Source organism: Spea bombifrons, chromosome 12 (assembly GCF_027358695.1).
Source record: "Spea bombifrons isolate aSpeBom1 chromosome 12, aSpeBom1.2.pri, whole genome shotgun sequence".
Lineage (NCBI taxonomy): Eukaryota > Metazoa > Chordata > Amphibia > Anura > Pelobatidae > Spea > Spea bombifrons.
Genome location: NC_071098.1, coordinates 24,412,397 through 24,484,485, shown reverse-complemented (window position 1 = coordinate 24,484,485; position 72,089 = coordinate 24,412,397). Strand labels below are relative to the sequence as shown.

General features: G+C 41.4%; 2 protein-coding genes and 1 long non-coding RNA gene across 6 annotated transcripts; 1 reads left to right on the top strand and 2 right to left on the bottom strand.

Annotated features, from left to right (window-relative positions):
* Positions 1–22,981: 22,981 nt before the first annotated feature.
* On the top strand, positions 22,982–24,001 carry LOC128470182 (endonuclease/exonuclease/phosphatase family domain-containing protein 1-like). The gene is made up of 2 exons (XM_053452023.1): positions 22,982–23,072; positions 23,213–24,001. Exon 2 carries the CDS (start codon positions 23,272–23,274, stop codon positions 23,656–23,658), a length of 387 nt encoding a protein of 128 aa, XP_053307998.1. The 5' UTR covers positions 22,982–23,072; positions 23,213–23,271; the 3' UTR covers positions 23,659–24,001.
* Positions 24,002–28,112: 4,111 nt separating this feature from the next.
* On the bottom strand, positions 28,113–28,859 carry LOC128470148 (uncharacterized). Its single transcript, XR_008346016.1, has 2 exons — positions 28,706–28,859; positions 28,113–28,601 (listed from the first exon to the last, which is right to left on the bottom strand). It is a non-coding gene; the product is annotated as an uncharacterized LOC128470148 (long non-coding RNA).
* A 672-nt stretch (positions 28,860–29,531) lies between these two features.
* PTPRH (protein tyrosine phosphatase receptor type H) lies at positions 29,532–71,310 on the bottom strand. 4 transcript variants are annotated; one of them, XM_053452184.1, is made up of 22 exons: positions 70,943–71,310; positions 46,639–46,684; positions 46,050–46,307; positions 45,436–45,699; positions 44,573–44,839; positions 42,938–43,213; positions 42,122–42,385; positions 40,307–40,579; positions 38,690–38,950; positions 38,043–38,312; positions 36,892–37,230; positions 35,860–36,129; positions 35,662–35,746; positions 34,503–34,550; positions 34,076–34,163; positions 33,601–33,691; positions 32,915–32,991; positions 32,100–32,234; positions 31,145–31,267; positions 30,839–30,999; positions 30,015–30,150; positions 29,532–29,691 (listed from the first exon to the last, which is right to left on the bottom strand). In XM_053452184.1, the coding sequence occupies exons 1-22, from the start codon at positions 70,997–70,999 to the stop codon at positions 29,551–29,553; spliced, it is 3,930 nt and encodes a 1,309-aa protein (XP_053308159.1). In that variant the 5' UTR covers positions 71,000–71,310; the 3' UTR covers positions 29,532–29,550. The 4 variants fall into 4 exon arrangements, with proteins under 4 accessions (XP_053308159.1, XP_053308160.1, XP_053308161.1 ...); XM_053452185.1 differs by lacking the exon at positions 42,122–42,385; XM_053452186.1 differs by lacking the exon at positions 44,573–44,839.
* Between the last annotated feature and the right edge of the window lie 779 nt (positions 71,311–72,089).

Below are 72,089 nucleotides of genomic sequence, written 5' to 3'. Positions count from 1 at the left end.
ATCTTGCCCTACCTTTCCTCTGTCACTGTCACTTTTCCTCTTAATTCTTCCTCTTCATTTTTCCTCTTCATTCTTCCTCTTATGTGCCCCGTCCTTCCGGTGCACTGAGCGCGGAAGACGGTGGGCGTGGCTTCAGTGTTGTGCGCCGGAATTTGACATCAAGTCCCGACGCACAGCCACAGTTGCCGCGCGCATCTTTTCTGAATGCATCTTTTCTGAATGCGGACCGCCCCCCCCCCCGCCAGGTACGCACCCCTGCCCCCCGGCCGCGTCTATTAGAAAAAAACCAAAAATGGCGTTTCAACTGGGGGGCACACGGGGGGGCACAGCATGATGCCCTCTGGCCCCCCCTGCCGACTCCACTGCTAGCTCTTTAGCTTTCATAGAACCTTAAAAGTCTCATCATTAGCCGAATGAAAGGCAGTAGGGAGCCCTATTGTATACAGCACTGGGGGGGGGTTATTACTGTATACAGCGCTAGGGGTTATTAATGTATACAGCACTGGGGGTTATTACTGTATACAGCGATGGGGGTTATTACTGTATACAGCACTGGGGGGTTATTACTGTATACAGTGCTAGGGGTTATTACTGTATACAGCGCTAGGGGTTATTACTGTATACAGCACTGGCGGGGTTATTACTGTATACAGCACTGGGGGGGTTATTACTGTATACAGCGCTAGGGGTTATTACTGCATACAGCACTGGCAGGGTTATTACTGTATACAGCACTGGCGGGGTTATTAATGTATACAGCACTGGGGGGTTATTACTGTATACAGCGCTGGGGGTTATTACTGTATACAGCACTGGGGGGTTATTACTGTATACAGCGCTAGGGGTTATTACTGCATACAGCACTGGCGGGGTTATTACTGTATACAGCACTGGGGAGGTTATTACTGTATACAGCGCTGGGGGTTTATCTTAAGGGTCTTTTAATTATCCAGGATGTGTGCTATTCATCAATTGTTACAAAGTATATATATATATATATGTAAATAAATAAGATAAAGAACAATTGACCTGCTTTTGTCAGATATTAATTCACCGGATTTCCCATGTTCTGTATGGTTTTTTGGAAAAGACTTCAGCTAAGAATATCCTAAGATTCCCAACCATCTAATCAATGAACCATCTTCATCACTAACAGAGCTTTCAATTATTATTATTATTATTATTGTTATTATCATTATTATATAATATCATTTATGACTGGTATCAGATTAAAACAATGTTTTACCCAGTTGTGGTTTTTGCCCCATTATGTATAATATTCGCAGACAGCTGCATATTAGCCATTTCCACTAAACAACCATAGCTGGGGGGCACTGCAGGAACAATATATAGGGGGGCACATTAGATACCACAGTCAAAACTGGGGGGGGGGGATTAATAATTCCCACTATTAAATCATACCACTGAAAAAAACATAAATATACATACATATACAGTATATATATATATTCCGGTCCCTCTGATGTAACAAAATGAGTGTCCACTTATCTATCGGATCACTCAGATTACCAGCCATGGCTAAAGGTTTGAATCTCACCTTCGCGGCAAACCAATCCTTTTCACTGGCATACCTCTCTACCCCTTCGGCTGTTCCATGTATCTACTACCATCCATAGGTTCACCGTATGGGTAAATACACAAATGTTTGTAAATATATATGGGGGGTAAATGTTCCAACCCACACCAGCCAAAGCATATAATAAAGAAAGCAATTACTTTTACTATCTCCTATATAAAACATCTTTATAAATTGTTCTGTTTAATACAGGCAATGAATGCAAATCGTTACTTTGTTATTAGTTATTTATTTCATATACAACCAAAAAAATGTTTGCTCTTCCAAGTCCAATTAGTCTGATTCTATTATTAAAACATTCAGAAAATATCCTGCTGGTATCTAGTAACTAAGCCCTGCTCACAACACCAAGCTCCTACTATTATGTCATAGAATCTTTGTGATGTCATTGTTGATACCCATGTAAGCTCAAGTCAGACAAAGCTTTCCATCAGTAGAGCAGCAGGTGGTCAGGAGTGTTCTACAGATCTAGCTTTGGTACCATTGCTCTTAGCGAGTTCTTCAGGAGATTAACCATGGATGAGAGATACGATGAGGTATGAATGGTTTGGGCCAGATTTCATTTCTACACAAAGATTATTTCTATGACGATATCAAAATGTGAAGAAAAATATGTTTTATGTTCTTCCTATTTGCAGGAAAACTATTTCAGAACACCTCCACAATTTGGTGTTAATGAGGAAGGCATTTCTGTCCTTACCATCACTGAAGGTGGCATTTTCATCACCACCTATATGGACAATGGCCTTTCAGTCATGAACATTTCATGCTACGGTGTTTCCATCCTTACCGTTAATGTCTTTGGCATTTCCATCACAACCATTACCAGAGATGGCCTTTCCATCATTACCATCGCCGGTGATGAAGAGGAGGAGGATAATACTGGATATGACACCGCGCAGGCCAATAACCTCTCAACTCCTAACCCATTTGGCTTAAATGAGGAGGACTGTTACATCTTTATGCCAGATGACACAGAGGAGGATGACGAGGAGGAGGACGAGGGGGAGGAAGAGTCGGAGGAGGACAATAACCTCCCGACTCCTAAACCATTTGGCTTTGAGGAGGAGGACTGCTACATCATAATGCCAGATGATACAGAGGAGGAGGACGAGGAGGACAAGGAGGAGGAAGAGTCGGTGGAGGACAATTACCTCCCGACTCCTAACCCATTTGGCTTTGAGGAGGAGGACTGCTACATCATAATGCCAGATGATACAGAGGAGGAGGACGAGGAGGAGGAAGAGTCGGTGGAGGACAATTACCTCCCGACTCCTAACCCATTTGGCTTTGAGGAGGAGGACTGTTACATCATAATGCCAGATGACACAGAGGAGGAAGACGAGGAGGAGGATGAGGATGAGGAGGTAGAATCCGTGGAGAACAATAACCTCCCGACTCCTAACCCATTTGGCTTTAATGAGGAGGACTGTTACATCATAATGCCAGATGACACAGAGGAGGAAGAAGAGGAGGAGGACGAGGAGGAGGAAGAGTCGGTGGCGGACAATAACCTCCCAACTCCTAACCCATTTGGCTTTAATGAGGAGGACTGTTACATCCTAATCCCAGATGATACAGAGGAGGAGGATGAGGAGGAGGACGAGTCGGTGGAGGACAATAACTTCCCGACTCCTAGCCCATTTGGCTTTAATGAGGAGGACTCTTACATCCTAATGGCAGATGACACAGAGGAGGAGGACGACGAGGAGGAAGAGTCTGAGGAGGACAATAACCTCCCTACTCCTCACCCATTTGGCTTAAATGAGGACGTTTTCATCTTAATGCCAGATGACAAAGAGAGGGAGGAGGAGGAAGAGTCGGAGGAGGACAACAACCTCCCTACTTCTCACCCAGAATACGGGTTATATAATATAAGCATCATTTCTGATGATGATGCAGACAAGGAGGATGATGAGAAAAAGGAGGATGAGGAGGAAGAGGAGGAAGAGGGAGAGGAGGAGGCGGAGAAGGAGAGGGAGGATGAGGAGGAGGAAAAGGAGAAGAAGGAGAATGAGGAGGAGAAGGAGGATGAGGAAGAAGAGGAGGCTGGCAAACATGGGTGCTTTCCCTGCAAATGGAGACCCAAGATCAGATCAAGCCAAAAAACACCTGGACTCCTGGGCAGACTCCTGTCATTATGGAAGAGGAGGATTATGAAGAAGGGCATGCGTGTGGATGATTAAGTCATCGCATTTGTTGTTGTTTGTAGAATAAGTTAGAATAAGTTAGAATAAGTTAGAATAAGTTAGTATGTTAAAAATAAAACTGTTGCGTTGCATTAAACAAAAGATTCTGTCTTATATTATCTGTAAGACTCAACAATAAACTCTCACCAGATCCTTCCATCACCAGGACCAACCCTACAGAACTCTCTACCTGCTCCGTCCGACCGTTTACTAAAAAACCCTACTTTACAGCAAACATAAAAAACATGGAACCTGCCAGCAGATCACTCACTGTATTATCCTCTACAATGTCCGCTGTTAGGCTGTTCCACTCATCTACTACCCTGTCACTAAAATAAAATCTCTTTACTTTACATCTAAGCCTCTGGCCCTTTAGAATTACATTTTCTGATGACCTTAATGCTCAGGGCTAACAGTTCTGGCAATTAATGGCCAAAGACAGGCTCTAACTAGATAGCCCAATGCTTAGTAGGCAAAGAGACTCTTGTTTTCGAAGAAAGGGGGTCTTCCAATAACGAGTGCAGACGGGGGGCATTGGGGTAATTACTGGATTGATGCAGCAACAAGGTGTTCTACTCCAGCCGTAACCAATTGCTAGCTCTTTAGCTTTTATAGAACCTTAAAAGTCTCATCATTAGCCGAATGAAAGGCAGTAGGGAGGCCTGTTGTATACAGCACTGGGGGGGGGGGTTATTACTGTATACAGCGCTAGGGGTTATTACTGTATACAGCACTGGGGGTTATTACTATATACAGCGCTGGGGGTTATTACTGTATACAGCACTGGGGGGTTATTATTGTATACATCGCTAGGGGTTATTACTGCATACAGCACTGGCGGGGTTATTACTGCATACAGCACTGGCGGGGTTATTACTGCATACAGCACTGGCGGGGTTATTACTGCATACAGCACTGGCGGGGTTATTACTGTATACAGAACTGGCGGGGTTATTTCTGTATACAGCACTGGGGAGGTTATTACTGTATACAGCGCTGGGGGTTTATCTTAAGGGTCTTTTAATTATCCAGGATGTGTGCTATTCATCAATTATTACAAAGTATATATATATGTAAATAAATAAGATAAAGAACAATTGACCTGCTTTTGTCATATATTAATTCACCGTATTTCCCATGTTCTGTATGTTTTTTTGGAAAAGACTTCAGCTAAGAATATCCTAAGATTCCCAACCATCTAATCAATGAACCATCTTCATCACTAACAGAGCTTTCAATTATTATTATTATTATTATTATTATTAACAACATTATTATTATTAATATTATTATATAATATCATTTATGACTGGTATCAGATTAAAACAATGTTTTACCCAGTTGTGGTTTTTGCCCCATTATATATAATGTTCGCAGACAGCTGCATATTAGCCATTTCCACTAAACAACCATAGCTGGGGGGCACTGTAGGAACAATATATAGGGGGGCACATTAGATACCACAGTCAAAACTGGGGGGGGGGATTAATAATTCCCACTATTAAATCATACCACTGAAAAAAACATAAATATACATACATATACAGTATATATATATATTCCGGTCCCTCTGATGTAACAAAATGAGTGTCCACTTATCTATCGGATCACTCAGATTACCAGCCATGGCTAAAGGTTTGAATCTCACCTTCGCGGCAAACCAATCCTTTTCACTGGCATACCTCTCTACCCCTTCGGCTGTTCCATGTATCTACTACCATCCATAGGTTCACCGTATGGGTAAATACACAAATGTTTGTAAATATATATGGGGGGTAAATGTTCCAACCCACACCAGCCAAAGCATATAATAAAGAAAGCAATTACTTTTACTGTCTCCTATATAAAACATCTTTATAAATTGTTCTGTTTAATACAGGCAATGAATGCAAATCGTTACTTTGTTATTAGTTATTTATTTCATATACAACCAAAAAATGTTTGCTCTTCCAAGTCCAATTAGTCTGATTCTATTATTAAAACATTCAGAAAATATCCTGCTGGTATCTAGTAACTAAGCCCTGCTCACAACACCAAGCTCCTACTATTATGTCATAGAATCTTTGTGATGTCATTGTTGATACCCATGTAAGCTCAAATCAGACAAAGCTTTCCATCAGTAGAGCAGCAGGTGGTCAGGAGTGTTCTACAGATCTAGCTTTGGTACCATTGCTCTTAGCGAGTTCTTCAGGAGATTAACCATGGATGAGAGATACGATGAGGTATGAATGGTTTGGGCCAGATTTCATTTCTACACAAAGCTTATTTCTATGACGATATCAAAATGTGAAGAAAAATATGTTTTATGTTCTTCCTATTTGCAGGAAAACTATTTCACAACACCTCAACAATTTGGTGTTAATGAGGAAGGCCTTTCTGTCCTTACCATCACTGAAGGTGGCATTTTCATCACCACCTATATGGACGATGGCCTTTCAGTCATGAACATTTCATACTACGGTGTTTCCATCCTTACCGTTAATGTCTTTGGCATTTCCATCACAACCATTACCAGAGATGGCCTTTCCATCATTACCATCGCCGGTGATGAAGAGGAGGAGCAGGATAATAATGGATATGACCCCGCGCAGGCCAATAACCTCCCAACTCCTAACCCATTTGGCTTAAATGAGGAGGACTGTTACATCTTTATGCCAGATGACACAGAGGAGGAAGACGAGGAGGAGGATGAGGAGGAAGAGTCGGTGGAGGACAATTACCTCCCGACTCCTAACCCATTTGGCTTTGAGGAGGAGGACTGCTACAGCATAATGCCAGATGATACAGAGGAGGAGGACGAGGAGGACGAGGAGGAGGAAGAGTCGGTGGAGGACAATTACCTCCCGACTCCTAACCCATTTGGCTTTGAGGAGGAGGACTGTTACATCATAATGCCAGATGACACAGAGGAGGAAGACGAGGAGGAGGATGAGGATGAGGAGGTAGAATCCGTGGAGAACAATAACCTCCCGACTCCTAACCCATTTGGCTTTGAGGAGGAGGACTGTTACATCATAATGCCAGATGACACAGAGGAGGAAGACGAGGAGGAGGACGAGGAGGAGGATGAGGAAGAATCGGTGGAGGACCATAACCTCCCGACTCCTAACCCATTTGGCTTTGAGGAGGAGGACTGTTACATCATAATGCCAGATGACACAGAGGAGGAAGAAGAGGAGGAGGACGAGGAGGAGGAAGACTCGGTGGCGGACAATAACCTCCCAACTCCTAACCCATTTGGCTTTAATGAGGAGGACTGTTACATCCTAATGCCAGATGATACAGAGAAGGAGGACGAGGAGGAGGACGAGTCGGTGGAGGACAATAACTTCCCGACTCCTAGCCCATTTGGCTTTAATGAGGAGGACTCTTACATCCTAATGGCAGATGACACCGAGGAGGAGGATGAGAAGGGGGAAGAGTCGGTGGCGGACAATAACCTCCCAACTCCTAACCCATTTGGCTTTAATGAGGAGGACTGTTATATCCTAATGCCAGATGATACAGAGGAGGAGGACGAGGAGGAGGACGAGTCGGTGGAGGACAATAACTTCCCGACTCCTAGCCCATTTGGCTTTAATGAGGAGGACTCTTACATCCCAATGGCAGATGACACCGAGGAGGAGGACGAGGAGGAGGAAGAGTCTGAGGAGGATAATAACCTCCCTACTCCTCACCCATTTGGCTTAAATGAGGACGTTTTCATCTTAATGCCAGATGACAAAGAGAGGGAGGAGGAGGAAGAGTCGGAGGAGGACAACAACCTCCCTACTTCTCACCCAGAATACGGGTTATATAATATAAGCATCATTTCTGATGATGATGCAGACAAGGAGGATGATGAGAAAAAGGAGGATGAGGAGGAAGAGGGAGAGGAGGAGGCGGAGAAGGAGAGGGAGGATGAGGAGGAGGAAAAGGAGAAGAAGGAGAATGAGGAGGAGAAGGAGGATGAGGAAGAAGAGGAGGCTGGCAAACATGGGTGCTTTCCCTGCAAATGGAGACCCAAGATCAGATCAAGCCAAAAAACACCTGGACTCCTGGGCAGACTCCTGTCATTATGGAAGAGGAGGATTATGAAGAAGGGCATGCGTGTGGATGATTAAGTCATCGCATTTGTTGTTGTTTGTAGAATAAGTTAGAATAAGTTAGAATAAGTTAGAATAAGTTAGTATGTTAAAAATAAAACTGTTGCGTTGCATTAAACAAAAGATTCTGTCTTATATTATCTGTAAGACTCAACAATAAACTCTCACCAGATCCTTCCATCACCAGGACCAACCCTACAGAACTCTCTACCTGCTCCGTCCGACCGTTTACTAAAAAACCCTACTTTACAGCAAACATAAAAAACATGGAACCTGCCAGCAGATCACTCACTGTATTATCCTCTACAATGTCCGCTGTTAGGCTGTTCCACTCATCTACTACCCTGTCACTAAACTAAAATCTCTTTACTTTACATCTAAGCCTCTGGCCCTTTAGAATTACATTTTCTGATGACCTTAATGCTCAGGGCTAACAGTTCTGGCAATTAATGGCCAAAGACAGGTTCTAACTAGATAGCCGAATGCTTAGTAGGCAAAGAGACTCTTGTTTTCGAAGAAAGGGGGTCTTCCAATAACGAGTGCAGACGGGGGGCATTGGGGTAATTACTGGATTGATGCAGCAACAAGGTGTTCTACTCCAGCCGTAACCGATTGCTAGCTCTTTAGCTTTTATAGAACCTTAAAAGTCTCATCATTAGCCGAATGAAAGGCAGTAGGGAGGCCTGTTGTATACAGCACTGGGGGGGGGGGTTATTACTGTATACAGCGCTAGGGGTTATTACTGTATACAGCACTGGGGGTTATTACTATATACAGCGCTGGGGGTTATTACTGTATACAGCACTGGGGGGTTATTATTGTATACATCGCTAGGGGTTATTACTGCATACAGCACTGGCGGGGTTATTACTGCATACAGCACTGGCGGGGTTATTACTGTATACAGCACTGGCGGGGTTATTACTGTATACAGAACTGGCGGGGTTATTTCTGTATACAGCACTGGGGAGGTTATTACTGTATACAGCGCTGGGGGTTTATCTTAAGGGTCTTTTAATTATCCAGGATGTGTGCTATTCATCAATTATTACAAAGTATATATATATGTAAATAAATAAGATAAAGAACAATTGACCTGCTTTTGTCATATATTAATTCACCGTATTTCCCATGTTCTGTATGTTTTTTTGGAAAAGACTTCAGCTAAGAATATCCTAAGATTCCCAACCATCTAATCAATGAACCATCTTCATCACTAACAGAGCTTTCAATTATTATTATTATTAACAACATTATTATTATTAATATTATTATATAATATCATTTATGACTGGTATCAGATTAAAACAATGTTTTACCCAGTTGTGGTTTTTGCCCCATTATATATAATGTTCGCAGACAGCTGCATATTAGCCATTTCCACTAAACAACCATAGCTGGGGGGCACTGTAGGAACAATATATAGGGGGGCACATTAGATACCACAGTCAAAACTGGGGGGGGGGATTAATAATTCCCACTATTAAATCATACCACTGAAAAAAACATAAATATACATACATATACAGTATATATATATATTCCAGTCCCTCTGATGTAACAAAATGAGTGTCCACTTATCTATCGGATCACTCAGATTACCAGCCATGGCTAAAGGTTTGAATCTCACCTTCGCGGCAAACCAATCCTTTTCACTGGCATACCTCTACCCCTTCGGCTGTTCCATGTATCTACTACCATCCATAGGTTCACCGTATGGGTAAATACACAAATGTTTGTAAATATATATGGGGGGTAAATGTTCCAACCCACACCAGCCAAAGCATATAATAAAGAAAGCAATTACTTTTACTGTCTCCTATATAAAACATCTTTATAAATTGTTCTGTTTAATACAGGCAATGAATGCAAATCGTTACTTTGTTATTAGTTATTTATTTCATATACAACCAAAAAATGTTTGCTCTTCCAAGTCCAATTAGTCTGATTCTATTATTAAAACATTCAGAAAATATCCTGCTGGTATCTAGTAACTAAGCCCTGCTCACAACACCAAGCTCCTACTATTATGTCATAGAATCTTTGTGATGTCATTGTTGATACCCATGTAAGCTCAAATCAGACAAAGCTTTCCATCAGTAGAGCAGCAGGTGGTCAGGAGTGTTCTACAGATCTAGCTTTGGTACCATTGCTCTTAGCGAGTTCTTCAGGAGATTAACCATGGATGAGAGATACGATGAGGTATGAATGGTTTGGGCCAGATTTCATTTCTACACAAAGATTATTTCTATGACGATATCAAAATGTGAAGAAAAATATGTTTTATGTTCTTCCTATTTGCAGGAAAACTATTTCACAACACCTCCACAATTTGGTGTTAATGAGGAAGGCCTTTCTGTCCTTACCATCACTGAAGGTGGCATTTTCATCACCACCTATATGGACGATGGCCTTTCAGTCATGAACATTTCATACTACGGTGTTTCCATCCTTACCGTTAATGTCTTTGGCATTTCCATCACAACCATTACCAGAGATGGCCTTTCCATCATTACCATCGCCGGTGATGAAGAGGAGGAGCAGGATAATAATGGATATGACCCCGCGCAGGCCAATAACCTCCCAACTCCTAACCCATTTGGCTTAAATGAGGAGGACTGTTACATCTTTATGCCAGATGACACAGAGGAGGAAGACGAGGAGGAGGATGAGGAGGAAGAGTCGGTGGAGGACAATTACCTCCCGACTCCTAACCCATTTGGCTTTGAGGAGGAGGACTGCTACATCATAATGCCAGATGATACAGAGGAGGAGGACGAGGAGGACGAGGAGGAGGAAGAGTCGGTGGAGGACAATTACCTCCCGACTCCTAACCCATTTGGCTTTGAGGAGGAGGACTGTTACATCATAATGCCAGATGACACAGAGGAGGAAGACGAGGAGGAGGATGAGGATGAGGAGGTAGAATCCGTGGAGAACAATAACCTCCCGACTCCTAACCCATTTGGCTTTGAGGAGGAGGACTGTTACATCATAATGCCAGATGACACAGAGGAGGAAGACGAGGAGGAGGACGAGGAGGAGGATGAGGAAGAATCGGTGGAGGACCATAACCTCCCGACTCCTAACCCATTTGGCTTTAATGAGGAGGACTGTTACATCATAATGCCAGATGACACAGAGGAGGAAGAAGAGGAGGAGGACGAGGAGGAGGAAGACTCGGTGGCGGACAATAACCTCCCAACTCCTAACCCATTTGGCTTTAATGAGGAGGACTGTTACATCCTAATGCCAGATGATACAGAGGAGGAGGACGAGGAGGAGGACGAGGAGGAGGACGAGTCGGTGGAGGACAATAACTTCCCGACTCCTAGCCCATTTGGCTTTAATGAGGAGGACTCTTACATCCTAATGGCAGATGACACCGAGGAGGAGGACGAGAAGGGGGAAGAGTCGGTGGCGGACAATAACCTCCCAACTCCTAACCCATTTGGCTTTAATGAGGAGGACTGTTACATCCTAATGCCAGATGATACAGAGGAGGAGGACGAGGAGGAGGACGAGTCGGTGGAGGACAATAACTTCCCGACTCCTAGCCCATTTGGCTTTAATGAGGAGGACTCTTACATCCCAATGGCAGATGACACCGAGGAGGAGGACGAGGAGGAGGAAGAGTCTGAGGAGGACAATAACCTCCCTACTCCTCACCCATTTGGCTTAAATGAGGACGTTTTCATCTTAATGCCAGATGACAAAGAGAGGGAGGAGGAGGAAGAGTCGGAGGAGGACAACAACCTCCCTACTTCTCACCCAGAATACGGGTTATATAATATAAGCATCATTTCTGATGATGATGCAGACAAGGAGGATGATGAGAAAAAGGAGGATGAGGAGGAAGAGGGAGAGGAGGAGGCGGAGAAGGAGAGGGAGGATGAGGAGGAGGAAAAGGAGAAGAAGGAGAATGAGGAGGAGAAGGAGGATGAGGAAGAAGAGGAGGCTGGCAAGCATGGGTGCTTTCCCTGCAAATGGAGACCCAAGATCAGATCAAGCCAAAAAACACCTGGACTCCTGGGCAGACTCCTGTCATTATGGAAGAGGAGGATTATGAAGAAGGGCATGTGTGTGGATGATTAAGTCATCGCATTTGTTGTTGTTTGTAGAATAAGTTAGAATAAGTTAGAATAAGTTAGAATAAGTTAGTATGTTAAAAATAAAACTGTTGCGTTGCATTAAACAAAAGATTCTGTCTTATATTATCTGTAAGACTCAACAATAAACTCTCACCAGATCCTTCCATCACCAGGACCAACCCTACAGAACTCTCTACCTGCTCCGTCCGACCGTTTACTAAAAAACCCTACTTTACAGCAAACATAAAAAACATGGAAACTGCCAGCAGATCACTCACTGTATTATCCTCTACAATGTCCGCTGTTAGGCTGTTCCACTCATCTGCTACCCTGTCACTAAAATAAAATCTCTTTACTTTACATCTAAGCCTCTGGCCCTTTAGAATTACATTTTCTGATGACCTTAATGCTCAGGGCTAACAGTTCTGGCAATTAATGGCCAAAGACTGGTTCTAACTAGATAGCCGAATGCTTAGTAGGCAAAGAGACTCTTGTTTTCGAAGAAAGGGGGTCTTCCAATAACGAGTGCAGACGGGGGGCATTAGGGTAATTACTGGATTGATGCAGCAACAAGGTGTTCTACTCCAGCCGTAACCGATTGCTAGCTCTTTAGCTTTTATAGAACCTTAAAAGTCTCATCATTAGCCGAATGAAAGGCAGTAGGGAGGCCTGTTGTATACAGCACTGGGGGGGGGGGTTATTACTGTATACAGCGCTAGGGGTTATTACTGTATACAGCACTGGGGGTTATTACTATATACAGCGCTGGGGGTTATTACTGTATACAGCACTGGGGGGTTATTATTGTATACATCGCTAGGGGTTATTACTGCATACAGCACTGGCGGGGTTATTACTGCATACAGCACTGGCGGGGTTATTACTGCATACAGCACTGGCGGGGTTATTACTGCATACAGCACTGGCGGGGTTATTACTGTATACAGAACTGGCGGGGTTATTTCTGTATACAGCACTGGGGAGGTTATTACTGTATACAGCGCTGGGGGTTTATCTTAAGGGTCTTTTAATTATCCAGGATGTGTGCTATTCATCAATTATTACAAAGTATATATATATGTAAATAAATAAGATAAAGAACAATTGACCTGCTTTTGTCATATATTAATTCACCGTATTTCCCATGTTCTGTATGTTTTTTTGGAAAAGACTTCAGCTAAGAATATCCTAAGATTCCCAACCATCTAATCAATAAACCATCTTCATCACTAACAGAGCTTTCAATTATTATTATTATTATTATTATTATTATTATTATTAACAACATTATTATTATTAATATTATTATATAATATCATTTATGACTGGTATCAGATTAAAACAATGTTTTACCCAGTTGTGGTTTTTGCCCCATTATATATAATGTTCGCAGACAGCTGCATATTAGCCATTTCCACTAAACAACCATAGCTGGGGGGCACTGTAGGAACAATATATAGGGGGGCACATTAGATACCACAGTCAAAACTGGGGGGGGGGGGGATTAATAATTCCCACTATTAAATCATACCACTGAAAAAAACATAAATATACATACATATACAGTATATATATATATATTCCGGTCCCTCTGATGTAACAAAATGAGTGTCCACTTATCTATCGGATCACTCAGATTACCAGCCATGGCTAAAGGTTTGAATCTCACCTTCGCGGCAAACCAATCCTTTTCACTGGCATACCTCTACCCCTTCGGCTGTTCCATGTATCTACTACCATCCATAGGTTCACCGTATGGGTAAATACACAAATGTTTGTAAATATATATGGGGGGTAAATGTTCCAACCCACACCAGCCAAAGCATATAATAAAGAAAGCAATTACTTTTACTGTCTCCTATATAAAACATCTTTATAAATTGTTCTGTTTAATACAGGCAATGAATGCAAATCGTTACTTTGTTATTAGTTATTTATTTCATATACAACCAAAAAATGTTTGCTCTTCCAAGTCCAATTAGTCTGATTCTATTATTAAAACATTCAGAAAATATCCTGCTGGTATCTAGTAACTAAGCCCTGCTCACAACACCAAGCTCCTACTATTATGTCATAGAATCTTTGTGATGTCATTGTTGATACCCATGTAAGCTCAAATCAGACAAAGCTTTCCATCAGTAGAGCAGCAGGTGGTCAGGAGTGTTCTACAGATCTAGCTTTGGTACCATTGCTCTTAGCGAGTTCTTCAGGAGATTAACCATGGATGAGAGATACGATGAGGTATGAATGGTTTGGGCCAGATTTCATTTCTACACAAAGCTTATTTCTATGACGATATCAAAATGTGAAGAAAAATATGTTTTATGTTCTTCCTATTTGCAGGAAAACTATTTCACAACACCTCCACAATTTGGTGTTAATGAGGAAGGCCTTTCTGTCCTTACCATCACTGAAGGTGGCATTTTCATCACCACCTATATGGACGATGGCCTTTCAGTCATGAACATTTCATACTACGGTGTTTCCATCCTTACCGTTAATGTCTTTGGCATTTCCATCACAACCATTACCAGAGATGGCCTTTCCATCATTACCATCGCCGGTGATGAAGAGGAGGAGCAGGATAATAATGGATATGACCCCGCGCAGGCCAATAACCTCCCAACTCCTAACCCATTTGGCTTAAATGAGGAGGACTGTTACATCTTTATGCCAGATGACACAGAGGAGGAAGACGAGGAGGAGGATGAGGAGGAAGAGTCGGTGGAGGACAATTACCTCCCGACTCCTAACCCATTTGGCTTTGAGGAGGAGGACTGCTACATCATAATGCCAGATGATACAGAGGAGGAGGACGAGGAGGACGAGGAGGAGGAAGAGTCGGTGGAGGACAATTACCTCCCGACTCCTAACCCATTTGGCTTTGAGGAGGAGGACTGTTACATCATAATGCCAGATGACACAGAGGAGGAAGACGAGGAGGAGGATGAGGATGAGGAGGTAGAATCCGTGGAGAACAATAACCTCCCGACTCCTAACCCATTTGGCTTTGAGGAGGAGGACTGTTACATCATAATGCCAGATGACACAGAGGAGGAAGACGAGGAGGAGGACGAGGAGGAGGATGAGGAAGAATCGGTGGAGGACCATAACCTCCCGACTCCTAACCCATTTGGCTTTAATGAGGAGGACTGTTACATCATAATGCCAGATGACACAGAGGAGGAAGAAGAGGAGGAGGACGAGGAGGAGGAAGACTCGGTGGCAGACAATAACCTCCCAACTCCTAACCCATTTGGCTTTAATGAGGAGGACTGTTACATCCTAATGCCAGATGATACAGAGGAGGAGGACGAGGAGGAGGACGAGGAGGAGGACGAGTCGGTGGAGGACAATAACTTCCCGACTCCTAGCCCATTTGGCTTTAATGAGGAGGACTCTTACATCCCAATGGCAGATGACACCGAGGAGGAGGACGAGGAGGAGGAAGAGTCTGAGGAGGACAATAACCTCCCTACTCCTCACCCATTTGGCTTAAATGAGGACGTTTTCATCTTAATGCCAGATGACAAAGAGAGGGAGGAGGAGGAAGAGTCGGAGGAGGACAACAACCTCCCTACTTCTCACCCAGAATACGGGTTATATAATATAAGCATCATTTCTGATGATGATGCAGACAAGGAGGATGATGAGAAAAAGGAGGATGAGGAGGAAGAGGGAGAGGAGGAGGCGGAGAAGGAGAGGGAGGATGAGGAGGAGGAAAAGGAGAAGAAGGAGAATGAGGAGGAGAAGGAGGATGAGGAAGAAGAGGAGGCTGGCAAACATGGGTGCTTTCCCTGCAAATGGAGACCCAAGATCAGATCAAGCCAAAAAACACCTGGACTCCTGGGCAGACTCCTGTCATTATGGAAGAGGAGGATTATGAAGAAGGGCATGCGTGTGGATGATTAAGTCATCGCATTTGTTGTTGTTTGTAGAATAAGTTAGAATAAGTTAGAATAAGTTAGAATAAGTTAGTATGTTAAAAATAAAACTGTTGCGTTGCATTAAACAAAAGATTCTGTCTTATATTATCTGTAAGACTCAACAATAAACTCTCACCAGATCCTTCCATCACCAGGACCAACCCTACAGAACTCTCTACCTGCTCCGTCCGACCGTTTACTAAAAAACCCTACTTTACAGCAAACATAAAAAACATGGAACCTGCCAGCAGATCACTCACTGTATTATCCTCTACAATGTCCGCTGTTAGGCTGTTCCACTCATCTACTACCCTGTCACTAAACTAAAATCTCTTTACTTTACATCTAAGCCTCTGGCCCTTTAGAATTACATTTTCTGATGACCTTAATGCTCAGGGCTAACAGTTCTGGCAATTAATGGCCAAAGACAGGTTCTAACTAGATAGCCGAATGCTTAGTAGGCAAAGAGACTCTTGTTTTCGAAGAAAGGGGGTCTTCCAATAACGAGTGCAGACGGGGGGCATTGGGGTAATTACTGGATTGATGCAGCAACAAGGTGTTCTACTCCAGCCGTAACCGATTGCTAGCTCTTTAGCTTTTATAGAACCTTAAAAGTCTCATCATTAGCCGAATGAAAGGCAGTAGGGAGGCCTGTTGTATACAGCACTGGGGGGGGGGGTTATTACTGTATACAGCGCTAGGGGTTATTACTGTATACAGCACTGGGGGTTATTACTATATACAGCGCTGGGGGTTATTACTGTATACAGCACTGGGGGGTTATTATTGTATACATCGCTAGGGGTTATTACTGCATACAGCACTGGCGGGGTTATTACTGCATACAGCACTGGCGGGGTTATTACTGCATACAGCACTGGCGGGGTTATTACTGTATACAGAACTGGCGGGGTTATTTCTGTATACAGCACTGGGGAGGTTATTACTGTATACAGCGCTGGGGGTTTATCTTAAGGGTCTTTTAATTATCCAGGATGTGTGCTATTCATCAATTATTACAAAGTATATATATATATATATGTAAATAAATAAGATAAAGAACAATTGACCTGCTTTTGTCATATATTAATTCACCGGATTTCCCATGTTCTGTATGTTTTTTTGGAAAAGACTTCAGCTAAGAATATCCTAAGATTCCCAACCATCTAATCAATGAACTATCTTCATCACTAACAGAGCTTTCAATTATTATTATTATTATTATTATTATTATTAACAACATTATTATTATTAATATTATTATATAATATCATTTATGACTGGTATCAGATTAAAACAATGTTTTACCCAGTTGTGGTTTTTGCCCCATTATATATAATGTTCGCAGACAGCTGCATATTAGCCATTTCCACTAAACAACCATAGCTGGGGGGCACTGTAGGAACAATATATAGGGGGGCACATTAGATACCACAGTCAAAACTGGTGGGGGGGGATTAATAATTCCCACTATTAAATCATACCACTGAAAAAAACATAAATATACATACATATACAGTATATATATATATTCCGGTCCCTCTGATGTAACAAAATGAGTGTCCACTTATCTATCGGATCACTCAGATTACCAGCCATGGCTAAAGGTTTGAATCTCACCTTCGCGGCAAACCAATCCTTTTCACTGGCATACCTCTCTACCCCTTCGGCTGTTCCATGTATCTACTACCATCCATAGGTTCACCGTATGGGTAAATACACAAATGTTTGTAAATATATATGGGGGTAAATGTTCCAACCCACACCAGCCAAAGCATATAATAAAGAAAGCAATTACTTTTACTATCTCCTATATAAAACATCTTTATAAATTGTTCTGTTTAATACAGGCAATGAATGCAAATCGTTACTTTGTTATTAGTTATTTATTTCATATACAACCAAAAAATGTTTGCTCTTCCAAGTCCAATTAGTCTGATTCTATTATTAAAACATTCAGAAAATATCCTGCTGGTATCTAGTAACTAAGCCCTGCTCACAACACCAAGCTCCTACTATTATGTCATAGAATCTTTGTGATGTCATTGTTGATACCCATGTAAGCTCAAATCAGACAAAGCTTTCCATCAGTAGAGCAGCAGGTGGTCAGGAGTGTTCTACAGATCTAGCTTTGGTACCATTGCTCTTAGCGAGTTCTTCAGGAGATTAACCATGGATGAGAGATACGATGAGGTATGAATGGTTTGGGCCAGATTTCATTTCTACACAAAGATTATTTCTATGACGATTTCAAAATGTGAAGAAAAATATGTTTTATGTTCTTCCTATTTGCAGGAAAACTATTTCACAACACCTCCACAGTTTGGTGTTAATGAGGAAGGCCTTTCTGTCCTTACCATCACTGAAGGTGGCATTTTCATCACCACCTATACGGACGATGGCCTTTCAGTCATGAACATTTCATACTACGGTGTTTCCATCCTTACCGTTAATGTCTTTGGCATTTCCATCACAACCATAACCAGAGATGGTCTTTCCATCATTACCATCGCCGGTGATGAAGAGGAGGAGGAGGATAATACTGGATATGACCCCGCACCTCCTGCCATGGAAGAGGAAACAGAGACTCCCTGGGCCCATATGGTCAGTTCTTAGGTTCTTTTTAAATAATTTAATAATGATTTAATTTTATAAATTTAATTTCATATTTAGAATTCATGATCATTTTAAGAAAAATATGATTTACTTTCTTTCTATTCGCAGGCCAATAACGTCCCAACACCTAACCCATTTGGCTTAAATGAGGAGGACTGTTACATCTTTATGCCAGATGACACAGAGGAGGAGGAGGACGAGGGGGAGGAAGAGTCGGTGGAGGACAATAACCTCCCGACTCCTAACCCATTTGGCTTTGAGGAGGAGGACTGCTACATCATAATGCCAGATGATACAGAGGAGGAAGACGAGGAAGAGGATGAGGAGGTAGAATCCGTGGAGAACAATAACCTCCCGACTCCTAACCCATTTGGCTTTGAGGAGGAGGACTGTTACATCATAATGCCAGACGACACAGAGGAGGAGGACGAGGAGGAGGACGAAGAGGAGGACGAGGAAGAATCGGTGGAGGACCATAACCTCCCGACTCCTAACCCATTTGGCTTTAATGAGGAGGACTGTTACATCATAATGCCAGATGACACAGAGGAGGAAGAAGAGGAGGAGGAAGAGGAGGAAGAAGAGGAGGAGGACGAGGAGGAGGAAGAGTCGGTGGCGGACAATAACCTCCCAACTCCTAACCCATTTGGCTTTAATGAGGAGGACTGTTACATCCTAATGCCAGATGATACAGAGGAGGAGCACGAGGAGGAGGAAGAGTCGGTGGAGGACAATAACTTCCCGACTCCTAGCCCATTTGGCTTTAATGAGGAGGACTCTTACATCCCAATGGCAGATGACACCGAGGAGGAGGGCGAGGAGGAGGAAGAGTCTGAGGAGGACAATAACCTCCCTACTCCTCACCCATTTGGCTTAAATGAGGACGTTTTCATCTTAATGCCAGATGACAAAGAGGAGGAGGAGGAGGAAGAGTCGGAGGAGGACAACAACCTCCCTACTCCTCACCCAGAATATGGGTTATATAATATAAGCATCATTTCTGATGATGATGCAGACAAGGAGGATGATGAGAAAAAGGAGGATGAGGAGGAAGAGGGAGAGGAGGAGGCGGAGAAGGAGAGGGAGGATGAGGAGGAGGAAAAGGAGAAGAAGGAGAATGAGGAGGAGAAGGAGGATGAGGAAGAAGAGGAGGCTGGCAAACATGGGTGCTTTCCCTGCAAATGGAGACCCAAGATCAGATCAAGCCAAAAAACACCTGGACTCCTGGGCAGACTCCTGTCATTCTGGAAGAGGAGGATTATGAAGAAGGGCATGCGTGTGGATGATTAAGTCATCGTATTTGTTGTTTTTTGTAGAATAAGTTAGAATAAGTTAGAATAAGTTAGAATAAGTTAGAATAAGTTAGAATAAGTTAGTATGTTAAAAATAAAACTGTTGCGTTGCATTAAACAAAAGATTCTGTCTTATATTATCTGTAAGACTCAACAATAAACTCTCACCAGATCCTTCCATCACCAGGACCAACCCTACAGAACTCTCTACCTGCTCCGTCCGACCGTTTACTAAAAAACCCTACTTTACAGCAAACATAAAAAACATGGAACCTGCCAGCAGATCACTCACTGTATTATCCTCTACAATGTCCGCTGTTAGGCTGTTCCACTCATCTACTACCCTGTCACTAAACTAAAATCTCTTTACTTTACATCTAAGCCTCTGGCCCTTTAGAATTACATTTTCTGATGACCTTAATGCTCAGGGCTAACAGTTCTGGCAATTAATGGCCAAAGACAGGTTCTAACTAGATAGCCGAATGCTTAGTAGGCAAAGAGACTCTTGTTTTCGAAGAAAGGGGGTCTTCCAATAACGAGTGCAGACGGGGGGCATTGGGGTAATTACTGGATTGATGCAGCAACAAGGTGTTCTACTCCAGACGTAACCGATTGCTAGCTCTTTAGCTTTTATAGAACCTTAAAAGTCTCATCATTAGCCGAATGAAAGGCAGTGGGGAGGCCTGTTGTATACAGCACTGGGGGGGGGGGTTATTACTGTATACAGCGCTAGGGGTTATTACTGTATACAGCACTGGGGGTTATTACTGTATACAGCGCTGGGGGTTATTACTGTATACAGCGCTGGGGGGTTATTACTGTATACAGCGCTAGGGGTTATTACTGCATACAGCACTGGCGGGGTTATTACTGTATACAGCACTGGCGGGGTTATTACTGTATACAGCACTGGGGAGGTTATTACCAGGGCCGGACTGGGACTGAAAAGCAGCCCTGGAAAAATTTGGAGACCAGCCCCATATAGTTTATCTCACGGTGTAGCTCTTATACCCACACGCACCCCTTATACACACCCGAGTCACACTATGTGCCATTCTTTTTATCTCATTATTTGTATTAAAATGCCAGAAAGCAAAAGTGTTAAAAGGCCCTAATAAATGAAATACATTACACATAATGGGATCAAAACATTTACTACTGCGAACATTTTTAGATGAAAGAGTTCCATTTTATTCAGTGGAACAAAACACTGATCACATTATTCTTCACGATATTCTGGTAAGAAACTTTTATTTCTTTATTAATTCATGTAGACTATTTTTATAGTCTATATTTAATAAAAGCTATGATTGAGACATGTTTGGTTTTTATTTCCTTTCATTTGACAACCTACCCCCGAGTTATGCACCTCTGCCCCCAGGCTTGCCACTCTGCCCCCTGATATGCCTTCTAACCCCCTATATGCCACTCTGCCTCCAGAAATGCCTTATACCCCCTATATGCCACTCTGTCCCATGATATGCCTTCTAACCCCCTATATGCCACTCTGCCATATAGGGGGTTAAAAGGCATATCATGGGACAGAGTGGCATATAGTGGGTATAAGGCATTCCTGGAGGCAGAGTGGCATGAAGGGGGTTAAAAGGCATATCATGGGGCACTCTGCCTCCAGAAAAGCCTTATGCCCCCCTATATGCCACTCTGCCTCCCTGATATGCTTCATACCCTCCTATATGCCACTCTGCCCCATAATATGCCTTTTAATCCCCTATATGCCACTCTGCCTCCAGAAATGCCTTATACCCCCCATATGCCATTCTGCCTCCCTGATATGCCTCAACCCTCCTATATGTCCCTCTGCCCCGTGATATGCCTTTTAACCCCCTTTTTGCCACTCCACCTCCAGATATGCCTTTTGACCCCCTATACGTCACTCTGCATCCAGAAATGCCTTATACCCCTATATGCCACTCTGTCCCATGATATGCCTTCTAACCCCCTATATGCCACTCTGCCATATAGGGGGTTAAAAGGCATATCATGGGACAGAGTGGCATATAGGGGGGTATAAGGCATTTCTGGAGGCAGAGTGGCATAAAGGGGGTTAAATGGCATATCATGGGGCACTCTGCCTCCAGAAAAGCCTTATGCCCCCTATATGCCACTCTGCCTCCCAGATATGCTTTATACCCTCCTATATGCTCCTCTGCCCCATGATATACCTTTTCATGTAGGCTTCCGTGGATGCTGCAAAGCCGCCGATCGCGGCGAAAACGCCGCGATCGCGGCGATGCAGCTATTTAACGGCAGCCCGTACATGTACGGGCATTGTCGTTAACCCGTTGCACGGCAACCCCATACATGTACGGGGATTGTCGTTAAGGGGTTAAAGCTGATATGTAATTACATAGCATGTCCACACGACGGCGCCAAAGTATAAAAAATTCTAACAATACTGTTAAAGGAACTGTCATGTGCACCAGTGACCAGCAGGAGGCAACATTTTCATGACATACAGTTAAATACAATATATTTGGGCCTTGCTGCCCTCTGGTGGGGGTAGATGATCATTTCACCGAGAGAAGCTCCCGGTCATTTTAAACTTCGCCCCAGGCGGCATTATGTCTTGGGCCGGCCCTGCATACAGATTATAGAAACAATGACGTCACGGGGTAGCAGGCGGTTTAAATCAGACTACATTAAATATACATGTATTCATAGCTTGTCTTATATCATGTTATATAAATGGAACGGTCATGGCAACCAGTGACTAGCAGGGGTCCGCATTTTGTTTGTTCTTGTTAATAGTTTACGCAGACTAAGGGTTGTTATTCTCCGCAGTTCTGAGCATTCCTTCCTCCCCGTGAATGTGCCGATGATTTGAATGACATTGTTGTGAAGATAAGTAGAATGTTTTTTATCATATCTGGACCAGATGACTGGCCACTTTCTTGCTGTGCGTTCTGGGAGGACATGCCGGAGCAATGACTGGCCAGGCTGTTCGTGGCACGGAGCCAAATGTGATTGTAGTTGCCACTAATAAGCCACCTGCACTGTTATCTAGCAGTGAAAAGGTCACATTGTTAGACATTGAATCTTAGGAAACCTTTACTCTCCTGAGATGTTTCTCAAAACGCAGGTGAGAGGAGTGTCCCCGTGACTCACACACAGTTCTGCGCGGCCCCACAGCTCTAGGGGCCACAGTCCGTGTGAAAATCATACAGGGAGTCTATTCACTGAATGTAAAGGGCAAACCGCGGCGACATCCCCAGCTAGAAGGGTTGAGCTCTCCCTGCATGATGTATAGTTCAACAGGTGAGTAGACTATAATTATAAATTATACGGGGCCAGCTAAGCTCTCCCTGGAGCAGTTTAGGTGGGGGGTCAGCAGGCATCCTACAAACGCTACTGTCAACCTTTCCTCTCGTCACGTAAAGCAGCCTTTCTCTCCCCAGTTCCTTAGTCTGCGCTGATTGGTGTGAAGATCGGGACGAGGGTTCAAATCCTACCCACGATGGGGGCCGCTGCCAGCTGCAGGAAGGGAAACCGGGGGCAGAAGATGAAGCCAAAGAGCTCCGGTGCTGCCATTTCCCCCCATAGCTGCCTGAACATTAACGAGGCCACCGAGGAAGAGCTAATGACCCTTCCTGGCATTAACCGGACCTTGGCACAAAGCATCACGGCACACCGGCAGAAGATCGGTGGATTTCGCAGAGTGGAGGACCTGGCTCTGGTAACCGGGGTGGGAGCAGAAGGAATGCTGGATCTGCAGCCAGAAATATGTGTGGAAAAGGCGATAGAGAGCAACCCTTCAGGAACAGTATCTGATGCAGCGAGCGCCACGGATGGAGAATGCAACCCCGTCCAGGGATCATTTACAAATGGACGCGTAATCTCATAAAATGTAAACGTCTGCTGCTGGCCCCGGGAGGGAGAGAGAAAGACAATGGGAGTGAGTGTGAGCGAGAGAGAGAGCGTTCCACCAGAAATGCTTCCATATAATAATCATTTTTTTATGCCAGACACAAAAATGTGAATTTTTTTTATGTAGAAATAAATTAGAAAAGGTTTCGCTTCATTGTGTAAAGAATGATTGTCACTTACGTAGAACACGAGACATCAGGTGGTCTTTGGAAAAGATTTTACCCTTTAGAACTTTTAGATGAGGATATGGGGACGGCTATCAAACACAGAAGAAACAATGCCATGTATCAAAGTATTTCTGTATTTTTTATGAAGAGAAAGGACTTTAGAAGTTGTGGAAAACCATAAGTTAGAAACCCTTGTGCACAGCTGGGAACTTTCTGAGCCCCCTTGCAGGATTCGAGTTGACGTCAGTGAGCGGTCTCGTTGACGTCAGTAGGTGGTCCTGCCGGTGTCGCGGGACAAGCACAATTTTTAATGTCTCAGCAGAACAAATGCATATTGATTGCCTTTGTTTGAACACAGTTCCATGGAAGTAAATAATTGCCATCTCCCAGATGATTCTCCTCCTTCTCAATCACTACAGCCCCCTAGGTAGACTTAGGAGTGGTCCAAAAGTTGGTCCAATGCCTCCATCCATCTCTAGAAGTTTAAAATATCTTGGAATGGTGTTTGCATTAGTTGGTGACAAGATGTCCACACAGAACTGTATCGTGTCCGTCTCTTTGGGTACTAGAAATAGCTACACCTGTGTAACTCAACAACTTTACTGTAATTAGCGTACCTGGCTGGACATAAATATCGGAGTCATAATAGTTCTGGTTTATAAGGTGACGATAATTATAAGGAAACCATCCATTTCTGTCATCCATGCAATCAGCATTTGATAAGTTCTACATGGATGGTACTTAATGAGGCAACGCAGGATAATTGGTTCATGCATTAACCCATTCTTGTCTTTCTCCTTGGCTGTGAACAGATGGACTATGAACATTACAGTTAAAACACTGCTTGATGTGTAAATGTTGCTGATTGTGAAATAGGCTCTCAGACTCTGGCTGTAGTATTTTTTCAAACGTATTAAAAGTTAAAACTGGATCTATAAACTCAGCTCTAACCTTCAGTTAGTGTCCACATGTCTGTCTTGCTCATCAAGCAATAACATTCTGCAGACTGCTGTGTGATACCTATTAAACTGGAACCAAAATGGAAGTCACTATCTCTTTAGTTCACGTGAGGCACGGAGAACACCCCGAATTGCCGCTCCTGACCGCCGGTCTCTCCGTGGCACGGCCCCACTGCTACGAGGCAGGCTGCATCCCCAACCTCGCAGTCTATTTGTATACACGTTTCCAGTGTTAGATCCACTTGTCTCAGAAGGTGTTCTCTGAGTTTAGAGTCTCTTGTTCCACAAACAATATGTCTCGTATTAATGAGTCTCAGATAGTTACACGTGGCTGCCATTGTGCGCAGCTCTGTGACATACCGTTTGGGGGCCGAATTTTTTTAAAAAAAAATATTACATAAAGTTATTGTACTGGCTGCCTGGGTTATGATATGAGTGTGATTGATATTAGCTGCTAGCAATTGTTAGCAATCACACTCCTATCATGCTCAGGCAGCCAGTACATGCACATTACTTTCAGCCTCACTGTGCCCCTCTACACACGGATCCATGCTATCACACACACACAATATTCATTTATTTACTCCCCCACCTTACCTGAACTGCAGATCTTCTGGTGCCGCTCGCAGACTCTCGTGGGGGCCGCTGTTTCCCTCTGCCTTGCTCAAACAGGAACAGGAACTGAGTGGAGTCATGTGATGTGATGCGCATTCACGTGACTCCACTGGGTTCCTGTGTCGCCGTGACCGATCAAGAGACGCTGCTGAGCAAAACAGGTAAGCAGCAGGTCCCCTTTCCAGTAAAAAAAATCTACCACCACCGTATAAGACGCACCCAATTTTTAGACCCCAAATTTTTTTAAAAAATGCGTCTTATACATGGAGAAATACGGTATTATCTATTCCTTCTTCTTCCTTCTGATCATAAGCTCATGGGTGCAAACCTCAAAACAGTACGGTGCCATCTGCATTCAACAAACTTTACTTTTCCTTATCAAAGGTGTTTACTCGCTGCTCTCACATGCCCTCTGCGTGGGAGAGCATGTTATGAGATGAAAGGGGTAATACATGCTAGTTATTCATAAATTGTATTATACTGTCCCCTGCTGGCTACAAAAATACTATTTCTTTCTACATTGAGACGTTAATGGCTGTTATGTATTTTTTTCTGGGTTTCATCCGGACACGAAGCGCCGTTAATGCTACAGCATACCGTGACATTTTAGACAATTGTATGCCTCTTGCTTTGTGGGAACAGTTTGGGGAAGGCCCTTTTCTATTCCAGGATGACTGCGCCCCAGTGTACAAAGCAAGCTCCATAAAGACATGGTTGGATGAGTTTGGGGTGAAAGAACTTGACCGGCCACACAGAGCCCTGGCCTCACCCCCATCGAACACCTTTGGAATGAACTGGAACGGAGATTGCGAACCGGGCGTCTCATCCAACAACATTCCCACAGAAACTCTCCAAAATCTTGTGGAAAGCCTTCCCGGAAGAGTGGAAGCCGTTATAGCTTCAAAAGGGGGCAAACATATTGGGTTAGGAATGGATTGTCCAACAAGCTCATATAGGTGTGATGGTCAGGTGTACACATACTTTGGGTCATTTAGTGAATATATATATATTTTTATTGTTTATTCATTTTTATTTTGTAACTTTTCATAAGTCTCTGCTTTTTTTTGAGTCACATTGCAATTGAACATTTCCAGAAAAAAAAAAAAATATAAAAAAATTTACATCATTAAACAATTATTTCTAGGAAGATTTCGGCAGGTAGTAGTACAAAGAATGGTGTTCTGTATGTTTACTGTGTTTTACAGTCATCTTGCACCAGAACTAGATTTACAGAGCACACGCACCACTTAACACTAATTTCATAAATTAAATACCTTTTACGCTGACATTTACAACATTAATTTAATATAGAATATAGAACATCAGTATTTTTTTTTAATATACATAGTTCAAAGTACATCCAGCACGGACACAAATACTAGAAAAAGCACAAAATTATATATATATATATATATAATTATTTCATTATTGGTTCAGACTTATTGAGAGTGCATCAGAGGTACTCAAAATCAGTCCAATTTTATACGTTATATTAAATAAAATGCAATATGATTTTCCTTTAAACACCTTACCCACTTACTAATTTTATTTGTTTCCTTTTGCGATGTTGAAAATAAAAAAAATATTAAATCAGGGCATTTAAATGGGGTATAAGATACAAATTGTAAGGTGCACATGCAATTAACAAAACCGTTTCATTATGACAGCATATTTAATTAATAAGGGCCTTGGATAATGGGCGATGCTGTTAATGTATATGAAGAAATAGATGCTTGCATTTTAATTACATGGTGAAGAGATACGGAGAAGTAGCAGTGATTATTGATGAATATTCATTTATTGTGGTTATTATTTATTGATTATTTTATGTTAACGGCTTGCTGATCTAATAATAAACCATTCATTTCCATATGCTTGTAAATACCGTACATTTAAGTTATTTACTAAAACCCCAGGGGGTATCTTGTTGCGATCTTGGGTTGAATAATACAATTATTGTACAACAAAGAAAAAAAAACCAGAATGAATATTATTAAAATCTCAGATTTAAATTATTTTAAGGGTTATTTACTAAACTACTGATCTTCTTTTGCAAGCAGGTCTGGCTCCGCATAATGTATGGAATTATATTATATAATTATATAATAAGCTTCATCTTATTGAAGCTCTACCTGATTTAACCCAATTATACTTTAAAATGGATAATATTCTGTCGTCTCTGTAGTCAACACTATGTTAAGTTATGATTGTTTCCGAATCAACATCCTTTTTTTTGTTTTGGAATATAATAAAAATGATCTCAAAAAAAGAAAAAAAAGATTTTGTTTTATATCAACACAGCTGTCAACTACACTAGAACAAAACAAAAATCATTTGCAGGATGATATATAATGAAAATTGTGTACTAATTTGATCCATACATTTGAGAGCACAGGATGTTTTAACTATAGCCAGGTGAATAAAAATAGTCCCCATTTTAGAAAATGGGCAGAAATTAGCATTTTCCGTCCCGGGGAAATCTTTAACTCACATCTGAGTTTCCGCCAATGTATACATTGTCACATGACTATACATTTATACTCAACCAGTTACTGCTTTTTACTCCTGCAAACAATTTTTTCGCCGGGCAATAATTTTATGGAAAACACTGAAATGTTATTTAAGGAACGCCATACATATTACTTGTATGACTGTATAAAAATCAAATACAAAATAGTTTTTATTAAGAATTTTTAATTTTATCCAGAGTTGGTTAAACTGATGTCAGTTTTCATTTCACAGATTTTTTTTCCTACTTTCTAACCTGAAATTAAACTTTTATTATTATTCTGCGCAAATAATTATTTGTGATTTACATATATTTCTTTCCATTTTTTTTTTCTTCTTCAAGATTTGGTAGAGTTGCCTCTGTTTAATGATGTTCAACGGCGGTGCTTTTTAGAGATGGTTAGGACCTTCTCTAGGAGTTTAAGCGCTGTAGGCAAACGGTGTCTCCATCGCCCCATAAGAGGAGACGGTGATGCCCTCTACCCGCTGCTTGGGTCATCTGCATTGTAAGGTCCAGCTAGAAACTGAAGGTCTTCCCATCATATCTCTGAAATTGAGCCTTGGGAGGGTCATTGTTTCAAACAAAATAGTTGCTCTTCTAAAATTCAACAGTTATACTTACCTTTGATAGAGATTGTCATACTGACCGTAGTTTGACTTTACCGGTAGCCCTGAAAATCAATGACTAAATAAAACACTGCAGCAGTAGAGTTTGGACATTACGGTATAACAAAGTAAGCACTTTTAAGCCTTTCTGTAGAGGACCTTTAAATACATAGAGATCTAGGCACGAGATTTAGGTGCCATAGGTACAATCTGGTCCTTCTTGTGAGCTTTGTGTAATTGAATGGTTGGCCCAGGGGTCCCTAGCTTCTCAGCACCGTCAGCATGCATGCACTTGTTACCATATGAAAGAACCTCATGATAGCGCCCCCTATTATCTCGCAGCACTAGGCAGGTACCTGGTTAGGTCAAGCCCTGCGTAACGACCCAAAGATTTGTGCAGTGCATTAGGAAGCAGCCGTCTTTGACGTATCGTCCATATGGAGCATTATGGTGACGTCATCAGGTCTAACCAGAGTTTCGCTATTGTTCATGACTGACGGGAGTTGTGGTCTTTTACCAATGGTGTGAAAATCATCTAACTCTTATCTAAAGAAATCTTTATGTACTTTAAAAAACCTGTAATGAAATAAAGATCTGAAAACATTCTGATAAAATAACATTTGCACATATTTAAACAACTTTTTAACCGTTTTAACATCTTCTTGCTTCATAACCTGCGTTGTTCTCATTACTGCACAATAATCTGAACTGAATAATAATAGAAACCCAGCTTTCCTGAGCTGGGCTTCCCAAATGAGTCCTGTAACTTGTAACTGTAGTTCGAATGGACCAAAAACATCCCATTTTGCCAACAAATCCCACATTGGTTATATTGGTCAAATAAGATTGAAGAGGACACATGTTTGATTCCAGGCGGTATTGCATACACCAGGAAGACACTAAAAAATAATGTCTGAGAAATGCGAGGCCGGGTGAAGGTACGTGGGAAGTGCTTGAGTAAGAAAAGTCGCTTGTTCTTGTAAAGTTCGTTATTTCAAGTTCGGTTTTGCCAGGTCAGGCGTTTTCTCTCTGGAAATTTCGTACCACGTTGGCATTTTCATATATGAGGTCAGTGATCTGATTCTCGTAGATGTTCTCTTCGATGGGTTCTTGGATCAAACTCAACATGCACTTGTTCAGAAATACATATTGTGACTAACGAGAAAAAAAAATAAAAAGAACGTCAAGTCAAGACACCAAAAAGAGTAACCAAGATCCATACCTTCTGAATCCCGTCAAAGGAAACACATTCTAGTAAATCACAGGAAAACTGCAAGCAATGGGTTGCCCGATAATATGAAATACATCACTGCCAATGTTTAAAGAAATATCTACGTTGGGTAAATAAATATCTATGGTGGATTTAATGAAATTTGGCATTATGAGGAATCATTGAAATTGAACGCACACTCCAAGTGATACATTCAGCGGAGGATGTGGGTCAGTACTGTTAATGGAAGTGCATGTGATCCACTCACCTCGGTCTGTACCATTAAGGGTCGGTTTATTCTCATCTTTTCCACAAAACCATAAACTCCGATGCGCTGCTCCCTTTCCATCTGCTGGATTAAGTAATCCAGCGCAATGAGTGTCCCTGTCCTGCCTACACCAGCGCTGCAAAACACAATTCAAATGAACGGGACTGAAGATAAAAGAAATGACATAAATCAAATGATTTATTTCTACGACAGGAGTAAAGATGTTTTCCAGGGATCCAAGACCCATCGGTAGATAAACACGTAGAGCTAGCAGGGATAAGATTACGGTCAATTCTGGATACAATACAGACGTAAGAAATGAAATTGGGTACTCCTGCTAACCTCTATGAAGGACAGAACACTGTGGACCAGGACTGGTGAACTCCAGCCCTCAAGGGCCACGAACAGTCCAGGATTTAAGAAAATCCTTGCTTAATTGATTGAATCAGTTCAAACTCTAATGATTGACCACCCGGCACTCATACTGGGAAATCCAGAATATCTGGTTCTGGTCCTCAGGACCTGGAGTTTGATACCCCTTCTGTAGACCAATTCAGAATAATACGGTATCATTGTTACCATCTATCGTATATAAAGAACCAATAGGACATGGACCCGGTGAAGGGACTGAATACAAGGTGGGGAATAAAAACATAAATAGAATAAAATGTGTTAAATTTAAGGGTAATAGAAAATGTAAGATTTAATTTCTGATTCATGAGAAGGTTTTCTGAAGGTAGAAAGGAGATGAAGATGCAGAGAACCCAATAACTGGCTTATTGTCCCTACTGACACAGATAAATAAATTAATGAGCATCTCCTACCTGCAGTGGACAACGGTGGGTCCTTTGCTTCTTCGCTGATCCATGTACTCTCGGACAAGGTCGCGGAATTGGATGATGGTTGATGTGTTCTCTGGGACGCCGTGGTCAGGCCAAGCAGTGAAATGAAAGTGGCGCACATAATTAATACCATCTTGGTGAGCCTGTAAAAATTAAACAGTGCAGACTTTAATAGTTTTGTAACTAAATGCTGCATAAGAAACATCTTTTATTAATACTTTTAAATGTCCAAAGCCTCCGAAGTCAGAAAAATATGTGTTATTCAGACCTCATTCTGCTGTGACTTACATGTTTGAGTGAAAAGTCCCGTATCGTCCATTCCGGCAGGATTGTTTCTGAGCTGACGGTCACGGTAATGTCTCCATAAGTACAAGGGGTATAATCCAGGGGCCAATAATGCTCACATTTTACCTGAACAGGCAAAGAGAAATTACCCGATGTAGACATCACTAATATGTGTAGAAATAAGTGTTTTGTACAATATGATTTATCAATATGAAAGAGGCAAAGACAGTAAATAGGCAACTAATAGGAACGTAATCTTCAGTAATGAATTTAAACTTTGTACTATAGTTGTACTTTTTACACGACCTCCAATATCTCATGTTAGTACATGTATTCATTTTACTCGGTTTATGTTGGCACATGTACCCCCTGTCAGAGAAGGCTTGATAATTTCATGATGATCATTCACTCAAATGGAATCATCAGAGATGTGAGAAGGAGAATGCCGATTAATTCCCAACATGTCTCCTAAACATGAACTCTTTAAGTGGCCGGGACATCTGCAGCATATATATATATATATATATATATATATATATATATATATATATATATATATATATATATATATATATATATATATATATATATATATATATATATATATATATATATATATATCCTTCTCTGGTGATTACAGGCTTATGATGATTCCATTTTATAGATCTGACACAGTAGATCTTAATTGTGCGTAATCGGGCCCTGGGGCTTTAAGCCCCTCAGCCCACAATTGCCTGTATATGGCCACCTAAGGGATGCTTTTGGTCACCCACTACACCGTTACATCAGTCCTCTTTGCACAGCCATGTGTATTATATCAGCTTACATGAGCGGCAATAAAAGTATTGAAGACATCTGGAAGGAGATATTAAACATTGGATCAACGATTGGCTCAACGTGCGTCACCCTGATGTGGACTGGACATTAGAGGCTTGTATAATGATTTTATTTAACATACTCTGCCGTTCTCCACGCAGTTTGTCAGCATTACAATGGTACTGACGTGATGCTCCCAAATCATCCTCCAGAAGTCTGCAGTCGTGTTGTCTAAAGGTCCTTGAGTGGCTATGAATTCTTTAGTAGAATTATAACCCTACAGGAAAAGAAAGCATATACAAAATAAATTGGTTATTTAGTAAATTCAGCAAACCAAGACATTTTGGACAATGTTATGCTTTCAACTTTGTGGGAATAGTTTTTCTGTTCCATCATGAATCTGCCCCGTGCATAAAGCAAGGTCCATAAAGACATGGTTGGATGAGTTTGGGGTGGAAGAACTTGACCGGCCGCACAGAGCCCTGACCTCAACCCCATCGAACACCTTTGGAATGAACTGGAATGGAGATGGACCTTCTCCTCCAACATCAGTGCCTGACCTCAAAAATTCTCTTATTGAAATCCTTCCCAGAAGAGTGGAAGCTGCTATAGCTGCAAAGGGGGGACCGACGTCATATTACGGTCTATGTATTTGAAATGGTAAAATGGTCAGGTGTCCCAATACTTTTGTCCATTTAGTGTATATGGCAGTTTTATCTACAATACCCCAAAAATGGACATTTCAAGATAACTTTTTTTATCTCAGGTAGTAGGATTTATCTCAGTATTTTTTATTTATAAACTACATTTTGCTATATACACAGGCACCTTTGTCTTAGATATCCTATTATTTGAGGCATATACTAAAGCACCAGGCAGATTTAGGCATTGTTTAAAAACCTTGGGGTATCTTTGAAGGCACCAGAATAATGCCATATGGCACATGGTCATACTTACAGGCATGTAGTTGGCATTAATGTAATCCGTGCAGGGATTGTCATCAATGCAGCTCAGTTTAACTCTAGAGTGGTCATCTTAAACAATAAGAAAAAAACTGTAAATAAACTATGATGGGATCTTAGGAATTTATTTACAATGTATGAGGAGCATAGACATAACATGAGAGGAGAACGGAATGGATGGTGAAAATGGCAGAACTTGGATAGAACCCCTATCACTTTCCACAGCTGTTCCTAATACATGGTGTTCAAGCAACATGATTTGAACTGAAATATAGCCGTAGTCCTTAAATAGTTGGCTAGCACCAAACTACAATGTTGGCTTGGGCAACATATTGACAACCGACCTTATATGATATCAATGTTTGTAGATTAGCAATGAAGCTACCATATTGAGATGGATCATCTAAGTCTATATTACTTATTGTCAGCATAAGCATTGTTGGTGGGAATAATACCCTGAAACCACACACAGGAACAGTTGATTACCAGACCACCACGGCATTGCATTATTCTATGGCTGGTGAGGTCGGAGTGTTGTTAAGTCCTTCCGTCTCCCCTCGTCTTCTGACATTATATTATATGGGTTAGACCTCCTCCTGTGATTTGGAATTTTCCAGAATCTCTTTGCCTGAAAACGACTAAAGTATAAATACAGGATGCAGCTTTATGTTTAATACTCACATGGCAAGACGTTGGTGAATCGGTTCTTCACTTTGTTATCGGGCAAGTCTGCAGCGTTTTTGGACTGCTTTATACCAGCAGAGGCGAGCTCCTGTTGGCGTATAAATAAACACATAATATAAAACCTAACAGAGAAGGAAGAGAATCATAGACTATTGGTATATAATGATTCAAGTAATGATATATGAAAAATATAAAATTCTCATTTAGGGGTGAAGACAATTCGAGCTCCACTGGTTAACAGGGCTGCTTGTACGACTCCATCAACATTCATAAACATTCATTTTTGAAACATCAAAAGAAAAAGAATTGTCAGAAAATGTTGTCTCTGTAAGTCAAATTGTTTTGTTACATACTACTTGTTGTGTCCTGTCCACCCATTGTACAGCGCTACGGAATTTGATGGCGCTATATAAAACAATAAATAATAATAAAATGACTAAACAATGAATAATTCATAAATAATGAAATATACCTGATACGCCTCAGCAAATCCAAAGTCGCTGTCTGCGTGTTGCATCTGGTAATAAGTTGGAAACCTTTCTTTAGATATAGAGTGATATCTGGAAAAGAAATCATGGAACAAACGTATTAAATATGAGGATTTTATGGCAAAGAATTAAAGAGGGAATTTTTCCCCCCGTTTTAAAGCACAGTTGGAAATCGCATTAGAAAGTGGAATCCTCTGAGCTGCCAGAAACATATTTATGTATATCTTTTTATTAATTAAGCTCTAACCGATGTACTTAGCACTTTACAGGTAATTGTACAATAAGGTACAACAAGTGAAGTCATACACAGGCCTTGACTAGGCCGTCACTGCTTCAGAGGCCAGCAGCCAAATATAATAAAGCATAAAACCGTAGGGTATATTAGCGATAGCAGAGGATGCGAGAGATTACCTGTTATGACCGGTATCGAAGGCTATCGGCGTTTCTGGACTTTTCGTTCTGTAAAAGAGAAAATGGTTTAAAAAAAAACGTAATTCAAGAGAAAACATCACATTGCCTCAGGATAAAGGGTCATGCGTGCTTCATATGGGCTGTTAGGGATCATTGACGCGATCTCTACATTCACTTTATTATTAAAAACTAAACATGCTAAAATAAAATGAATAAGACTCCCTTAAATGGCTCATGAATCGTAGGGGTTGGGTTGAAGAACGAATGTTGCAGTACCTTTAAAAGAAGCTGCAACTCAGAACCTCCTCTGCGGTCTAGTTTTTCAGGCCACTGATTGGCTGCTTGAAGCAGCCAATCAGTGGCAGGGAAGTGCTGCCATTGAAATGAATCAGGATGCTTTCTGTGCATGTGGATGAGTGGTCTCGTTAGACCCCTAGGAACTTGCTGAGCCAGCGCTAGAGCCATCAGGCGGTTACTATACCACGTGGTAGCAGGAGATACGTTCGGCCAAACACAAGATCCCCGATACGCACTTATTTATTTTTTTTTCTTTTAATTATGTTTTTATCGTTTTCAAAATACAAAAAAAAGTACAGAAAAGAAAGACAATAAACATATAAATGAAGGTAAAAAAAAATTACAAATGAGGGATTGGTAATCGCGCATAAGTGCTAAATATGTATTAGTCATTCATTATTTTATACTTAAACTAAAGCATTCCATGCCTAAGTATTCAAGATCGCAAACAACAGTGCCTTCATTTGCTTATATATACATCGAATTCAGAAAATAAAATAAAAAATAAATAAATATTTTTTTATTTTTTTATAAAAGCCGGTATATGTTGATTAGTAAATACATGAATAATTATTATATATATATTTTTTAAGGATAATTTAGATGGGAATATGTGGAGGAGAGCTATTTCTAATGTTTTATTAATCTTAATATTGTCTTATATTTTTCCAGAGAAGCCTTACTTCTTCACAAGTCCACCATATATGTAGGAAGTCTCTATATGCACTTATTTTAAGGGAACTTTCAGCTATATTATCCGCTAAAGTGCATTTAATGGCTGAAGTGTCTCTTTAAAGAAAAGGCTGAGATCTCATGTATTTAGCGAGCATTTTCCGAGCGGTAACATCCAGATTTTGCTTACCTTCTCTTTTTTAGGATAAAGAAGGCGATCAGTCCAACAAGAAGCAAGAACAGCAGAACTCCAACTACAGCTCCAACAATAACCCCTAAACATTAAAAAAAAGAATATTTTATGTACATAGAGAAAAGCAGATCTTAAAAAATAAGTGTTTAATCCCAAAATGATGCAGCTTTCTGTGATGATGTCATCGATACTCACCCACATTATCGGTGTTACACGTAATGATGTCAGATTCCGTTGCCCTTACATCTGCCAATGTTTTTATTTGAATCTTGTACCCAACCGCTGGTTGCAAGCTTGTTACTTGTACCGTTTCAGAAGACGTACAATTTGTTATTTGGTTCCGGAGCTTGTCATTAACCAAAAGTTGGATTTCAGAGAAAAAGCCCTTGGGGCACGTTATGTCCACTTTCAGCGCGTAGCCTCCGCTGACTTTAGAACACGAAAAAGCTGAAACAGGATCTGGGACTGAAACAAAACAAACAAAATAAATATATGTTAGAAAAAAAGGGTATAGCGGGAATAATGGAAGCAATGATAGGGGACAGATAAAATAAAGCAAAGGCAGGAATTAGGGAACGGCAAGATTAAAATTGGGTATTTCCATAATTTATTCTCTTTCTGTACATAATAATCAGGATTTCTGATGACTGCTTTCACCCCTTCTACCCTTCCTTATTTATATTGTAATAGAAAGATACAGTAAATGGTAGGATCATGTTTATACTTATGGTTTAACCATTCTTGTGTTAATTAGTAACACATGATTATTTTTTTAACCCCTTAAGGTCACTGGGGGCCGTCCCTAAAGCATTGAAAACAATGCATTTTGAGCCCGTACATGTACGGGGGTTTGTAATTAAGGGGTTAATACATTTTTGGGTCATATATACATTACATAGGTTTGAGTCTTTACGGCAAGAAAGACAAGCAGAGCAGATTGACCTGAATGGCCCTGGAATCAAATTCTTAGTTCTGCAAGCAGCCGGAACTGAGAAATGGAGACCCTACACTTGGAAAATATAGTTAAAACGTGCTATTGTTTCGTAAATGGTACATATAGCTCTTCATTTTCTGTTTATAGTACAATGGCCCAATTAATTAGCTCACACAATGGGAAAAACATGGGGGGGGGGCATTTAGTAAACTAGAAAAAAATTGTTGCTACATATGACACAATCATTAAAGGAAGACCTCGGAAGGTTTTTCCAACAAGCTATATTGCCGTACACATGCGTTCTGTTTTGGAGATGGGATCACTGTAAGTTGTTATCTCAGGAGTCGATGAAACTTCCCTCCGTTGAATCCTGGAAGACGTGGCCATGATCTTACTGACCGTGTAGCTCCGCAGCTCAAAATCATACAAGTTCCCAGGGATCAGACCTTTCAGTTCAAATTCATTAAGTGAAGAATCTGATAAATTTACAACTTTAGGAGTCACTCCTGGAAAAGAAGCTTTGATCTGAAAGCCACTGAGGACACTATTGGAAGCTGAAGGACGAGTCCATTTGAAAAGAACGCTGGTGCTGGTAATGTTCGATATTGTTAGCTCCGTTGGACTTAATGGGTCTGAAAGACAGAAATTGTCATATTAGCTTTTCTGAAGGACTGCTACGTTGGTTAATATCAATCTCTAGCGCTAGAGGATCTAGCGCTGAAACAATTCTGTTAGAGAAGTGGCTTACAATGACTAGATTTTTTTATGAAGGCCTTATCGATGGATTATGGGGAAATAAAAATAAAAATTCAATCAGGCAAAACCATAAATAAATGCATTAAAGTCAGGGATGGTTTTCTTTGGTAGATGTAATTGTGGATTTGCAAACACACCTCTCCAAATGGGGCCGTAAAAACTTAATATCATGGACCAAAGATCCACGTACATTGATAACCCAGTTATGGATTAAATATCCAACTGTCTAGGGCAGGGGTAGGCAATCTTTGGCTATCCTGATGTTGTGGACTACATCTCCCATAATGCTCTTACAGTCATAATGCTGGCAAAGCATCAAGGCAAATGTAGTCCACAGCATCTGGAAAGCCGAAGGTTGCCTACCCCTGGTCTAGGGCTTTGGGCCACAGAAGGCAGGTCCCAACGCGTTTGTACTTGAGAGCTATGTGCTGGATGGGAAGACCAGATGATCTTCCCAAGCCTACTTGCCTACAGGCATCATCGCCCTGTTTTCTGTGCACTTCTAGAGATGTATTTTGTCGGGATATGATATATCTTGGCACCTTCTGTCGGGCCGCATACATACATGCATCTTCTAGACAACCAGGGATGACGCATTGTCCACAACAATTGTCTTCTACAACAAGGTAAACCAGTACCAGTCATATAGATAAACACTTATCCAAATAGTTAATAATTGTGGTCTTACTTGTCTGGAGCCACTTTTGGGCCATTGCACTAAACGTATCACTGATCACAGAGCTCACTGTAACGTAGTACGTATGGCCTGCATTTAAGTTTTGAATGGAAATGTTCGTTTTGTTAGTAGTTTGCGTGTTTTTACTACTTCCATCTTCTTCGCTCCACGTCACTTTGTACTGATAGTAGTCTTTATTGGGATCATTTGGTGCTTCCCATGTGACGTCTACTGACGATGTATTAACGGGGTTCCCACTGACGTTAACAGGCTGGTTAGGAACTAGGGACAATAAGGAGAAAATAATTATTTTTAATAATGTCCGCGGGCATAAAAAAGATAACACAAAGTTAAGTCAAAATTAATATAGTACTAATACAAAAATAAAATATTCATCTGATGAGGACAAAACTACTTTCTTTTAAATGAGGGAGTTTCCTGTGATGTCAGCGGGAACGACCCCAACATTCCCAGGAACGCCCACCGACATCACGGGACCGCCCCCGCTTACGTCAGTGAGCAGTCCCGCAAAAGGAAGGCAGGTATGAATACTCGGGAGTCCATATCCACTGATCCGTTCGTTTCATGTGAATTATTTGTCAAGATCTTACTGGCTAGAGTGGAAAATATGGCCGGCCGAATACAGAAAACCTTCTCACCTGAGTAAACTGTGAAGGCAGCACTTTTGCTATTCAGATTATCTATCTCTGAGCGGACTTCAAATGTATATCGGCTTCCGGGCGCCAGTGCGTTTGCTGTAAAGTTACTGTTAAAAGTAGTAATCATTCCCTCTGGTTGATTCGTAGTAATTAGTTTATACTTATATAATGAAACTCTAACATCATTGGGTGGGGTCCATTTGATGGTTATGGAACTATTAGTCCGACTGACAAGTACTATGTCCGTCACAGCAGAAGGAACTGAAAGAAAGCAGACGTGAATTAAAAACAAATATTTTGCGATTTATCTGCGATATTACCAAACAGCGGTGGTATTAGAGCCTACGTGTTTCCCTTTATCCATAATACATTATTATAATGGATGATAATAAATACAATGAATAATAATAGTTCATTTGCAGCTTGCGCCGGATACCAAGCGGCTCGACAGCTCAGCTATTAATGCGCCCACTTTTGACGCAGAAAACAAAAGAACTCCTCTTATCTAATCCAAATCTGGACAGTTTTGAAAAGGTGAAGTCACCAATGGCAGAAGGCTTCTTCAATATTTCCTTAAATGTAATGTATGTAGACAGTTTTGGTTTAGAAGGTCTCTCTCAATGTATGGATTTGAGTTGCTGTCGATCTTCTGTGATCACCAGTCGGGTTGTCTCCTTGGTAAAGGAATGATAACACCTTGAGAGTGAATGAATTATGCCTTAATTTGCTGCCTGAGAATCTTTTTAAAGAAGTAACCATCCTGCGCTGGCAATACTCAACTACAGTCTACACTTATGGTCCTGTACAACACACAGAAACTACAATATCTTGCCCTTACCAAACACACTTAATATATTGGCCAGAGAAATCAGAAAAATGACCACAGAGAGGATCCAGTAAGGATGTTGCTCCTGACAAATAAAAACACACAAGCCGTCTCTCGGAAATAACGCCAATTGCTACGGAATGGATGAATGGACGCAATGGACATTTCTAGGGCTTTTCCGACAGCTCTCCTTATCGGGTGGGTTGGGGATAGGCGTAAATGCACATGATGCAGGGCTAACCTTCAACAGGCTAAAAAGGGGGCAGGAATTAGGTGTTCTGTAACCATACAGGAACATTACCCCCCTACACTAGCAAATCAATGGCCACCATAGAGCTGTGGTAACCAGCTGTGATTCCTGGAGCCTTCAAACTGAGAGAGCTCCTAGATGGTGTGGTGATGGTGTAGCAGCAGTGTCCTTCCAGGCTACTGTGGCCATATTAAGGGTGCACACCGGGTCATGTAACATTGACCTACAGTGTTACAAAGTAGAGCCAGGCACCTAAAAGGTAAGGATCAGTAAATGAGGGTGTAGAATAGCCTTTATGAGGTGAATGCTTTCTATTGTACAGACCCAATGTGCACAATGATGACCAAAACTCCATAAGATAGTGAATGTTATAGCATATGTCCCATATAATAACATCCATACTGTATGTGTCCATGAAAAAACGGCTATGGAGTGAACTAATTTCCACAAAGTGATGCATTTCTCATTAGGCAAAACACAGTTCTAAGTAAAAGGTACTGATTTGTATAGATAACTTCTAAGAATATAGAGGAGAACTTACTTGTGGTTCCTTCAACAGATTGAGAGGCAGAAAACACATCATTGACTGTTTTAGTATAAACAGTGAATGTATAATTTACTCCGGGTAGCAATTCTTCCACTTTTCGACTATTAACACTTTGCTTTGTAGTAACGTTAAAGAAAGAGGTCCCGTTTATCACACTGATCACGTAGGAATATGTTGCTGTGTTTGTGTTGTTCGGTACATTCCACGATAGATCCACTGTGGTGGTTGTCCGGTTCATTACGGTCACATTATTAACTGCTGAGGGAACTGGAAAGGAAGAAAAAAGAAGCTGCATGGTCAACATCAAAAATAATATTTTCTTCAAGCGTAACACTATACACATTCATTGGCCACTTTCTTAGGTACACCTTGCTAGTACCGGGCTGGACCCCCTTTTGCCTTCAGAACTGCCTTCATTCTTTGTGGCATACTTTCTACAAGGTGCTGGAAACATTCCTCAGAGATTTTGGTCCATATGGACACGATGGCATCACACAGTTGCAGATTTGTCGGCTGTACATCCATGGTGCGAACCTCCCGTTCCACCGCATCCCAAAGGTGTTCTATTGGATTGACATCTGGTGACTGTAGAGGCCATTGGAGTTCAGTGACCTTGTTGTCATGTTCAAGAAACCAGTTTGAGATGATGTGAGCTTTGTGACACGGTGTGTTATCCTGCTGGGAGTAGCCATCAGAAGATGGGTACACTGTGATCATAAAGGGATGGACATAGTCAGCAGCAATACTCAGACAGGCTGTCGTGTTTAAACAATGCTCAATTGGTACTAAGGGGCCCAAAGTGTGCCAAGAAAATGTCCCCCCACACCAGTACACCCCCCCAGCCTAAACCGTTGATAAAAGGCAGGGTGGATCCGCGCTTTCATGTTGGTTACACCAAAGTCTGACCCTGCCATGTGAATGTCGTAGCTGGAATCGAGACTCCTCAGACCAGACAAGGTTTTTCCAGTCTTCCACTGTCCAATTTTGGTGAGTCTGTGCCAATTGTAGCCTGTTCCCTGTTCTTAGCTGACAGAAGCGGCACCCGGTGTGTGCCCTTCTGCTACTGTAGCCCATCTGTTTCAAGGTTCAACGTGTTGTGCGTTCAGAGAAGGTATTCTGCATACCTTGCCTGTAACAAGTGGTTGAGTTACTGTTGCCATTCCGTCATCTCGAACCAGTTTGCCCATTCTCCTCTGACATCACAAGGTATTTTCACCCCCACACAACTGCCGCTCACTGGATATTTTCTCTTTTTCGGAGCATTCTCTGTAGATCAGCAGTTTCTGAAAAACTAAAACCAGCCCGTCTGGCACCAACAACCACCATAACGCGTTCCTTCCCCATTCTGATGCTCGGTTTGAACTTCAGCAAGTTGTCTTGACCATGTCTACTTGCCTAAATGCATTGAGTTGCTGCCAAGTGATCGGCTGATTAGCTATTTGTGTTAACAAACAATTGAACAGGTGTACCTAATAAAGTGGTAATTGAGTGTATATATATATATATATATATATTATTAATTGATTAATTAATTGGTTAAAAAAGTCTATCAGACAAAAGTAATTATACTAGCAAGAGGGTAGAAAAAGACAATTTTTCCTTAAGAGGTATGTGTTTATCTTGATCATTACATTTCCAGACAGTTCTTCATTGGTGGGTAGAAAAGTGTCCAACCTGCTTTTCAAAAATAAGCATTTGTGTATTCAAACAACTTTACTTAGCAATCTATGTGTCAGAAAGTGAACTGGAAGAAAAGCAATTGGCCATAATTATAGGCTGCTTTAAATTGGGAAGAAATGGCTGACTTACTTGTCGTTGTTTGTGTTGATGGGTTCCCAGTGCTGGATACGTTGTTCTGTGTCATCGTGGTGATGGTGAATGTATAGTTATCTCCAGGTTTCAGATCGGTTATGGTGGCGTTGTCACCAGCATTAATAATTGTTTCCTTACCAGGTGACACGGATATTTTATATTTATAGCTTTCTCTATTCAGGTCTGTGGGTGCTCTCCATGATAATAACACAGTAGAGGTTGTTCGACCCTTTACTATGAAATCCGAAACAATGCTGGGATCTAGGGGGAAAAAAGTTCAAATGAATCGTGGCTGCCTCCATAACGCCAAATAAGTAACCTGTCTGCATTAGACAATTCCATCAATGTTATGATCATTAATATGTATTTTTACATCTTTAGCACAATTGATTTAAAATGCAAAATGTAGGGGTGTACAAAAGCTACTTCTGCCTGGCTACATATTCCCAACTCAGCCCATCACCTTCCTTCTACCATGGAAAGGGAGACCTCCGCGTGACCAGTACTGGAAAGTCCCCGGGTTAGCATATATTTAGGACGGTTTCTAGATCGGACTATATTGGTTACCAGATTTATGACTCTGAAATCACGTTAATTTGGATTTTAGTAAAGACGACGTCCCTTTTTGTGTTCTGCTTTATCTTCAATGCATTTGGAAGGGCAATTATTGGAATCTCCATTCAAGGAAAACATATTTTGCTCTCCATTGAGATAATATGTCTATGTGTCTTGGCAATGAAGTTTGAAAAGCGGAAGATGGTAAAATGTTTTGATTTGTATAGATAACTTCTAACAATATAGAGGACAACCTACTTGTGGTTCCTTCAACAGGTTGAGAGGCAGAACTCAACACATTATTGACTGTTTTAGTATAAACAGTGAATTTATACGTTACTCCAGGTTCCAAATTTCCCACTTTTTGACTATTAACACTTTGGCTTGTAGTAACGTTAAAGAAAGAGGTCCCGTTTATCACACTGATTATGTAGGAATATGTTGCTGTGTTTGTGTCGTTGGGTACATTCCATGATAGATCCACTGTGGTGGTTGTCCGGTTAATTACGGTCACATTATTAACTGCTGAGGGAACTGAAAAGGAAGAAAAAAGAAGGTGCATGGTCAACATCGACTCAAAAATAATCTTTTCTTCAAGCGTTATACTATATGACTAAATGTATGTGTAATGATTGAGTTCAGGTGTTTCAGCCACACACATTGTTAACAGGTGTAATAAATCAAGCCCATAGGATGCCACCTTTACCACAAGCCACTTTGTGAAATTTCTGCCCTGTTAGATCTGCCCCGGTCCATTGTAAGTGTTACTTTGTTAAGTGGAAGCGTCTAAGAATAACAACAGCTCAGCCACAAAGTGACCTTTCAAGGTCAATCAGCATTGGAAACATTGAGTTTAAGAGTTTCACTGAAACAAACCGATGATACATCTGCTAAAGGAGGCAAAACATTTTCTGGTACACTAACTGAACCAATCAACAACAATCAGCAACTTATCAGCAGGGGGGGTATTAATATTGAGAAATAATAATGGAAATTAAGACAGCTCTCCTTGTATATGCATGAGATGGGTTTCTGGTCCATACATGTTGCCTATTAAATATTGTTAATAAAAAATATTTATTTAGTAGATTTATTCATGAAAATACATACCAAAAATAAATAAAAAAGGGTAAAATAATAATAATCATCTCAGATTTTAAGGGGGGGTCCAATTAACGTTTGGTAACAAAATGCAGGAGCATCATAATAAAAAAGCTGATATTAAGAAATCTGCATTTTATATATCAGTTTAAACTATAGAATAGTATATATTCATGGCGACAGAGGGGAAGATGTACAAAAGGGTCTCTTTGATCATATATAATTGTGATGCAATGCATTTCTACGTATATAAAAAGACAGAAACACCACTACAACAGCCATGTCGGTGTACATGGGATCTACATATATAAGATTAATCCACATAAAATGGTACAAAGTGATATATAAAAGGTTGCAATGCCAAAAAGTTTCAACTGTGCCTGGCTGAATTATGCATTAGGTACACTAAGCAGGGCCCTGGCATGGCCCCAGCGCTTTAATGGATTGTCTAGCCAGTGGTGGTGTACGTTATGGTACCCAGGACACGGGTGCACAGTGGGTCATGTAACATTGCTTCGCAGTAGTAGAGAGCAAGCTCCACCTGTGTGCAAGGAGAAGTGGAGCCAGGTAAGGGTAAGTAAATGAGGGTTGAGGGTGAAAGCCATGTGCCTAGGGGCCCTGGAGTGTTTTAGATACATTTTCTAAGTAGAAGGTATTGGTTGTAAGAACACAGAGGTGTGTAGCATCCATAAAATATGTCTATGTGTCTTGGCAATGCAGTTTGAAAAGCGGAAGATGGTAAAAAGTTTTGATTTGTATAGATAACTTCTAACAATATAGAGGACAACCTACTTGTGGTTTCTTCAACAGATTGAGAGGCAGAAAACACATCATTGACTGTTTTAGTATAAACAGTGAATGTATAATTTACTCCGGGGTGCAAATTTTCCACTTTTTGACTATTAACACTTGTAGTGAAGTTAGAGGGTGAGATCCCGCCTGTCACACTGATTATGTAGGAATATGTTGCTGTGTTTGTGTCGTTGGGTACATTCCATGATAGATCCACGGTGGTGGTTGTCCGGTTAATTACGGTCAAATTTTTAACTGCTGAGGGAACTGAAAAGGAAGAAAAAAGAAGGTGCATGGTCAACATCGATTCAAAAATAATATTTTCTTCAAGCGTCATAAAGGTCCATGGTGGGATGAGTTTGGTGTGGAAGAACTGATCTCAATTCCATAGAACACATTTGAGAAGAACTGGAACAGAGCGTGAGTGGCTGACCCCACATATGCTCTATTGGATTAAATGTTGGGGGTTGTTATAGCCACAAAGGCAGGGATAAGCAACCCCATTTTATTGCCCATGGTTTTGGAATGTCCAACAAGATCATTACAGTTTGACAGGTAGGTATTCACATAATTTTGGCCATGTTGTATAAGTCCATATTTTGATCATTAAAATTCTGACAAAAATACTAATTTGAATAAAAAGTATAAAAAGTGCCCAACCTTCGTACCATCAGTGGGGTACAACCAGTGGGGTACAACCTCTCTCATAGGTCCCTCATTTTACCAAGCATGGGACATGGGAATGGGATGGACAGGCTTGTGGAAGGGGCATGAGGGCCCAGACATTAAGTCTGTAACAGTCCCAATGATTTCAACATAACAATACATATAAAAAATAAATCCAGAAGAAATGGCTGACTTACTTGTAGTTGTTTGTGTTGATGGGTTCCCAGTGCTGGATACGTTGTTCTGTGTCATCGTGGTGATGGTGAATGTATAGTTATCTCCAGGTTTCAGATCCGTTATGTTGGCGTTCTCACCAGTATTAATAATTCTTTCCTCACCAGGTGACACGGATATTTTATATTTATAGCTTCCTTTATTTTGGTCTGAGGGTGCTCTCCATGATAACAATACAGTAGAGGTTGTTCGACCCTTTACTATGAAATCCGAAACAATGTTGGGTTCTAGGAGGGAAAACAAGTATCAAATGAAACATTCTTTTTTTCTATATTTATATAAGATCAGCTTTATCGAAAACGATATCATCCATTTTAGATTATAGCAAGTGCATTTTGTATCTCCTTAGTAGCACAACATACTTCAATATAGAAAATAAGATGTAAAATGTAGGGGTGTTTGGGAACTGGCAGAATAAAGAAGCAAAAACGTCATAACTGAAGTCTAATTAGGTTGCTACCTAAGTCAGAAAACCTTTTGGAATACAGTAATTATAGACAGTTCTTCTTCAAGAAGAATTTTGAAATGAGGCATCAGGTAATTTATTAAAAAAAAAAAATACAAATATAAAACTTACCTGTTGTTCCATTTGTTGATACAGGACTGGAGAAGTTGCCAGAAGAGTTGGTGGTAATGGTGAATTCATAGTTAATGCCAGCAGTAAGTCCCTCCACCACAAATGGACTTTTATCTGTTGTGCGTTCTTCAGTTGTTCCCGTATCGGATAACACCGTTATATTATATGTATAGTTCCCTGCGTCCGAAGGTGCATCCCAAGATAATGTCGCACTTGAATTTGTTGTACGAGTTACTTTGAATTGTGTTACTTGGGACACTGAAAGAGAAAAGCAAACCTTTTTTTTAATATAATTTTCTATATTACTACTCCTTAATAAAATGCCTTTAAGCACAGAATAGATTTTTCTTGTAAAATAAGGATAGAAATACACTGATTGATATACCGATGCGATAATTGCTAGATAATGTGTTATAGTGTGCCATTGTTAGAATGTTCTATTTAAGGCGTTAGATTTTAGATAAAGAAACTTACAATCTTGGTTCTCGAGCTATTTTCCATATATTCTGTTGGAACTACAAAGAACATATAGCCCTTATACTATATAAGAGAAAGATAGACTACTGAATGAACATTAGGTTTCGTTTACCTGATTGTGCAGCTGTCCCTTGGCCCCCGTGCCATACCAGAAGTGTCTGAAAAATAAAATCCAACAAGTGATTCTATAGTAACAGCACATCATAATGCAAAGATGGTTTCTTTTTTAAGTCAAGTAACACATGTACTGGCAACCCCAAATCCAAAATGTATGGATGACTGCTCATGCCCTCCCCCAAAACACAACTTAGTTGGGAGCTGCCATGGAACTGGTATCATAAAACTTCTATGGAGAATAGAAAAGACTGGTGATGATAGAAAAGAATCTTTCACATGGAACAGCAACCCCTACTGATATATCTCTGCTGATGACAGGTTCATCTGAGTACGTTTGTGTGGGTGTCTGGGTGTGTATGTTAGTGTGTGTGCATGTGTGTTAGTGTCTAGTGTCTGTGTGTGTTAGTGCTGAGTGTCTGGATGTGTGTGTTAGTGATGAGTGTCTTGTTGTGTTGGTATGAGCGTCTGTGTGCGTAAATGTGAGTGTCTGCATGTGTGTGTGTCTGGGTGCTTGTTAGTGTGAGTTACCCTTATTCTGGCTCTGGATCCACTTCCGAAGTTGATGACAGTTAAATTTCTTTTTGCCCGCTTTTAAAAACACATTCACATTCCTGTAAACCAGCCAGATGTGATTTACAAAATTAAGCTGTCTACAGTGTCATCAGAAGATTTAATTGCTGGCTTTCTTTAATCGGTAGCATTGTGATTACTGTTATTGTATTGCAGAAGGCATATCACTTATATATTGCGTTTGCTCCCAAGCTCCTCCGTTATCAGTGGGCAATTTACCAGGACTTGGGCCAATCTAAATACACCATTAGCTTGTCTTTCTATATGAAATAATGTTATGTTTCCAAAGTAATTACCAGATTATTGATGTGAAAATCAATTTTCAAGTAAAGTGAGGTAGAAAATGCAAATAGGGTACAATAATGTTTAAGATGAGACCAACGACTGATTGCATCAGGAAAAAAGGACAGAGTAGACGGGCTGAATGGTTAGAATTCTACGCCTCTACGTAGAGTGCCATGTTGCATTGTTGCTGCATTCTGCTGTGTGATCAGCAGGTGGCAGTATTACGGCTTCCTCAGGAGTAAGCAACAATAGCTATGTCTTCTTATGCTTTAAGAGGAACAATCTGAGCTCATCTCATTATGCATTTCTTTTCAGATATGGTAGCTACCATGTTTTTGCCTCTACAGCCTATTCTTATGCATGACGTCTGTAAATTCATTGCTCAAACATAATATCTATTTATCCTATTGTTGAATGAACATAAAGTAAAAAAATTGTGGGCGTTTTTTTGGTTGTCGCGGGTGGGCGGTAATCCCGCGCAGTTCCGCATGGCTGCCTTGGCGTTGCTCCCTCACAGCCTCTTTTCTCTTTATTCCGCCCAGGAACCCAGCGGTTTCACGTGATTTTACGTCACTTCCCGTGCATCTGCTGGGTTCCTGGGCGGAACAAGAGAAGAGACGCTGTGAGGGAGCAACGCTGGAGTGCACGGGAAATCTGCAGATCAGGTAAAGGGGTAGACGGGATTGACCACAAATGTTGTGGGAACGGGTGGGATTGACCACAGATGTTGTGGGAACGGGTGGCATTGGACACATATGTTGTGGGAGCGGGTGGGATTGTACACATATGTTGCGGGAGCGGGCGGGATTGCTGGACACATATGTTGCGGGAGTGGGCGGGATTGGACACATATGTTGTGGGAGTGGAACACACACATTGGGGGAAAACATTCAAGACAGTTGCCAAAGTTCCCAGGAGTGGACGTCCCAGCAAATTCACTCCAAGGTTAGATGGCGCATTGCTTAGAAATTGCTCAGAAGTTCATGACAGTACAAAGAAAAAAGACTGAACAAGTATGGTTTGTTTGGAAGGGTTGTCCGGAGAAAGCATCTTCTCTCTAAAAAGAACATGGCAGCACAGATTAGGTGCTGGAACAGAGCCCTTTGGACAGAAGAGACCAAAGTGGAGTAGTTTGGCCATAATGCACAGAGCCTCGGTAATGCAACAGGACAATGATCTCAAGCACACCAGCAAATCTACAACAGAATGGCTGAAAAATAAAAAAAAATCAAGGTGTTGCAATGCCCCTGTCAAAGTCCAGACTTCAACCCAATTGAAATTATGTGGCAGGACCAGACCTGTGCATAAACAAAAGCCTGCAAACCTCAATGAACTGAAGCAATGTTGTAGAGAATTCCTCTCTGTCACGGACCTCGAGCGCACTGTACCTGAGGTCAGAACATACCTGGCACGTCCAGGTCCCACACAGATGCCCTCTCAGGCCGGATAGTCTCCACACTGAAGCAGCAGACACATGGGATACACCATCCAAGATGGCCAACGCATGCGTTCTACCATACAAAATGTCGGACGCATGCGTCCTCCAAAGTGGAGGACACAAATACACAATTAAGGAAAATCTAAACAAGTGAGGAAGATACTCTCCCTTTGACATCACGGACTACGCAGCAGCTTTGGCGCCAGGATTTTAAAAGTCTGTACGGGTGACTCTATTGGCCGCCAGCAGGGGGCGCGTCTGCCATCAACCAATGAAGTACAGGCGTACGTCATTAGTTGATGGCAGAGGAGGCCCCTGCATGCGACCAATAGAGTTGCTCGTACGGACATTAAAAATCCTTGCTCCAAAGCTGCTGTGTAGTCCGTGCCGCGTTAACCCCGTATTAACCCTTTCTACAAAAAACGGAAAAAATGAACACGAAGAATGTACACGCATATTCGCCCAAATCGAACACAGGAACGGGCAAATATTCGCCGAATACAAAGATTTTTCCCCCCACGAAGACGAACACGAAGAGTTGGCCTGCGCCCAAGTCTACTATTAACACAATCTCTCCTTTTTTATACATTTGTGAACAACTGTATGTTCTGGACTTTGGGTTTTGGTTTTCAGAATTTTACTTCCTTACTCCACTGTATTCTGAGTAGGTGTAATATCGTTCCAGTGATACATTTATTTAATGAATGACTAATGTACTGGAAGTAATGAACGCAAATATTTACCCAGTTAAATTCACTCAACAACTGTATGCAGGCAGCGCTGTACATGTATATGTACAAAAAAACAGGTACAAATAATACGCTATTTACGCATTAATTATTTGGACAGGAAGTGCAAAGAGCTGGACAGGAAGTAGCAAGAGTCAAACACTACTCTGGATGTATGGTGGTTGGTTTTGATGCTAGGAACCAGATCCAACCCTCATAACAAAGAAAATATTATATATATATATAATGTTTTCTTTGTTATGAGGGTTGGATCTGGTTGGCCTAGTTTGTCCCTAAGTGTTCCTAGTATCAAAACCAACCACCATGCATCCAGAGTAGTGTTTGACTCTTACTACTTCCTGTCCAGCTCTTTGCACTTCCTGACCAAATAATTAATGGAGGGGTCCAGCCCATACACAAATAGCCCTGCCTATATTTGATCTTACACCTTGTTACAACATGGTAGCGGAGACCAATCTCTTCCATTTTTCATTCTAAATACTTATTGGAGTTCACATGCACTACAATGTATTTTATTGCAGTGTATTCCGCATCTTAACTGCCCTAACCTCCCATTGAATTTAATAGGAGGAGCAGCAGCCAATTAAATGAATAGTATCTGAACACTGATGTTTTGATATCTCATATTCTAACTCCGATAGTTAAAGAACGCCTTTACCAATCTGCATGTAGTAAAATGTAGTTTGGGGACTAATTTGGAGCTATTCATCTAGCATTAAGTGCGACATTTATATCTAAATCTATTTGCAGACATTAATATGATTTTAAATGCATAGATAATGTGCGGCTCAAACTTTCATTAAAGTACGTCTTTTAGGGCATAGTTGAAGGAGATCATGACTTAGGCAAAGGTGGGGTAACCCAATTCATTGTTTGACATGTATGCTTAAGAAGGAATTTCTGTTGCCCTAGACAAAATTCTCTGCGGCCAAACGTTTCTACAAAGAACAAAACAAACAGATGAATAACTCTTTTTTCACAATGATGAAAATTATGTGTAAAGACCAATTCTGTTCGTAAGAGTAAAGGGTGCAGCAAACAGCAGGAGCATTGCGCTGGTTGCTACGGCGATTACTCCACTTTTACCATTTTGCACCAGGATTGCTTTCTTTCTCATGCTTCTTTGGTTACTAAGGTGATTGCTCCTAACACAAGTACAAAATAGCCCAACCCTAATCAAAAACCTAGATGTAAATCATTCTAGTGATTCATTTTGATTGCTATCAATGGAATGTAGCTCAATGGTTTTCTATTTTTATTCATGACTCATGTGCATAGAATGCACCTTACGTGATCACCTTATTTACCAAGGTATCGCTCCTCATAATGATGTACAATTGCACCCAGGGTATAACATGTTTATTAAACCTTCCCCCATGTATCTCATATAGGGAATACTTGCCTATTCGCACATTCCTGGAAGAATATTGCTGAGGTTTAGTAGAAAAAAAAAGGTTTAATGAGTAATATGTACGTAATCAATGTAATCCCATTCTGTGTAATGTAGACACAATCATCGAAGACTAGTCCTACTGGAACCCTACATGGAATCATTGAGGCTTGGTAAGCAGGTTGACAAAACGATATGAAGTGCAACAAGTTCATACCTGGTAACTCTTCAGGGTTGACCCAGAGTCTCCAGGTAAAGTGTTGCTTCCCTGTGTCTCCGGGCCACCCTTCTCTTTCTCAGGGGCAGGAAGTAGCATTTAACCACGCCCACTCCACACCCAATTCCCCTCCCACTCCCAACCCATGTAATGTTATCCCCTCGCCTCACAGCCACTCCAGGTAGTCTACACTCAGAAGCTCCCCGGATAAACATTACCCATGCCAACGTTAAGTAATTATGACCCTTTATACCTGTGCAAAATAGAAAGAAATCCAACCTTTTTAGAAAGTATCAACCAAATCCACCTAACACTGCCCTGTGTAGCACATTCCACATCTTAACTGCCCTGACTGTAAGGAACCATTCTCTTTTTTCGTAACAAATCATCTCTTTTCCTCTAACTTTAGCCACATGAGTAGAATAATATATTCTAGATAATTTATCAAACTGAATGACACTAAGCTCTTTAACCTTGTGAGTTTGATATATGTTTGATATATGATTGTGCACAATATGTATTTCCACTTAAACACCACTTCCTTTCCCAGACAAAAGGAAACTGACCTGGAGACCCTGGAAAGTAGAACTTTACTTGGAGACTCTGGGTCAACCCCAAAGAGTTCTCAGATATGCCTACAGTATAGCTGGTCAAGTCAATGTTGGTTGAAGTCCATCACTTGGTTTGGCCCAAACTCCTTTTGTATGTTTTTTTATGTTACATGTGAGTCCAGCTCTAGAGTGGTCTAGAGTCTAGGATCTGGCTCAGTTGACACTTTAAAATTTGGGGAAAATTTGAAAGGAGTCCTTGTTCGATTCTGCACCCACTTCAGACAAGGCTAAGCTGTATCACTAGAACAACAAATGTTCCAAAAATAATACCATATATTTTAGAAATGTATATTATCCCATCATATTAGAAGCCACGGCATAATCACCCCTTTAAATGTTCTGTACATAGTGTATTCATGAAATATATTACATGCTTTAACTGTTTTAAATGTCATCAGAATAGACCATGAAACATTGCTCATAGGTTAATATTTTCATGCTATATCGTATGAGAAGATGAAACCGGACTTCCTGAGGCTTCGTTTCCTTTGGGCACAGTGGGCACCTGATTCTTGCACCAGTTCTAAAAGACCACAAAAGCTAAATAACGGATGTCATCAGCTGAACGGGAAGGTGGGCTCTATACATTTTTACCGGATAGCATTACGTTTATTTTTGGAAACTGTGACAAAGCACATACACCATAAATCTACAGCATACAGATACGTTCTTAGATCATTTACAAGAAACCCATGCAACAATGAATTATTTCGTAATAGCTCGTAAAGCACGGGACTGTGTAGAACATTTCTGGAAATCCAGAAGCAGGTGTGATATGAATGAATTGATATTGATCGCAGAGATGAGAGGATAGGGTATGTATGTAATAGAGATGAGTTTAGTGAGATCTTTAAATAGAGACTCATGCATCAAATTCAAGCATTCAAGCACAGGTATCAACCATAACATACTGGGAGCAAGAGCATTAATCGGGGCATCTTAGATCAATGTACAGTATCAAGGAGCCAGGTCTAGATGGTGCACCCTGAGGTTTCTGCCTCGTCAACCTAAGATCGGATCAAATACCCTGAGGCTCAGGGTCAACCCCTAATAGTTCTCAGGTATGCACCATACCTACCAACATTTCAAATGACAGAGGGACACTTCTGGTTAAAGGACTTTGTGTTAGCTAGAAGGGCTATTTCTGTAAGAATTATATATGCATACAATTTCATTTATATGCACATTGTAGTGAATTTTTAGAACACAAGACATTTAAGAAGCAAAGGGGGAGAGGAGGATTTGGGTCCCACTATGGGACTGTGCCTCTAAAACATGGGCACTTGGGGGGTATGAGTAGAACACATACAATGAGCATTACAATACTATATGGAATGAAAGTTATTTTTGGCAGATTTTTCTGAACATCATATGTAATGAACCGTTGTTACAGACAGGTGTGCCCGACGTCAGTGATCAGAGACTGGAACCAAGCAATTATTGGAATCACTACAATGGAGTCTCTACTTTATCTTAGATACGTTTAATGCAAGAGACTAAGCCAGAAGATCACTTCGAGTATTTATACAATCAGCCTCTGGAGTGTATGCTTTTCTTATATATATATATATATACTCTGTATTTTAAAAAAAATAATAATAAATAGTTTAATTCATGTCTATGACTTCTGTAATTCTCATGCCAGGAGCAGGTAGACCCAAAATAAAATGAAATAAAAACATGAAGTACAATTTAACAGTTTATTGGTCTCCGCCGTAATATAAATCAAGTAAATGAAAACATAAATAAAAAAAATATATATATAAAAAGTAATCAAGAGAGAAAAAATATAATAGAGGAATATAATAGAGTTCTATAAATAATAAAATAAATATAAAAATAATATATTTAATAGATGCCTATTGCATGAATATTTAAAATACATAATTGACCATATCAAAAACAATTGATATAATTTACAATCAATTTGCAAAACAAATACACAAATGCCAGTGGCCTGACGTGTTTCCACCTCAAGGGGCTTCTTCAGAGGATTTTTAGAGCTGGCTTAATACTATGGACACTGTAGCCTTTATAAGCAGTGTATAACTGTGTGTGTCCCTCACCAGGTCCAATTCTATTTTAAGAGTGGGGGCATTCACAGAGGTCCACCCGCTACCCAGATTGTAGAGTCATCAAAGAGCAGATACATGACAACCAACTTGGTTTATTTTCTTCTAAACGAGGGTGTATGTTTGAACATTATTCTCTCTTGGCAGTTGAACTGGTGGAACTTGTTTTGCTACAAGCAGAAGAGACCCAGCTGAGCCCGACAAGCGATACGCCTCTTCTGTATCGCCATGACCTTTCCATCTGTAATTACAGAGCTGAGCTCTTTGACTTTAAGTGAATCGGTTTACTGTTAACCTGAATAGAGCTTGTGCTAAAAACCCTCATTCTTTTATGGTGCCTGCTCTATAACGCAAAGCACACCTTCCCACCCGAAAGAAAAAGAAAAAATAACAAACAATACAAGATACACAAAAAAGGATTTCTCAAAAGAAGTACTTTTAATACTAAAATGTAGGGTTTTCAGATCACCAATTACCTTTGAATGGTGTTTTTTGGCAAGGGGCTTACCCACAGTATATTTAAGTGCCTGGGAGCATCAAAGACCTGCATTGTTTTCAGTACCTTTTATTATGACGTGTTTTGGATGAGGGGTTCCATAATGTATCTGATAAGAATTGTTTGCTTATGGGCATCATACACTTAAATTAATTTAAGCAGCTTTACCCACGGCGCTGATTGGAGACTAGAACCTCTGGAGTACCATTGCTCTAGATCAGGATTTAGATATAAGGCACAAATCCTACAGTTGCCTCCAACCTGAGTGGGGTAGAGTTGGCATCATGGCGACATGAGACCTTTCCAGGAGCCGTGCCCATTTGTTCCTGAGGAGCCCATATAAAGTGTTACCGCCAGGTACTCGGCTGAACATTCCTCATACTGCAGGTCTCGTCATTCTAGGAGAACCTCTGATCTCTCCCAAACAGCCCACATAGCTGCAAAATCAATGGAGGTTTCATACATGACCTTCTCGAGGAGGCACTGGCAGGTGGCTATTTGGGTAATGTAGGCGGGTGGCCCTGGCCCGGATTGCACCCTTCTCCGGACTGCCCGCACCCTAGGTGGGCACCTAAAACATTTGTGGGGGCATATTCTCTATCTGGGTATTTATAGGCAGGAAAAAGATAAGATTATATCAGCAGCTTGTTTGTTTGGTGTAAGCGTGTAATGCTAACCCAGAGTTCCTAGTCTCTTAGCTTAGCCCTGGGGGTTATTACTGAATACAGCGCTTGGGGTTATTACTGTATACATCATGGGGGGTTACCGTATATTACTGTATACAGTGCTGGAGGTTATTACTGTATACATCATGGGGGGTTATATTACTGTATACAGCGCTGTGTGGCTATTACTGTATACATCATGTGGGTTATTACTGTATACAGCGCTGGGGGTTATTACTGAATACAGCACTGGGGGTTATTACTGAATACAGCGCTGGGGGTTATTACTGAATACAGCGCTGGGGGTTATTACTGTATACATCATGGGGGAAGTTATATTACTGTATACAGCGCTGTGTGGCTATTACTGTATACATCATGTGGGTTATTACTGTATACAGCGCTGGGGGTTATATTACTGTATACAGTGCTGTGTGGTTATTACTGTATACATCATGGGGGGTTATTACCGTATACATCATGGGGGGTTATATTACTGTATACAGCGCTGTGTGGCTATTACTGTATACATCATGGGGGCAGGGCCGGCCGAAGACTTAACGCCGCCTGGGGCGAAGTTTAAAACGCCGCCCCCCCCACCCCCGCCGACGCCGGGGGGGGCGAAGTTTAAAACGCCCCCCCCCCACCGGGGGGGGCATTTTAAACTTCGCCGACGCCATAATCTACGACCCCCCCCGGTACTTACCTTTAAACAGTCCTGCGGCGAGTCTCCCTGCTCTGCCACGGTGCCAGCTTGTAATGCTGAGCGCCGGAAATTGACGTCACTTCCCGCGCTCTGCATTACAAGCCGGCACCGGGACCGAACAGGGAGACTCGCCGCAGAGGAGAGAGAGAGAGGGGCGCCGGCCCTGCATGGGGGTTATTACTGTATACAGCGCTGGGGGTTATATTACTGTATACAGCGCTGTGTGGCTATTACTGTATACATCATGGGGGTTATTACTGTATAAAGTCCCATGAAAAAAAAAATATTTGTTTTCATGGGACTTCTCCTTTAAATAGATGCTGAAGTATAAGTTAAATCTAGGATTAGCTACTTTTCAGTACAAGGTGCTGAGATTTGTGATTTTCTAAAAAGAAGTTGTTTTGTTTTTCAGCTCATTTCAGGTGCCTGAAAAGGTCACATCTAAAAACCATCATGTCTTTTAAAAACAGAAGCTGATCCCTATTTACTAAGCATTATTTCGAGATTATTTCGGGGATTTGAACAGAATGTCGCTTTTTCTGTCACCAGCACATTCTTGAAGAGGAACAAAGTAAAACGAGAGGGCTTTGCACCAAAACCTTTGCTTTCGCATTTCTGAAAGCAAATAATCACAACCCTGTACCCTTCGGTAACACTAAGTCGTACCTCCGAAGCATCCCAGCTTTTATAGGTCAGTCCCGATTCTTGGGCACTGTCCCAAGTAGCCTTGGGTTTGATTTTATGTGTTTGTGTAATATATAAAAATAGTTAAAAGAACACAGCCCTAAATGTCACAATAATGTGCATATAGAGACATGTATAATATACTGTATATTATCATATAATAATATGTATTATTATAAATTAAACTGTGTAAATATATACCATTCTTGTTCTATACATAGGTATCATTAGGTCACAAGGTCCAAGGTCTGGGGAGAGCCCTGCCCCCAGCCCCATAATAATATCCTTGTTTCAGTAATATGTAATATTATATATATATACCGTACCTATGAGCAAATACAAAATATACCTGACTTCCTGACAGTTGTGACTGCGGGTCTTGGCAGGTGATTTTGTTTTGTTGTGTGATTTGGGGAAGTGAATAAAAAGGATATATTGTTCTGAAATGCCAGACAAAGAGGTCTGTGATGGTCAATGTTTGGTGACAAACACCGGCGTGTTTACGAGTTATATATAGGACGGCGTGTTTGGGTTACTTTATGTTTTTGTTTTTAGCAAACCCAAAAGAGGAAAGAATGAGCCATTTCTTACAGCCCCAACATTCCCACAATTCCACGGCATGGAGGATCCCCTACTCAGACAGCCAACAACGGGCAATATTCATTGTGGGCACAGCTGCCAACTCTCTTGCAGTCTAACAGGGGCAGTATTATTGCCAGTGGACCTAATACCTGCACTTGAGCCAAGATTAAAAACCCGGAACCCTGTAACCAGCACATTGAGCAGCAACACAGTATGGGGCCGGATCACCGAAGAGAAGAGACTGCCCACCCGCATTGTGGAAGCGGACTGCGCCCCCCAGACCTGCCAGCCTTGGCTGGAATACGTCGCTGGTCACATGGTGTCAAATTTGACATGATGATAGAATAATTTCTAGACAGAGAACAGTTGGGAACTAATATGTTCATTTGGGGTAATGAAGAGTCTGTAATACTATATTTGATTATATTTTAAGTAGGTAGGTAGGTACATAGTAACATTGTACAAGGAGAACAGGTGAAGAGGCATTAAGAATCCCATCATATAAGAGATGAACGAGATGCGTATTGATAGACCGGTGTTCATTCAATCTGACTTGCATTCACAGGTCATCTGCTTTTGTAAAATACAATGATGCACAGATATAGGTTCCTTGTTTTGACCCCTCCGATAGTATATTGTCCTACAGGCCCAGACCTTGCTTATAAAATTGTATCACGGCAGGGAAAGCTGTGCCATGGAGGCTTGGGAAATGCTATCGATTAAGATAGAATTTTTGAATTCACTTGTACAGTAGAGCTGAGAAAGCCAACATGAGCTTCAGCTGGTCTTGGATCTAGCACCTGGGTAAGCTCAACTTGTCAACGAGTGAGGAACATGAGCAGAAGCGAGCTGGCTAAAAAGTTTATTTTCCTACTGTCTCAAGAGCTTCTCAAATGTCCAGAAGGACTTTTTGTGTCTGACAGAGTCTGGCCTTATGCCTTTCCTCCATCCTCCATGCTTCATTTGGGTGCATAACAATGTATAGCTGTCCTTACAGGCCTTCGATAACATACAGAAAGATGGTGGATATATCAGCGGCTGGAGTTCTGGTGGTAGCCTCTCTTTAGGCCTAAGGTGAAAGTGTGCAGAGCTTTCCCTGTCTCATTCTTCAAACCTTAACCAAGGTTTGTGTGATATAAAATGATATTATTCTTAATGGTCAATGAGAAAGTCATGACCATTCCCTTCGAAAGTCAGTGTCCCAACCTTCCCACCCCATGCAGAGCTCCTCAGCTCCACTCATTTATCTTGATGATATCTGAGATCGTTCAGAAGCTTCTGTGCCGGTGGCTATTGACTATAGCAAGGTTTTTAGAGAGAAAGCATTGAGCGAGGACGTTATTACCCCTTCAGCAGAAAAAAATGGTATGCATCGGACGTTTCAGTTCCTCATAGGTGCATCAGATGAAGACGTATGTCTTGCTATCTGTCATGTGAAATACCTTCACTGTTTGATTACATTTTATTGTCCAATAAACATAACCTTTGCATTTTTGTCAAAGGGGCAACTAGTTCTCAGGAGGACGTTGTAGAAATTAGAAAGTATCTTTTTTTATAATATGGTAATACTTCCTTTATCTTTTTCTAGGAAGGGCCACCCATTCGGCCCCAAATCCCTCAGATGTTCCTTTTTTTTCTGGGTACTCAGAATATTTGCTGAGTGCATTAAATTTTTTTCTAAACTAAATTATTATTACCTTTTATTTATATATCGGCAAGGACATGCTACGCACTTCTTACAGTCCGTACATTCAAGAGATCCCGACAGACTAAGACGAACCGATTAAGTAAAAACAAAGTCGCCTTACAATTTGGTAATTTGGAACGTTGGGAAAAAGAATTAAACAAAAAGTGTTTCCAGGCGCTATAAATATAAATAAACACAAAATCTCAGCAGCTCAACAATAAGTGTCTATCCTCTCCACACCCTAAAAGAATATAAATGAAACCAAAAAAAAAATTAGAGCACTTTATAAATTATGTTTTGCCAAGGGTGGCCAAAATCCTTGCACCAGCCCTAGACACACGCTATGACATAATGAAGCTGGTTGCAGATTTAATGACATCATACATTTTGGTTTCCCCTGCATACCGGCTCCCTGTTTGTCCACAAATCTCATCAGACTTAGCATACAGGAGTGTGATGGGAGTTGTAGCGTCACAGCAATCCAAGGAGTGAACAATGGTTAACGCTTCACACAATCGTATCCATAGCGTCGCGGCCGTCACATTCCCACTGCAATTTTTGATTTAAATTAAATGACTCCACTACTATTTTTAACTTCAAAAGAACACCCGGTTCCAAACCTGTATCTTTTTTTTGTATGAACAAGAGTTTTGTGTAACATTTCTAAAATAAACATTGGCAAACAAACAATAAAAATGATCCCCTTGCTAAGGTATTCAAAGAGAGGAAATCACTTTCTGCAGAAAATCTGATAAGGTGCGTTCATTAATAATGCTATTATTTTAAAAAATATTATTATGTTAAATATTATATTATATATAATCTTAAATATTATATTCTATATTATATTAAATATTATATTCTTATAATATATTAAATATTATATTCCTATATTATATTAAATATATTCTATATAATCTTAAATATATATTATATTAAATATTATATTCCTATATTATATTAAATATTATATTCCTATATTATATATAGACAATATATTATACAATATTCTTATATTGTGGTTGAATGGTCTACACGTCTACACAAATGTTACATTTCGAGGGATGGCCTCGTCTCTTTTCTCTATCATGGTATTCCTGTCTTCTGGGTATATCGTGGCAGAACCTCAAAACTTTATATTAAAATTTACAAGGAACTCTATTTAAATCAGATGTTAAGGACCCTAGAGGGGTTTATTCACTAAGTGGTGTAGGTGAGCCAAGTGCCAACCCAAGTTTCTAAACAGTCTGCCCATTTGCCCTGCTGTAAAAACTCAGACCTTGGTCTCATCTTAGATATGCATATCCCTCTACCACTTCTGCTGGGAGACTGTTCCACTTATCCGCCACCCTCTTAGTAAAGTAAACATAATGCAAGAAGGGTTGAGCTGACCCTACATAATGCATAGTTGAATTGGAGGGGTGGCTTTCAGAACATCTCCCCTTGGAGGAAAAATTCTATCAGGTTGTCCTTTCACAAAATGCCACGAAACCAGGAAGACGGAACCACGGCTGTCCTGAAAACCCTAATTTAATGAATAAATCCCAAAGAGATCATGGTGAATCTGTTGTGTACAAATGCAGCGTGCAGAGCACAGGGGGTGCAGGGGATTTCAACAACATATGGATAATAAAATACATAACATCTCAATAAATCAAGAGGATATATAGTTATTTGTGGCCATGACAAGCAATGTGGAACTGATCGTACGCAAATAACCGAACCTTTTAGTTCTGCTTTCTGTGGGGCTGTGAAACAAGAAGTCGCTTCTCAAACAAACTCCTGAGCAATGATGGGTGGTGCAGGATGTAACTTCTCTCGGGTTACTGGTGGTGTTACCACATAATGGCTCCCCCATCTATAGATGAGCATTTATTTGTGCCACATGGTTCCCTTTACGCAACATGTCCTTACGTTCCCAGGGCCCTGCATTACCGGTACATCCTTCCCCTTTTATAGGGCCATTTACTTGAATTACTTAAATTTCTTAATGGCTGGAAATGGTCATCAAAGTAAGGTCATAAAACACTAGTTCACTTTAATGATCCGATTACTACTCAACATGTAGTACTTTTGCCAAGAACGTGCATGACTTTTACAGAAATAAGCTTAATCGATCATTTCCGGACTGCTTTAAAGGAGTATAATTAAAACAGCAAAGCCACCAAAGTTCCTATACTAATGGAACTTTTTGTAGTACTTACCCCATGGCTGGATCCTATGTGTGCTCCTTCACTGGGTGCAGGCCCATCCTTAAGAAAGATCAAAAAGGGCAACTACCTAGTACTCCTACACTCTTTAGGGGACCACAACGGGTCCTTTATATGTCCAGTAGCCACATAATTTGGTGCCCAAACCTCCCTAGAATTTATAAAGTGACACATAAGCAGACACTTGTTGCCACGGAAACTAACAAAAAGCTTCTTTTTTTCAACAAAGTTTGTGTTGTTTTTACATGACTAAGCCTCCAAGAAAGAATAAAATGACAGATGTGATGAGGTTTATTTGCTTAACATACTAGAGAGTGAGATTAATGTTCGTATGAAGTATGACGCCATCCTGTCAAGCAATGATTCTCGGCAGCCTCTTAGAAAGAAATGATAATGTTACCATTCTGAGAGGTGGATAACTGGAACGGTTACTCAGCAAAAGTGGTAGAGGCTAATAAAGTTAAAGGACATGAAACTTGCATAAAGCTGCTCTGAATTTAAGATGAGACCAAGGACTGATTAAGGAAAACTGGGCAGACTAAGACGGGCCGAATGGGTCTTATCTGCCATCAACTTTTTTCCCAGGAACTCACACAAGATGAAGTTGCGGGATGCAGGTAGAAGGTCCCGCTGACGTCGGTGGGAAATCCCGCTAATGTTGATAGTGAAGTGGAAGGGGAGTGGAGCGCCACAATGCTGCTCCCGCCACCCAGAGTCTCCCCACAGTGACCCGGAGAGCTAACTCTCAGATTCTCCTGGTTTTGAGGATGTCACAAGTTGATCCTCAGCTTGCTTAAAGACTACTCCATCATTGACAGTCTCATGGAGGAAGACCAACCTCCACACCACCTCTCATCTGATCCCCTCAACCCCCGGTGACCCTCCTGCCGTAATACCCCTGTGCCCCGGAACTGTTTCCTTTATTCCCGCTATGTTGTCTGTTGCGTCCTTATAATACCTTACAGACTGATGAGTAGATATTTGGGGCAGCACAGCAGATGAATGAGTGTTTATTATGTTCTGTAAAATGTATATCCAGCCCATGGATCGGCAAAGGGACATCAGAGTCCACAGCAAGGTTTGTGAAGGTCCAGAGAACATCATTAAATTCTCCACCACAGACCTCAGTAAAAGTCCACCATGACCAATGCTGGTGCCTAACCCTGGTCTATGAATAAACTCAGTCGAGCCACTAAATTCTATGAGTTCTGGTGCGCCCAGAAATATACAATAGGGGGTGAGCGTAACCTTAATCGTTATTTGGATCCATGCCACAAACACCCACAGGAGCTTATATTGGCCGCGGCGAATCCCCGTCTCAAGGAACTGTTTACATAGATGTACATTACATGTATATATTATTATTTACCTAGCGGTGCCCATGGGTAATCTCAGGTGAGACCACCGTTACAGCGCTGTTTCCAAAACAGTAACTGTGGCAGATTATGGGTCACACAAGCAGAAACACTTAAAAACATATTTAAAACATTCTAAAAGGGTTTGGAATCCAAGGGAACAAGCGATGCGTTGGCCACCCAGCATCGCTCACCATGTCAAGGCAGCACGCCCAACTGATTCGATAACCGTGATGTGTGTGCTGGGAGTGATGAAGGTGTCACAAACATAGGGCAAGGCAAATTTATTACTGTTAAGTCCTTTTTGCATGTTGCCATGGCGATATCACCTATTTCTAAATAGCCGTATCTCTGTCTGAAAGAGGAAGTTTGCGGTTTCTGCTTTGCAGAGAGAAATACTAAGTGGAATCTTGTTGGCGCATGATAGGGAGAGAAAAAAAAACATTGGGGAGGACAAAGTCTATTTAAAAAAAGAAAAACCCTCACGCTTGTGTATTGCTTTATTATAGTCAATAAAACTATAAGTAATTGATCACTGTATTTTCTGTCATGCTTTCCTTCCTTATTCTGTCTTCTGCTACCTGCCACTGTTAAGGAACTGGTCGTCTTAAATGATATGGGGGTTTATTCACTAAACGGTCAGTTGTGGGAGAGTTGCCAACATTCGCTAGTTCCGTTTGGAAGAAGGGCCAAGTTGACACTTCACATTTCAGAGTAAAAGCCGTGACAGACAATAGCTGACAGGAGAACTGGTGTTTCTTCTTAAAACAGGTAACCGCCATATTGGGGTCCGGCCCTGCTGAGATGTCAGACCAGATATATGAGTAAAGAAATTACACGAGGGTAGACACCACAAATAAAGAGCTTGATGTTCCCTGACTCTGGAAGTATCTCCTAGGGGCCGAGGAATGATCATTTGTAATCAAACTTCCCTGGGGTTGCATACCTCCCAACCATCCCGTGCAGGACTGTCCCAGTTTCCCAGCACTGTCCATCAGATCCTTTGGTCCTCTGGTCTCCCTGACTGGCCCAGCTTTTACACCAGAGGCATCAATCACAGCTCCCACATGGCCACCTCGTGGCACACTTCAGCCGAGCTCCACCATGGTGGCCATGTTCATACCTCCCAACATCTACCCCCGTGGAAGGTAGAGGGTCACTCAAACCGGTAGCGTTACTTCACATGCAGACAATTCTTCATATGCACGGTTTGCATCCTTCTGTGCCCCAGACCCCGGAGAATGACATCGGGAACAAAAAGCGGGAAAGAGACAGGGCAGCGTGATAGAGCGGCAAAATTGGGCCATAATAAAGTTCAGCTCTCATCAACCCTGGTCTCGTTCCTCCGTATATCTAGGTTGGTCACCTTGACTATTACGAGGTTCTCTGATCTAATCGGCTAATCATTCACGGAAGCGATAAAAAAAAGTGAAAAGTACTTGTCGGTTCAAAAATAACTGGCTAATTTGCATACCTGCTGAAGGTTATATTACTTTATACTCGGAGTAAAGCACTGCAGATCTAGGAATTACTGGACTATGGAACTTGTAAAAATGTCTACCTGGATTCAGGAGGGCTGGAGACCTTCTTAGCTCTATCCACAGAAGCTAAATGTGTCAAGCATAATCTCGTCCGTAGCAGTGATGTATTTACTGCCCGGGGTTAGGCAAGACCGCCTGCCACCCCCTCCGCAATGCTCTGCTTCCTGGTGGGCATCGGGATATCATATGACATCATATACTACATTGTATAAACTATGGAGGACGATGACGTCTCAGTACAGACCTCCATAGTGTTAATGGGGTGGTTGGGGAGATCGGTATACCTGGGAACTCTCTGGGTTTGACCCGGAGATTGCCGGGTGAGCACTGCTTCTCATGGGCGCCCCACTCCCCGCCCATTACCCCTTTAAATGGAGGTGTTGCCACGATGTCACCGGTAACGCCCACCATGGGGCAGTGGACAGCGGGCAGTCCTGGCCGCGTCCCGCAAGGGTAGGCTCCGGGTAGCGGAAGCCCACGAGTTCCCAGGTATGCCTGTTAAGTGGCAGAGGGGCAGCTGCCCTCCAGAACCTTCCACCCTAGGCCTGCGCCAAAATGCGCCAAAAGCACATTGTGAAATGGTCATGTATAGTGTATCAACCACCACAAAACGACACGCGTTTGCTGTACAATAATAACACAGGGTGTCCCGGGAGATGCCCGAGGAGTCTGAATAAGGTAAGCAGCAGACATTGACATATTCCTAACAAGATTGGGCTCAGGTCCCTTATTCCTCCCCTGATGTGGATCACCTAAAATCCACAATAATATTTCTATAAAACAACAAAGCGATGCAGAAAATGTTTATAAACAAACGCGTGTAACACACAACAACTGTGCAAAATATAACGCGATCTACAAGGCAGCGGGGCATCGGGACACCAAAGGGCGCTAGTCCTCAAACACCCCGAGCGCAATAATACCTTCACCGGTCCGAACCTGGCCTGGAGTAAATAAAACTTGAAAGATCAGCCCCAGTCTCCAAATGGTTAAAAGAAGGAGACTCTGACATCATGAAATACTTGCGTGTCAGAAACTATTGCATCACACATGCCAAAGTCTAAACGATTCAGCCGTGAAACGCTTACCACAGAGAGAGCGTCTGAGATCTGTTACTCCTTCCCGTTTTAAGTTGATCATTGAAAGATGTCGGGAATCGAATGCATCATTTTGATAGGTTAATAGGATAATGAATTGCCGTGAGTCCCAGCAGTGAAAGAGTTAAAATGCCCTGGGCTTTTATTCGCACGGGTCAGTGTGCGCATGCGCTGCTATTTATCAAGTAGGGTATGCGGGACTGACATTTAGTTGCGACCAAGGTCCCGTTGTACGGCGCTACGGAATATGATGGCGCTATACAAAACGATAAATAATAATAAGATAATAGAGGAAAAGTTATTAAAGCCAATTGAATGGAATGACTTATAAGGATATATCCAGGAACAGGTAACCCGTAGCACCCCAGCAGCTGCGAACTACAAATCCCATTATGCTCAGCCAGCAATCAGAAATCCTATTTCACAGCAGCTTCGGTCCCTGAGCTGTTACCAGTTACAATAAATAACTTTATTAAGTTAATTTTAGCACGGCAAGTATTTGTCATTGTTATTTTTTAATATTATTGTAAATATGTAGATATCGCTGGAATCAAAATAAAGAATAATAATAATAATAAATAATGATAAATAATGATTCTTTTTTGTATATATGGTATTGTGGTCTGGCTCGAATCGGCAAGCCTTGCTTGTTTCTAGTGAAGAAGATAATAAATAACTCATGTAATATTGAAAGTATAAATAATGATATAACAGGGGCGTAAAGTTTACTAAACAAAGCGTATCGTTTTTTCAGCGACTTCTGAAAGCTCTTGGTTCTGCAGAGAAATATCTCGTGGTCTCGGCCAAGGAACGGCATTCTAAATAGGGCCGTTTCCACTGGAAACTTATCTCGGAGGAAATAGTTGCAGGGCAGTTCAGACAGGGTTCCCCGAAGCAGAACGAAATCAAGTCTCATTTTCCTCTATATTCAGAGCACAGGAAGGGGCTGGTAGATTTGTTTAGAGTTAATTTCTAATCATCTGGAAGCCAGCAATCGTGGACTGACACTTTGTAATAGAGATCAGCGCTTGGACCAGACAGAAGTCATTGTGTGAACAAATTGTAGAATGTTCTCCAGCCACCTGCTATTCAGGGATGTTATATTATCTGTATTAGAACCGTACGTCCAGGGGGTTCCATTCTGATCTGTAACTCTTGTACTGGGAGCCCATTCCATGTATATATTACTCCTTTAAGAGGCTTGTGTTATTGTCTGAGCCCCGAATGCTATCTCAACCCCTTAAGGACAACAGGTTGTCCTTAAATCCATTAAGAACAATGCATTATGAGCCTGTCCATGTACGGGCTTTGTCATGAAGGGGTTAAAGGTGACCCATGAACCTGGATACGGCTTGGCAAGCTATAAAGAGCCGAGCCAGGCGCACAGAGAGGGAACATCAAAGCGAGTGTCCGCACGTGTGCTCTCAAAGAGCAAGAATGCATGGAGAGGCTCTTGTGGGGCTCTTCTCACAAGCCAGGGCAGAATGAATACAATGGCATCCTTTATAAAATGATTTTGGACGGAGGGACGGCCAGAGGAACAGGATTCCAAGTCTCAACAAACGTGGGACAGTTGGCAAGTTCCTAGAAAGAGGGTAAACCACCGAGCCCCAATAGCTTGGGCCAGCCATAAATCCAAAGTCAGATGTCCAACTGGCCACTGGACCAGGAATGGTAGACTTCACCAGACATCCTTCTGAACCTCAGTGTAGAATATAATATATACATGTTCTGGTCATTCAGCTTGCATAATGTATACATGAAAACAGGTGCCACGAAGTTCCCAGATACTGAACAACGTATTACTCAACAATGTGACATGTATCATCAGGTCACCCCGAGCGCCTGATGTTCCACACCAATTACCTGGAACTATTTAAGGCCGTCGGTCGTCAATTCTTACCTGTCCCTCCTCAACAACCTCGAAGCTTTTACAGAGATTCCAGCTTCTAAACGAAGCAATGCTTTAACCGATCCGGTGTTATTACTTCCAGCGCTGAATCGGGACAGTTGTCATTATAATATTTATACTTGACACTGGTAAATTATAATCATCACGTCCGCAGACATCATATATGATTCATTGGTAATTTGAAGAGGTAAACATTAGAAAATATAGACCCCGAGGCTTAGTGAGATCTTTTTCCCCTAAAGCTAGCATTATATTTTTTACATTTTTTTTTTCAAAAAAAAATATATATTAACTAAATACACCATTTATGGTTAAATTAAAAACAGTAACCAAAGGATAGGAGGGCACCCATCTAATAATTAATTATGCATGTCGAACCATCAAAAGAATGATGGGGATATTGCTACCGAAGTCGCTGTCTATAAAATAACGATGGAAATGATGCCCAGGTGAGGTCCTGTCCTTTGATAAAGGTGTTCTTCTCCATCACGTAAGGGTCAGGTTCAGGCTCCTGCTAATGTGTATGGTGACAAAATGTCCCGCCTTATCCAAGCCCTCCAAACATTGCTCCTAGGCCGTGGATTTGCCTCAAGGCTGTAAGGACCCTGATGACCCATATGAAACATATTCATGAGTACCGTCATGGCATTGGGGTAAACCGGCAGAGTTTGTGTGGCCACGGCCATTATCCTGCTGAGCCCCCGGCCCCCCAGTGTGCCATCAAAACATCTCACTCCATCACTAACTAGAAAATACAATGTATGTTTCCTCTTCTAAATACAGCAATACCATATCCGCTGAAGGAATATGGGTGAATTATATATACCGTATTGGCTCGAATATAGGCCGCACTTTTTTCCCCCACTTTAAGTCTTTAAAGTGGGGGTGCGGCCTATATTCGGGGTCTAGCGCCCGACGCCCGGGACATGCAGTCCCGGGCGCCGGGCAGGCAGCGGGGTTGGGATACAGATCCCCCGCAGCGGTGCAGGGGACCTGCATCCTACTCTCTGATACGCTCAGACAGCCTTGTCTAAGCGCATCGTGCGGACGGTCACTGGCGGGGGACATCTATGCAATACGCGTAAAAAAGCACCAAAAAGCACATCCGCTGAGTGCCGGCACCGGAAGTTGTATACGCGTATTGCGTAGATGTCCCCCGCCGGCCCCGCAAGAGTCTGCTCTGGTAAGTCGGGGGGGGGCAGAGTGACAGCATATCTCGGGGGGGGGAAGGACAGTGGCAGCATATCTCGGGGGGGGAGGACAGTGGCAGCATATCTCGGGGGGGAGGACAGTGGCAGCATATCTCGGGGGGGGGAGACAGAGTGGCAGCATGTTTTTTTGGTGCTTTTTTAAAGAAAAAAAACTTTTTCTTTAAAAAAGCACCAAACTTTTAGGGTGCGGCCTATATACAGAGGCGGCCTATATCCGAGCCAATACGGTATATACTGTAAATAAATATATATATTTCACTAGATTTCCACAGATGTTGATCATAGTTTTGACTTCTTAGTAGATTTCCAGATGGATCAAATTCCTTAATAAGGCCCAAGTGTTTATAAACCAAACAGAACGCATGCATCGGGAGTCTGCGTTACAAGACCTGATCGCTAAGCGAATGTTTGAACACCAATTCTAGAAGTTGGACGCTCGATCATTTGGCAAACCCAACCTACGTTACAACAAACTCTGTTTTGACTTCACCTGAATGACCTCATGCTAACACGAATCGGAATGATTTCCTTCTAGCAGACACAAGAATATCTCTTGTAGTGATCCTGGGTTTATCGGGGTTCTGGAAGTTCAGAATTTGTCTGCATTTAGATATATTTCAATAATTTAAGGTTGAAACTCACTGTTTGAACTTTACATATTGATGTGCAGCATTTGGCACCCTTGGTGTTAAGAATAGGAACTAGTGGTGGGGCGATTGACTAAACTACCGTATTCTGCACCGAAAAAAGGGAAGGGACAGAAAAGGTAACATTATCTTCAGGCGTGAAAACCTCAAACGCTAGGATGACCCAAGTCTCAGGGTTTTTGCCCCAATCTCAGTGTGAAGGGGAAGATTCTCAGGGTCACGCAGTCTGGAGTTGGCTCCTTCCTATTCTCCCCTGCTGTGGGTTTCCAGATATAATGGGGACTATATATGATTTGTCACAAACTATTGGATAGCAGTCATCCTATTGACTTGAACGTAAAATGTGAGATAAAACACAGCAATACTTTTCATTTCAGTAAATTAACCCTGACCAATATTTCTGCTTTTCATTTTTTTCCACCGCAGTCATTAAGAAAGATCGCTATTCAATGACATTGAAGAAGAGACATTACTAATAGATAAAGCATTGTGCATTCAATTCATTTAATCAAAGTCCATGAGAAATATGGAAAGATGCAGATCTCTAAATACTTTGCCATCAGTTCATGAGCATCCTAACCACGGGAGGAATTTAAGGGTCCGCTCGCGCTGACACAGGAAGGTCTACCCTAAACTGCACAAAACAAAGCAAGAATTCAGCTCCTACCCTTCCTTTGGTTTCTATATTTATTGGTCATTAATATTCTAGCAGCAGTCATCTTGTAGAAAGTAAGTTTCCCTGTAGTGACCCGGAGACCCGGAGAAGTGGAGCATCACCTGGAGTCGCCGGGAGAAACCCGGAGAGTTACCAGGTATGCCAGGGAGACATCTTAAAAAGTACAGGAATCGGCAATTTTAAGGTAAGTATCATTTCTCATACAATGTATATGCATAAAGGTTCATATTTACCTGCAGAGCACTCTGTCAGCCACACATTAGTGGATGACAGGTACACGTTAAGCCTGACTACACTGAGTTAATCCAACTTACTTACGTTACATTATTCCTTAAGATATGTTGTAAGAGGCTGGAAGAATGCCCTGCATGACTTCAATCTTAAAACCAAAAATATACAGATTGATTCCCAGATAAGAATTATCAGTGTCTCTATCACTACTAGATCACTACTGTCAAAATACAATCAGGGTCCAGAGATAAACCATCTATTTGGGCTGTGGTGCACTGTGCAAGGAGTCACAGTAACAAAGATGCAGAGTGGGTTCACGTAACTAGCTTCAAGTGACCTTGCAGTAGTAGGGTGGCAGCTCACACAGGGAGTACAAGAGAGAGAGAGAGTGATGGGGATGTAGAGCTGTGTGAGCTGCATGGATGATGGGAGAGTGAGAGTGAGTTTGTATGTATGTGCAAGTGTATGGTGTTAGGGTGAGTATGTGTTACTGTATGGTGTTAGCATGTGTGAGTGCATGTTACTGCATAATGATAAAGTATGGTGTTAGCATGAGTGTGTGTAAGCATCTTGTTTTAGAGTGTATACAGATATTAGTTTATGATTAGTTTATGATGTTAGAGTGCATGTGTGTCAGTGTATGATGTTAAATTGCCAGGCGGGAGCCCAGTTATGTGCATTGTTTAATAAGATATTTAGGTCAGTGTATGTTAACTTGAGGAATCTGGCGTTTGTGAAATGGTGTAGGCATACGGTGTCAGGTGAATATCTTTAGATGGAAATGAATGACCTCAATGAAAACAATGCCGCTCCCCTCTGTCAATACTGCTTCATAAAGTGTATACATTGAAACGTCTTTCAGTATTACTGAACAGAAAACTATTTATTAGGATCACTGCATCACATGTTCTTAACGTCAAAGAAAGGGGAACTGAAAAATGAAACTAAGTCGCCGATAGACAAGTGCGATGTACTCGTAAAAGGAATTATAAATATATGTGTATATAACAAAAATAATAAATAAATAGGAAAATCAAGATAAAAAATATGCAACTTGTACTTAAATCGTTCATTCAGAAAATATTCAGTAGAACCTTTGTATCAAATGCACCCAAGCATCAGAATTCAAATTCTCAATCCAATATATAAATATACAAATATACATGAACATGTATGTGTAGAACATTTATATATGTAACGTTCCATTGGCTTTTGCTCACACTGTATGGCTACAAAGCATTGGCTACAAAGAAGAATATCCACTCACCAGTGATAGGAGGACTAGTAATTTGCATTGCTTGAACGTGATGATGAAAAAAGCCATTGGCGCATTGAAAAAAAGCAACAACTTAAAACAAAATTCCGAAAGAGCCTGATGTTTTGTTTTTTTTTTATCCTTTTCTGAGTTTTCTAACTTTTCTGGTTCTGTCACTTTTGCATGGTCCCGCAGAGCAGCGTTCAGGCTTGTTTAGATCGGTATACTGATCTTGTCTGGTAACAGGGAAGTAAGTGGCACGGATCACTAGTATCAGCAGTCAAACAATCCTCCTCCTCTATGCGAGGCAGGACTTTAACCTTCTATTCTTTATTGAAACGGTCACCTCCCAGTAAGGAAGTGAACTCTCTGTTTTAAACCGTGATCACCAGAGCTTTAGCAGCAAATAGTACCGTGTTGTGCAAATACTAGTGCAGCCTTCCCTTCGTGCAAATAGAAGATTACAAATGATGAGGTAGAATCTAATAGATTGTAAGCTTTCAAGGGTTCTCCCTCTTATTGACAAATTGTATATTGTCAGTTTCACTGTCCCCCGTCGTAAAAGCACCATGGAATCCACTGGTGCTCAATAGACCTTTAAATACTTCTCTGTATTTGTTCCGCTTCGTAGTCATTTTCTTGAACATTTTATTGACTTTTAATTGGCAGGTGAAGAAACTACTTGATTTGAGGAATGTAGCAGTTTGGGGGTTTCTTCATTAAATGACAGGTTTTAGGTACGGAGTTCAGGACAATTTGGGGTATAGTTGAGCAGAAGTCATTATCGCATGTGTTTTTTTTTTTGAGAAGTTTAAAGTCATATTTAGGAATTTAAATAATCATTATCAAATCAGTTTCCAGTTCTAAAGTCCATACCCAAAGAGCCACCTCGCGGCAGTCATTTACAGAGCATTGCCAGCATTGATCTTCACAACGGTCCCATGATCCCGGGACTATCCCTCGAAAACCAGGACTATGGGGTGTTATACACCGACCAGCCATAACATTATGACCACCTGCCTAATATTGTGTAGGTCCTCCTTTTGACACCAAAACAGCCCTGACCCATTGAGGCATGGACTTCAATAGACCTCTGAAGGGGTGCTGTGGTATCTGACACCAAGAAGTTAGCAGCAGATCCTTTAAGTCCTGTAAGTTG

Coding starts and splice junctions, on each gene's coding strand:
- LOC128470182 (XM_053452023.1), top strand. CDS start 23,272: ATGGGGGCCGCTGCCAGCTGCAGGAAGGGAAACCGGGGGCAGAAGATG.
- PTPRH (XM_053452184.1), bottom strand. CDS start 70,999: ATGGCTTTTTTCATCATCACGTTCAAGCAATGCAAATTACTAGTCCTC. Junction 38,951..40,306: donor ATCTGTTGAAGGAACCACAA/GTAAGTTCTCCT, acceptor GCTTTCTTTCAG/TTCCTTCTGCTGTGACGGAC. Junction 34,551..35,661: donor TTTATCCTAAAAAAGAGAAG/GTAAGCAAAATC, acceptor TCTCTTTTACAG/AACGAAAAGTCCAGAAACGC.